We start from the raw sequence: 72,089 nt of genomic DNA on the forward strand, positions 1-72,089 counted from the left end.
TAAAGATCGAAGCTTTATGTAATTATTGAGCCTTAGGATGATAGATCTATAGTTTAGAGTGATAGATCTGGTTGAAATCGTCTGAATGAGAAATCAGATCAAAGGGACTCGCCGAGTCCATGACCTGACTCGACGAGTCGGCAGGGTTTGTCCCGATGGATTGATTGTGCGATAACTCGGCGAGTTGGGGGTCAACTCGACGAGTTGAGCTGGAATTTTGAGACTTCTAAGGATACGAGGGGACTCGACGAGTCGCAGGAGTGCACTCGACGAGTCGGGTCAAACTTGGACTGTTGACTCGAGTTTGACTTCTGTTGACCATGGGGTTTTGGTCAACATATGTGATGGAGACCTTGGAGGGGGTAAAATGGTCTTTTACCCACTTTAATGAGTTATAAAGAGAAAGACTCGCCTTCGATTATCTGAGTTGTGAGAAGAGTAATAATAAGAGATATTCATCCTTTGTGTTAGGAGGAGACTAGTTCGAGATCCGAGCGCGAGGTTATTTGCTCACCTGCGAGCCGAGGTGAGTCTTCTCACTATACATTACCTAGAGTGGTATCTATGTGTAGACCGAAGGGTCTTGTGTGCTATGTGTATGTATGAGATTATGTGCATTGTGATATATGTATGCAATGTGTTGTATAGACCGAATCGGAGGGTCCAACGATATAGACTGGACCGAAGGGTCCAACGATACAGACCGGACCGAAGGGTCCAACGATACAGACCGGACCGAAGGGTCCAACGAGCTACGGGACTGGAGGTTCCCGCTGAGACACATCGACCGGAGGGTCATACTGTAGCCTCGAGTGGCGTATGTGTTGTATGTGGTATTTTGAGGAACTCACTAAGAATTTATGCTTACGGTGTTATGTGATATGTGTTTCAGGTATCAGCGAGGGTCGCGGGAAGGCGCCGGCATGAATTGTACACACTAGCAGAAGATTCTGTATTGAGATTCTGGGATATGTTTTATTGTGATGACATTGATACATGAGATTTTGAGAATATTATATGAGATTTATTATGTTTGAAAAATGAAAAATTGTTTTAAAATTTACGTTGTTACAGTCTACATGGTGTCCTTCTCCTCTGTAGGTACATGGAATTTCTGTGCCGTCTTACTTCCGATTCTAACACTGATCCCCATTACTTCATAACGGAGAGTTCAAATTTCGGAAGTTCACGCGAACTTTTCCTTGATGTCTTTAACAAGGTAACGGCATGTTGTGGTTTCTATAATTTTCTCTTGGTTGCAAATACAGACGGTGTTACTTTCAGAGGCAGCATCTATCAACTAAGTTTGCAGAGATGAAGATAATGATAAGAATTCCAGAGTAAGAATAATGAAAGTGATTCATGAACTCAATCACCATAGCTCAACCATTAAGTAAGAGTGTGATTTTTGGTAGAGTTCTAACAATAGAAGGATGAAAGTATTTGGACAAAGATTTTCCTGGGAGATTAGACGTTCGCCGATGTCATTGATAGCAAAGATGTGATAAGTTCAGGAAAATTGACTTTGGAGCAAGTCTTACATAACACCAGAATTGAGAAAATTTTGACAGCATTTGGACCCCCGAATTGAGTACTCACAATCCGCCGGGTTTACATACATAAAGGAAAAGTGTACTATTTGGAGTACATACGAAGGTTATTCCATAAACCAAAAGAAAGGGTGAGTAGAGTGTCCTCTACTCGCGATGGGAACTGCTTGGATGATCCTTGGGTTCTGCCAACTGACGCTTCATCCCGCGCATACGACTTTCATACATTGCCTGGTGTGCTCGAAGTTTTCTGACTGCATTTTGAGTTGTAGTTAGCTCTCTCTGGAGAGCTTCATTGTGATTCATGGGCCTTCTATGAGCTGATTCTAACTGTCGGATGCAAACTGTATTGACTCCGGTGTTTGCATCATTCTCCAAGATTCGTTGGATAGCTGCCCTTCCTTGCTCATCATTGCGAGCAACCCGGCGAACCAGTATAGGAAGAACTCTGTCTGCTGAGCCTCCCTCGCTTAGGTTGTAGAAGCTTCGGTCCCTATTGTACGGAGAGAGTTGCCCCTGTTCGAGGCTCCACCTATTCAGGTTCACTGCCCATATAGGTGTTGGGCCTTGGAATCCTGGTCGAGGATTAGGATTTCGGATCGGAGTTATTAAGGGTAGGTTATTGGCTCCGGGGTCGGTGTCGGGGCCTTTTTGCATTCATTCTCCGAATTCTTCTTTGTCCACAATCTCCTCTGGATCCTCCTCTGGATCATTCCCAATCCATCCTCCATCGTCTTGGTTCGGGTAGTAGGGGTCGCCAGGAGGATGAAATCTAGCCATGATATCTACGCGAGAAAAGGGGTATAAGAATCTTATATAGATAGACGAACTACTTAAGATAATTATAATATGATCCTTACCAGTTACTTCAATACTTGCATAGTGCATACCAGTTATATGAAATCAAAACAGGATAGACCTTCGAATAAGTGACCCTAACTTCAAATCCACAACCAAACAAGGAACAGTAGGTAAAGCAAAGGTCACAGATTCTAAGTCTATGACACCTTAATCTCATATAACCTTAGCGTATCCACTCAGCAACTATTTATATGCTAATAAGGACCCTTTTTAGTTCTCAAATAAGTAATTATAGTAACACAAAATACTCCTATAGTATTTTAGGTTTATGTTTTGTTCTAATGTTATCATTGTAGTGGTGTTGGTAAGTTTTTAGACTTGTTGTCATATCACAACCATTCCCGGGCATATGCTAATCACTTCTCGGACCAACATAGTTGATCAGGCTATGTCACTCCCAGAACTGACCATACATCCCCAAGCCTACTTGTGATATCCAACAATCGTAATACATTTGTTCTGTCCTAGTGACACTGTTTTTAGTATGAATGCAGGTATGTATACTTGATTAAATATTTTATTATTTAAAAGTATAAACTCTTGGTCAGAGTATTTTAATCCCATTGTGTTTATAGTTTGTATATCTTTTATGGGTTGATATACCTGATTCACTATAAACAATGCTCTGATACCAATCTGTCACACCCCCAAACCAGAACGGCGGAAACATTCGGGGGCGGAGGACGTCATGTCAAGTATCATAACAAATGAATAGTAAAGAAAGTACGCACAACCATCAAATACATAATTGAAAAGTTTACATGATTGTAGTATTACATGTTTGCAAAAGAAATCAATGACAATATGGCGTTCAAAAGATTTAACTAACGACTGGGCGTAAGTCTTCAAAAGTAGTTGCTAATCCTGTTTAATGATTCCCTGAGAATACAAGTTATTTCAAAGAAAAAGTGTCACCATTTAAGTTGGTGAGTTCACAAGAAGTTCATTTAAATGATTGTATGCCATTTGAAAAGTCCGCGTTTGATTTCAGTAAATCTGATATTTTCTTAAGAATGATGTTGTAAAACCGTAGTTGTATAGAATGGATGTATTCGAACCAGAAAATCCTATATTTTCCTATATGTGAGAAGCAGTCTTAAATAACCAAGACTGTAACCTGTAAGCAAATATGCCATGCTTAGAATGAAGAATGTATAGTTGTATGTTTAAGTAAAACTGGTTAACAAGGTGTTTATCCTGATTTATGAACCTACTAATAATACCCCGTTGTATAGTTATTACCCCATGAGCATGGTTGAGTTAAATATATTACTACGTACAAGAGTCGTTGTTTCCGCGGTTTGTGAATTTCTCATAACCATACTAGACGTAGTACTAATGTCGACATTTGTCACCCCAAATGATGAACTGTAGCTAACAGCCAGGGTGCGGGGTCGTCTACCCCGTATAGATCTATACACAAGGCCGCGTTCTCCCTCCAGGAGACTCTGGTTAAAGATGGGGACTTTCGTTTGGTACAAACAAAGCCATATGTCTCACATGATTGCTAACAACAAGTTCACGAGTAATATAATGAAATACCTTTTGTATGAAAAGATGATCCTTGATATGAAGAATGCATACTTATAAATAAAAAATATTTTCTTATTTATAAAACGCATTGTAACCCAAGAGGGTAAAGAAATGTTTGTGAAGTGTTTCTCATGATAACGACTTTAAATGATAGTTAAAATAACAGTATGAAATGCATAGCAAAGGATAGATATTTTCACACGATAATAACCGGGTGTTTACTTGTATTCCCCCCCCCCCCTTAAAAGTATTGAAAAAGCATTTAAAACATATTTAAAGTGTGTTTGTAGGGGTATAACTCACTTGATAGATTGAAGAAGGTGAGACGAAAACCGAGCAGAACTTTGACTGGAAAAGTTGATTTTTTCGGGAATCTCGGGAGCGTAAAACTTCCTTCCAAACTTGGATATGAAAACTGGGATGTCGGGATGGCTTCGGGGGTTTAAACGCAGAGCATAAGCACGAGAAAGATGAGAAATGAGCAAAGAAACCCGGAACCCTCGCACCCTTTATATAGGGTCTGAATCCTCGGATTATGCTGGGCATACCGAGGCATTACGCTGGGCATAATCCGGATCAGACCGGTGACTCCTCCTCCTTCGGATAATATCGGGTATTTATATTTAACTTTAATATTTTAATTATTTAATAAACTTGGAAAAATCATAACTTCCTCATACGAAGTCGGATTTGGACGTTCTTTTTACGTACGTTTATGGTTTAATGATATCTACAACTCTTATTTAGATACCTAAGGCTAAAAATTATTGTATTGAAACTTCGCGTTTTACGTTTAACAGTATTGCCGGTTTTGCTGCGAAATCTTAGATTGGTCATAACTTCTTCGTTATAACTCGGATTTTAGTGTTCTTTATATTTCTGAAACCCTTGATACGATATCTATCATTTTATGCAACCCAAAAGGGACTTTTGAACATTCTAATTTTGACGCTAATTTCATTATATCCAAAGAGATTACAATTCTTGACTTTTTAGGTCATTACATTGATTCGAAATATCGGGTTGTCACAAATCTATCTAGTGGATTTCAGTCGGGCTTAATGCATCCAGAACATAGATCTGGCCTCCTAGGGTCGATATAACACTTAACGTTACAAACTTTACGTTCATGCATGGTCCATTTAGCTCAAAAAGCCCTAAAAAGTGGTTCATAGTATGCATGGGACTCCAATGGCCATAAAGTTGGCACCTTTATGCCATGGAGTCCCTCAAAGACTATGAATCTAAAGTCATTACCCCAGAACATGCTTGCATCCATGAATGGTTCCAAAAATGGCTCCTTAAAGCCCTAAACTACTCCAAGAAGAGATCAAATAGATGAATGGACAAGGTATAAACTTTATACCTCAAATGAGCTGGAAATGGAGTACAAACTCTGGATCCACTTGCTTCCTCTTGAACCCCCAAGCTTCTTCTTTCTTCTTAAGCTTCAAAAATCACCAAAAGTACACAACAATGGCTCAAGAACACTCAAAATGGGTTAGGGTTTCGAAATAGGGTTTTATGGACTAAGGGAGGCGATGAGGGAGGCCACAACGGGGGTGTTAAGCCCTTTAAATAGGATGCAAACCTTGAAAATTAGGGTTTCACTCTGGCAGACCTACTTGTCGAGTCGAGGCTCCTCGACTCGTCGAGTAGACTTCAAGTCCCGTGTCCAATATATCTAATTCCTACTCGACGAGTTTGGGGCCTCCAAATCGCCGAGTCCCTTAGCAAATATGAATAATTCTTATTTGAATACGTACCAGGAACCGGGCGCTACAATAGGAAGTCGTCTCCTGTTACCAAGATCGGAGTTTACTCTTTAATGCATAAAAGTGGGTTAGGGTTAGATTCGAATAAATGTTGCTACTCGTCAGAGATGACAAGGAATATTTGTAATGCCCTGTTCCGAATTGACTCCTAGTCTGAGGCTGTGGTTCGAAGGTCGCTCATTATAAGGATTATGGCTTTTGAGAAGTTAAGATTTAGGCCCGTTTGGGTGCGGGTGATGTATTAGAAGTGATTCGGGTGTTCGATTCGTGTTTTGGAGCCTAGGGGTATTTCGGTAATGTGGCATTTCCGGCTTTTGTGGAAAATGAATTTTTGTTTGGAAGGTTTTAAGAAAGGTATGAGTTAATAGAAGTGTAGGGCTTCTCGTTACCTTTCTGTGGATATAAGGATCGTCGGAATCAGGCTTAGAACGAAGAAGTTATGGCCTTCGGAAGTTTCGTGGTTTTCATGCTTAGCCGAGTACACGGGGTGTACACAAAGAGTACGCGGGGTGTACTAGTGAAGAAGCAGTACGCAGGGTGTACTAGTGAATAAGGAAGTATGCGGGGCATACCTTGGAGTACGCTGGGCGTACTGACCAGGATGGTAGCGAATGTTCTTCGGAGTACGCTGGGCGTACCATAATTACGTTGGGCGTACGCCAGTCAGATCAGAACCCTATTTTAGGGTCTTGGACCCTATTTATGCTCCTTATCTCATAGCCTAACCCTAATATCTTCAGCCTCCACCCTCTAAAACCCTATAAATCGTCATATATCATTCATGGTGAGATTTTGAGCTTATGGAGTCCATTTTTGGGATGTTTGGCCCATTTTCAAGAAGATGGAGCTTGTTGCAAAGATGGGAATGAAGGAGGAGCTTATGGATCTGGATTTTGGACTCATTCTCAGCTTGATGAAGGTATAAATCTTTTAAATTGATCATTCATCTCTTAGATATACCATTTGTGAGTTTTTGTTCATTTTGGTCCCAAGTATGAGATCTAGTGGTCTTGATTTCATTCCAGGAGCTTTGAGTTGACCCTCTTAGTGTTTATGAGGTTCAAGGTCCATAAAGTTGGCACCTTTAGAGTTTAAGACCATCTATGTTGGAGTTTGAGCCATTTCCATGAAAGTAGAATGCTATTTGGTTTTATTGGGGGCATGTGAAGTCACCAAGTCAATGACTTTATGGGTTTAGACATTATGTGGGACTCAGATTTGTGGTTTGGACTTATGACTTAAAGCATTAAGTGGTTAATGGCAGAAGTGAGGCTAGAGGTAGTACGTTGGGCGTACAAGCCAGTACGCACAACATACAAGTCATTAAGCGAGTACGCGCAATGTACAAGCCATTAAGCGAGTACGCACAACGTACTACTAAGTACGCCCTGCGTACTCAGCCAGGTTGGGTTTCGGACTTTGGGCTTCGGGTTTGGGCCATCAGGTTTTGGGGTTGATATTTATTTGTGGAGGCCCATTATGGTTTTGAGCCCAAATTGGAAAATTGGGCCATGGATTGGGTCTTAGGGAATTTTTGGTAATTGGGCCTTGTGGACTATTGGGTTTGGGCCTAATTTTGGAAATTGGGCCATTAAAGGACTTATGGACATTATACTGTCGGACTTTTGTTTTGGGATTGGGCCTTAGTTTTGGATCATACTGGGCCAGGGTAGAATGGTCATTTTACCCCATGCATGGATTAGGGATTATAGTATGGAACCCAATTTGCTAACTGGGTGTACGGATTGGTATTGATAGCTCGAGAAGCCGGCAGGGCAGCACCTAAGGATGACATTCAGGAAGCTTCTGCTTTCTAGGTGAGTCTTCTCACCATACCAATGGGTCTAAGGCAACAAGGCCGACCCATTTTATGTTATGTGGTACACTAGCTGTAGTAGAGATATGTGGTACGATAGTTAGCTTTATGCTAGGTGGTGTGCTAGTGATTGTATGATATTTGCATGGAACACCCTGGGGGGAGCCCGTGGCAGTTGGATATAAGACCATGTGGGGGAGCCCATGGCATTCCAAGGTAAAGACCATGTGGGGGAGCCCATGTAAGACCCTGGAGGGAGCCCACGACATCCTTATATGTTTATGTATATGTTATGTAGTATGATAGATACTTCTGTGATATATGATATGCTAGTTGGTTATGTATGTTATTGCATGGAAGACCCCGGGGGGAGCCCGTGGCAGTTGGATATAAGACCATGTGGGGGAGCCCATGGCATTCCTAGGTAAAGACCATGGGGGAGCCCATGACATGAAGGTATAAGACCCTGGGGGGAGCCCACGACATCATTATATGTTAGTATGCATGGCTTATGAGATATATGTAGATTGTATAGCTAATATGGCATGTGTTACGTGGATTGTGTGTGGGGTATGCTCTGGGGGACTCACTAAGCTTTGTGCTTAAGGTTTGCAGTTTTGGTTTCAGGTATCATCGATTTGGAAAAGAAGGGCTCGGATTGATCGCAGTGCATACACCTATGATCTCCGCAATGAATGATTTTGGGATGAACTCTGATAAATGCTTTACTTAACGATGATTTGAGATGTTTAAACTAAATGGTATCAATGTTTTAGCTATATTAAAAATGAAAATTTTACCTTGATTTTTGGGTCGTTACAATATTATTTCCTTTCATGGTTTGTATAGACAAGGTTTTAGATTTTCGTTTAATAATGAAATTGGTTCTATTAATGCTTATTATAATGGTTTATTTTATTTTGAAGCATTTCCTTGTAATGGTGTATATGAAACTGTGATGGTTGTAGATAACTTAGGAAATAATGTTTTGCATATTGATTCGTCTAATGGTTTAGACAAGGCATGCTTGTGGCATTGTCGTCTTGGACATGTCAACAAGAAGCGCATAGCCCAACTCCAAAAGGATGGAGTGTTGAAGTCTTTTGACCTTAGTGTTGGATTAGGTGTCTAAGCCCATAACTATAATTGGTATGTACTTGAATTGATAGCAGCACGGTCCTTTTGGGTTGCCCTCAACCTAGCAACTGGACAAGGAAATTATGAAAGGAGAGATATTAATTTATAAGATTAATAAATTAATATAAATGATTTATTAATATGTTAAAAGATTAATATATTAATTAGAAATCATTATGTTTAATTAATAGTTAGCCAGAAATTAATCAGAATTAATTTTGGGGTTAAAAGTATTAATTATAAAGTGCAGGGACTAGTTTGCAATTATCAGATAGTTGAGTGGAAGGCTCCAGAACCTCCTTGGAAGGAGGTGGACGAAATCTATAGGGGAAACCCTAAGGATTTCGTCCAAGGGGGCTTTGGATAAGGCCCTTGGGTTTGCTTAGGCCCTAAGCAAAGGAGCATTAGGGTTTTCCCAAAACCCTAGATCCCTCAGCTATATAAGGAGCCTCCCAGCTCTCAAAATCGGTCACTCTGTTCTTTGGAAGAAACCCTAGGCCGAATTGCATACTCCCTCCCTCTCTCTCTTCTTCTACTTTCCTTCTTGCTAGTTCTTGGGTGTGATTCCATTAGAGGCATTACACTTGTGGTGCTAAGCTTCCAAGAAGATCAAGATCAAGATCAAGGGAATTATCAATTGTTTGCTATAACAATTGAAAGGTATGTAACTCCTAAACCCTAGTTTACTATTTTCGAAAATAGCCTCCTCCTCTAGGGTTCTTGTTTTGCAATTCAAAGTTGTATGTTCAATAGTTAAAACATAGATCCAAAGTAGGTTGCATGTGAACTTAGGAATTGTTTTCTGGTTTATTTGTTTTACCTAAAACCCATCAGTGGTATCAGAGCCATTGTTTGTTTTAAATTGAATTGCTATAATTGTTGAATTGCAAATTAGGGTTTATAGCTATTAAACCCTAAAGGCCAAATTTTCGAAATTAGGGTTTTGGATAAAAGGGTTTTCGAAAACCCTAGCCTCCAAAGAACCCTAATCGAAATTAGGGTTAGGGTTTTGAAAACCCTAGCCTCTTCCCTTAAGAATTTCGAAATATGTCTAGTTGTTTTAGGGTTTCTTGTTTTGGATAATTGTTACTTGATTAGATTAATTGGATAATTATCCTTACCCTATTTTTCGAAATTTAGAGGGATAAGGATTAGGATTAAATTAATTGATTAATTTGATTAGATAATCCTTACAAGATTTAATAAATTGATTAAAAGTTAATTAATAGATAAATATTAAATCTAGTTAATTGGTTTATTTAAATTTAAATTTAATAGTTTGAATTTCGAAATTTATATAAACCTTGAAGTTTTAAAAAGTTTTAAAACACACCTTATATATGTATTATGATTAAATGTTTAATATTATATATGTATAAGAATATGGTCAGTCAAATCGCTAGTATGCCTCATTCACGAAGCTAGTCTATAAGGTGGGGTATAAGGAAACTGCCTATAAAATGGTAGTTGAATGGGTGTCCACTCTCACCCACCGCTCCCTTGATTAGTGGAGGGTCGTTAGCAGAACGGATTTGATAGGACAACTACTTCTCATTAAAAGTATAATGCTATTAAAGAAAGTACTAGAACATTATTTTTCAAAATCCCAACTCTAGTTACTTTAGGAAAAATGTGAAAAGTATGCTAATCCATGAAATTGCACATTATGCTTTATTGGTCGTTAGTGGAGCGTGTGTGGTTAACCAGCACACTAAAAGGCACTAATAAAGAGTAGTAATGGGTATCTCATAATTGTCATTTTGATGGAGCGTGTGTGGTTTACCAGCACATCAATAGTTAATGATAAAGACAATGAGGTTACCAAGCACATTTGCATGGTTATTCACATCTTGTTTGTGATCCTCGGCATCCCAGTCACAAATAGAAGAGCATAATCTGAGATTAAAACATGCCATTGAATAGTTTCAATGTATCTCAAAAGAATTAGGAATTTCACTTCGTTTGTTTCGTCTAATGGTGGAATTGGTGAATCGTCATTCACCTACCTTTATGAAATTTACTCTTGGATCTCGGCATCCCATTTCTAGATCTCGGCATCCCATTTCTAAGTTGTGAATCTTCATAGTTGGATCCTAACCTTGATATTTTATCTTTGGGTTATTATATTGAGGTATCTTGAAATCTAACTAAAACTTTCTTTCTTTTCAGATGTCTACTCCTGGAAACACTTCTGCTTCATCCTCCTCCAACCAAAACTTCTCTTTGCTCAATATCTGCTCCAAAGTCGTTATGGATGGCTCTAACTATAACGATTGGATGCGCAACATCAAGATGGCTCTTCGTTTTGAGAACAAAGAATATGTTCTTGAAAAGGAGCTCAAAGAACTTGATGAGTCTGAAGCTACTCCTGAAGAACTTGCTGCCTACAAGAAACATTACGATGATGCTACCAAAGTGGCATGCATCATGGTAGCAACTATGTCCCCAGAACTGCAGAGGTACTATGAGGACTACTGGCCTTTTGAGATGAACAAGGACCTTATGGAAAAGTACCATAAGCGAGCTCGTCAAGAAAAATTTGAAGTAGTCAAGTCATTCATGGCTTGCAAGATGAAAGAAGGGGAGTCGGTTGTGTCACATGTGCAAAGAATGTAACGCTACATAGAGCGTTTGGTCAAGCTCAACATTCACTTTGATGAGGAATTGGCCATTGACATGGTTTTGAACTCACTTCCTGAATGTTATGGTCAGTTTATTCTAACTTACCATTTGAACAACACTGAGCAGACTCTGGCCCAATTGCACAACTTGTTGCAGACAGCTGAAGCAGGGATGAAGGGTAAAAGTATACCCTCCACACCTGCAAGTGCCCCTGTCTTGGCTATTGGACAGGGAAAGGGGAAAAAGAGGAAAGGTCCTCCCAAGCAAAACTGGAAGAGCAAGGCTCAAGCTGGGTCATCTAGTAATGGCCCAAAGGCTAAGCCCAATGCTACCACTCCCCATGTTTCTGATCCAAAAGAGGCCATTTGCTTTTATTGCAATCAAAAGGGGCATTGGAAGAGATCTTGCCCTCAATATCTGCAAGATATTAAGGATGGCAAAGTGAAGCCATCTTCGGCAGGTATTTACACTATTTCTGCTAATAACTCATTATCTTCTCGTTCATGGGTCCTTGATACAGGATGTGGTTTTCATATCTGTTCTGATATGCGGGGGCTAAAGGAAAGTGAGGAGATAGAGCGAGGAAGGATAAACTTGATCATAGGAAACAGAAAGTCTTCACCAGTAACCAAGATCGGAGTTTATCAGCTTTTGCTTAGTAATGATGTTAGATTAGATTTGATAAATTGTTGCTATTCGTCTGAGATGACGAGAAACATTATTTCATTTCATGCATTGTTCAGACAAGGTTTTAAATATTCTTTTAATGATTTGAATGGTTCAATTTCTGTTTATAAGAATGGTGTTTTTATGTTTGAAGCTTTACCTTGTGATGGTGTGTATGAAACAGTGACTTGTGTTGATAGCTTAGGAAATAGTGTACTTAATATTGACTTGTCTAATAGTGTAGACAAGGCATGCTTGTGGCATTGTCGTCTTGGACACATTAACAAGAAACGCATAGCCCAACTCCAAAAGGATGGAGTGTTGGAATCATTTGACCTAAAATCAGATGATATGTGTGAATCTTGTCTATTGGGAAAGATGACAAAATCACCATTCACAGGGTCTTGTGAAAGAGGTGAAGGTCTGTTGGATCTCATACACACAGATGTGTGTGGGCCCTTCAGATCAACTACAAGAGATGCTAATCAATTCTATATGACTTTCACTGACGATTATAGCAGATGTGGTTATATCTACTTGATCAAGCATAAGTCAGAAACCATTGAAAAGTTTAAAGAGTTTAAGCATGAGGTCGAAAATCAATTGGGCGGGAAGATAAAGATACTTAGATCCGATAGAGGCGGGGAGTATCTTAGTATCGAGTTTAATGACTATCTGAAAGAATGTGGGATAGTCTCACAATTGACTCCTCCTAGGACACCACAATTAAATGGTGTAGCTGAGAGGCGTAATCGGGCCTTGTTAGACATGGTTCGTTCTATGATGAGTCGTGCTTCGCTTCCTATTCACTTCTGGGGGTATGCCTTAGAGACAGCCGCCCACATCCTCAATCTTGTCCCTACAAATAAGGTTGCCAAAACACCTCACGAAATGTGGATGGGGAAAGTTCCCTCGTTGGCACATATTAAAGTATGGGGTTGTGAAGCTTTCGTAAGACGAGAGACTCACGACAAGCTAGCAGCTAGAAGTGAGAAATGTGTTTTCATTGGTTACCCAAAGCAGTCTTTTGGATATTTGTTCTACAGGCCTAGTGAAAACGTGGTCTTTGTAGCACGAAGAGGAGTCTTTCTAGAAAGGGAGCTCATATTCAAAGAGGACAGTGGGAGCACCATTGAACTTGAAGAAATTCAAGAGTTAGCCAATGAAGGAACCTTAGACGACACTAGCACTCAACCAGAGGAAACAGTTCCTGTTGAACCAGTTGATAACTCATTACCTCTTCGAAGGTCCACTAGGGTGAGTGTGCCACCTGAGTTGTATGGTTTTCATATTACTTCAGATGGTGACACATTCATAAGTGACAGAACACTGGTAAACTTAGATGAACCAGTCACTTATAAGGAAGCCATGGCAGGCCCAGAGGCTTCCAAGTGGAAAGAGGCAATGGACAGCGAGATTAAGTCCATGTATGACAACCAAGTTTGGAATTTGGTTGATAGTGCACCAGGTCGTAAGACAGTTGGGTGCAAATGGATCTTCAAGAAGAAGACAGACATGGATGGGAATGTGCATACATTCAAGGCTCGACTGGTTGCAAAAGGTTTCACTCAAACCCCAGGGGTTGACTATGATGAGACCTTTTCGCCAGTAGCTAAGATTAAATATATTAGGATATTGCTCGCCATAGCTGCCTTTCATGACTATGAAATCTGGCAGATGGATGTCAAGACTGCTTTCCTTAACGGGAAGTTGGCTGAGGATGTTTACATGAATCAGCCAGAGGGTTTTGTTGATGCAAAGTTTCCCAATAGAGTGTGCAAGCTTGAGAAATCCATTTATGGATTGAAAGAAGCATCTCGCAGCTGGAATCTTTGCTTCCATGAGAAAGTCAAAGAGTTTGGTTTCTCTAGAAGTGAAGATGAGTTTTGTGTGTATATCAAGGCTAGTGGGAGTATAGTAACTTTTCTGGTGTTATATGTCGATGACATATTACTCATTGGTAACGACGTTCCAACCTTGAAAGAAGTTAAGTCTTGGCTTGGAAAGTGTTTTGCCATGAAAGACCTTGGAGAAGCTGCCTATATTCTTGGGATTAGAATATTGAGAGATAGAAAGAAGAGACTAATTGGACTTAGTCAGAGCACATACTTGGATAAGGTACTAAATAGGTTTAGTATGGAAAATTCCAAGAAGGGAGAGCTACCTATCCAGAGCAATACCAAATTGAGTAAGACTCAATGCCCGAGTACAGATGAGGAAATAGATGACATGAGTCGTGTACCTTACGCTTCCGCTGTCGGATCGATCATGTACGCTATGACATGTACTCGCCCTGATGTGGCATTTGCTTTGAGCATGGTCAGTCGCTATCAGGGAAACCCAGGTAGAGCTCATTGGATAGCGGTTAAGAATATACTCAAGTATTTGCGAAGGACAAAGGACTGGGTCCTTGTGCTTGGTGGTATTGATACTTTGAGAGTAGATGGTTACAGTGACGCCAGCTTTCAGACGGATAGATATAACTTCCGTTCTCAGTCAGGCTGGGTATTTTTACTGAATGGAGGAGCAGTTACTTGGAAGAGTTCCAAGCAAGATACGGTGGCTGATTCTACTTGTGAATCAGAGTACATAGCAGTGAGTGAAGCGTCGAAAGAAGCAGCTTGGTTGAGAAACTTCATCGGAGATCTCGGAGTTGTTCCAACCATCTAGGAGCCTATGGAACTGTTCTGCGATAATGAAGGAGCGGTTGCCTTGACAAAGGAACCGAGAGATCATGGTAAAACCAGACATATCGACAGAAAGTACCATTTCATCAGACATAGAGTAGAAGAAGGCCATCTTGTAGTAAAGAGGGTATCATCTGAAGATAACCCAGCAGACCCCCTCACAAAGGGTCTGAGTAGGGCTAAGCATATTCAGCATGCTCGGAGCATAGGACTGAAAGATGATATTAGTTTTAGTAGTTAGATTAGTTTTTGTTCTGAAACTTGTAAGAAAATAAATGTAATTGACTTTTGGTGATTAAATAATAAAGTATTGTTTATTAGTTTGGTTACTGCCTTTTGTCAATTGTTTATTATTGTGTTTCATATTTTGCATGTTTTACTTCCTGAATAATAAGATTATTCAAACTCCACAGTCGCTCATACTTTTGGAAGTAAGTAGTGAATTAAGACTGTCATGAATTGGATTGTAGATTGTCTAAGGATAGACATGGCAATAGAATTGCTGTAACGTTCATGAGTACTCAGAAATTGAGATTTGAGTATTGGATAAACCCTCGTTCAGAGTATCACTTCATGGAATTCATCACGAGTAATACTGAGACGATAATATCTTATAATCTTGAAACGGAGATATATGAGTTGTAATTTACAAGTCGGTCATGCATTGGTGATACGAAAACGCATCAGTAACTTGGTGCTATAAAACGTATTGTCATGTATAATTTGATGAGTAAAAGATACAAGCATATGAGTCAACGTTTATTCGTTCCTTTTGCTCTAACCGGAAAAGCGATATCTGTGGGCCCCTCGATGATTTGGTGTTGACTTATGTGCTGGGCCCAGCCAGGACTAAATTGATGTGTTCAATTAGAAGTCCTACATCATCACAAATCAGAAATCGGGAAACATAGATTCTGGACAAAGAGATTGATTACATTCCATGTCTTATGTCTAGGGATATCTAGCAGAACGAAGGATTATATGATCACTTATCTTAGGACACGTAACTGACTGGGTCAGAGTTCGACAGCAGCTTTTGGAAGCTACAATTTGCTGGTCAAATTTAGAAGGCATACTAGCAATTATAGTTACAGACTTATCCAATTGGGAGACTATTGGATTAGGTGTCTAAGCCCATAACTATAATTGGTATGTACTTGAATTGATAGCAGCACGGTCCTTTTGGGTTGCCCTCAACCTAGCAACTGGACAAGGAAATTATGAAAGGAGAGATATTAATTTATAAGATTAATAAATTAATATAAATGATTTATTAATATGTTAAAAGATTAATATATTAATTAGAAATCATTATGTTTAATTAATAGTTAGCCAGAAATTAATCAGAATTAATTTTGGGGTTAAAAGTGTTAATTATAAAGTGCAGGGACTAGTTTGCAATTATCAGATAGTTGAGTGGAAGGCTCCAGAACCTCCTTGGAGGGAGGTGGACGAAATCTATAGGGGAAACCCTAAGGATTTCGTCCAAGGGGGCTTTGGATAAGGCCCTTGGGTTTGCTTAGGCCCTAAGCAAAGGAGCATTAGGGTTTTCCCAAAACCCTAGATCCCTCAGCTATATAAGGAGCCTCCCAGCTCTCAAAATCGATCACTCTGTTCTTTGGAAGAAACCCTAGGCCGAATTGCATACTCCCTCCCTCTCTCTCTTCTTCTACTTTCCTTCTTGCTAGTTCTTGGGTGTGATTCCATTAGAGGCATTACACTTGTGGTGCTAAGCTTCCAAGAAGATCAAGATCAAGATCAAGGGAATTATCAATTGTTTGCTATAACAATTGAAAGGTATGTAACTCCTAAACCCTAGTTTACTATTTTCGAAAATAGCCTCCTCCTCTAGGGTTCTTGTTTTGCAATTCAAAGTTGTATGTTCAATAGTTAAAACATAGATCCAAAGTAGGTTGCATGCGAACTTAGGAATTGTTTTCTGGTTTATTTGTTTGACCTAAAACCCATCAGTGGTATCAGAGCCATTGTTTGTTTTAAATTGAATTGTTATAATTGTTGAATTGCAAATTAGGGTTTATAGCTATTAAACCCTGAAGGCCAAATTTTTGAAATTAGGGTTTTGGATAAAAGGGTTTTCGAAAACCCTAGCCTCCAAAGAACCCTAATCGAAATTAGGGTTAGGGTTTTGAAAACCCTAGCCTCTTCCCTTAAGAATTTCGAAATATGCCTAGTATCAAGGGAACCATGGTAGAGCTCACTGAACAGCAGTGAAGAACATTCTTAAGTATCTACGAAGGACTAAGGACTGGGTCCTTGTACTTGGTGGAAGTGATGACTTGAGAGTGACAGGGTATAGTGACGCCAGCTTTTTGACCGACAAAGATAACTTCCGCTCTCAGTCGGGATGGGTGTTTACCCTAAATGGAGGATCAGTGACTTGGAAAAGTTCCAAGCAAGAGACTGTGGTTGATTCAACGTGTGAATCAGAGTACATAGCTGCGAGCGAAGCGTCATAGGAGGCTATATGGTTGAAGAACTTCATTGGAGACCTTGAAGTTGTACCAGCCATAAAGGAGCCCATGGAGATTTTCTGTGATAATGAAGGAGCGGTTTCCTTAACCAAGGAACCAAGGGATCATGGCAGATCCAGACATGTCGACAGAAAATACCACTTCATCAGACATCGGGTAGAAGAAAATCCTAAAGTTTCAAGTTGTGACAGTTGAAGTGTAATGGATATGTCAACTTATCATCAAGTTTAGTATGTTTTATGTTCCTTTGGCCTTTGGGTATCTTCACCCTCAGTGGCGATGTGGAATTTTGGTTCATAACAGGCTCAGGTTTTGGTGGCATTCAGGGTCACTTTGGAGGCTTTCTCGAACTAGTTATGTATGGGTGGAATCTATTCAGTCTCAATCAAGTATGGGATCTTGTTCCGATCGTTCATGAGGATGTCTTATGACTATGATTGAGATTTGTCGTTTCATTAGAACTTTGGTATTCTTCCCTTTTGGAATGATGTTATGGGTTCCCTAAGGGTATGTATTGTGGTAAATTCATTATATATTGCCAAGAGGGGTGTATGCGGGCTAGTCAAGATAGTATTGGTAGCAGCTTGTTCTGTGAAAGGAATTGTGTGTGGTAAGATTTTGGCATTTTTGTGCTCAGTTTGTATTGAGAGGAACATGGATTAGGCCCATGTCATGCGAATGAGGTAATGTCGATAGGGTCAAGGTAATATCGAGAATATTCCAGATATAGGTTGTAGGCTCAGTGATCATGATTGATTCATTTCTTCTAACTATGGTACTTTCGATATTAGTGCATTGATGGGAGTCGGGAGGCTCACAAATCAGCGGGTTTGGATAAAAAGGGAACATAAATGTTGTTGGGAGTATGGGTCGTATATCAGAAAGTCTCTGCGGAATGGTTGCATTGTAACTCCCATTTGTTCGCAAGCTATTTTAGGGGTTGATCATCAAGGTTGAGAGTCGGTTATGAAGACTCGAATCAAAAGTTCTTTGTTGATGTCTTGGGTATGTTGCTGGATGGGGATGTACCTGAGTTGTTAAGGATCAAAGGTAAATGTGGAGTTCTTGGGATTCTCATCCTTGCTTGTACGAGCAGTGGTTGGAATGATGTGTCAGTTAGTCACAGGTTAATTAAAGACTCATGGGGTATCTTATGGATTTAGGGATTAATGGAAAATCCGTGATTTATGTGTTCGGGTTCTTTTCTGGCATGGTTAGTAGTGATCCTACTCTCAGGAAAAGGGCATATTCAATGACTGGGTAAATGTCCTTTATGGATTATGGGTTCCCGGTCTCAGGAAACATATTGATAGAGTTGATTCGGTGTTGTAACCTTGAGAGAGTTCTCGACTTTTGTGGATCTCCCTCTAGATATTCGGTCTTATCCAAGAGGTTATGGATTATGTTGGCATTGGTGGTGCCTCTCTGCAGAGGTTATCTAGCTTGGGCTCATGCTTGGATCCGCCTTGTTTTTGGATGGAGGGTTAAACAGCAAAGGATGGTCAAGGGTCCTGAATCCCCAAGGGATTCAAACAGGTAATTAAGGATCAGAATGGTTCCGTATGGTTCAGATTGTGAGGGATATCATGTCATCTGCATTCCAAGGTGGCTGTGTTTGCTTAAGAATCAGTTGAGGTAGTGGATGTATGAATTTTGTGAAGGTGGTGATAGTTTCTCCAGTAATGAAAGTTAGCGAGTCAAAGATGGTATGGGTAGGTAGCCTCCTGAATGTGCTGACTTTTAGTTTGGATCGGGTCCTGGGGGAGGACCGTCTGAGTGACCCGAGGTGGAAATTTAGAAACGCTACCATGGGCTAGTTACTGTAGCAGACTTCGAGGATGAAGTCTAATTCAAGTGGGGGAGAATTGTAACATCTGGTTTTGAAATACTTCCATTATGGATTCTTATATTTAGATGTATTCCATTTTTGGTCCCTAAGTTCAAGAAAGTATGCAAAAGGAGCCCTATTGGCATTATGGTAATAATAGCCTTCAGAGTACGCCATGCATACGTGGTGTATGCTGGGCGTACATCAGTGTACATTGGGCGTACTTTCCAAATAAGGAAACCCTAATAATTAGGGTGTGTCTCGTATTTAAGCACTCTTATCGCCTCATTTCACCCACCTTAACTACCTCCATCCCTCTCATTCATGTTTGTAACCCTAGAACCACCTTGAGGAGCCTTTTGAAGCTTAGAAGTATGTTTTTGGTGCTTTAGAAGAAGATGGAAGGAAGCCAAGCTCATCTTGAAGGAGTGGAACACTTGGACTGGGATTTCTACTTCCTTTGCAACCGTTATAAGGTAAAAAGCTTGCAACTTGATCCTTCTATCTCATATATCTAATATTGGTTGTTTTTATGGAGCTTTTTGGTCCCAAAATGTTAGACCTTGAATTCTTTACCTTTGAGTTGTCCTTTCAGACCCTAGGAGGGGTCTTAAGTCATAAAAATGGGTTCCAAATGGTTAGTTTTGTTTCATGCATCATTTAGAAGGTCTTAATGGAATAAGACCTTGTGTTAAGCACTTATTGGACAGGCTAGGTCATAAAGTTGGAGACTTTATGACTCTTAAGAGTATTTTGGCCATGGATCTGAAGTTTGGACGTAAGAGCTTAAGCCACTAAGCTCTTAATCAGATTTTGGGACTTGCGAGAGTACGCCCTGCGTACGAGGTCCACCACCCCGATGGTGGTCAACCTGCGAGGCTTCGTGTATGCCCGTCGTGCCTTAGGAGTATACCCCGCGTACACACCTTGAGTTGACTCGGTCGAGTTGGCTCGGTTGGGTTGACTTAGTTGACCTGGTTGGTTTGACCAGTTGACTTTGACCATATTTGACCAAGTTTGGCCTCAAGGGTATTTTGGGATTTTGGTTGTAATTGGTCATTTGGTTGGAGTAGGTGTTGGTTTGAGCACTGAGATTCAGAGTCGGGACCTCATCAGCTTCTGCTCAGTTTGCGAGGTGAGTTTTCTTCATTGTACTTTTGGGTTGAAGGCACCAAGGCCGGCCCATTGGATTGATATCCTGGTTTACCGTATGTTACTATGCTTTAGTGATCTGTATCTTGGTATATAGCATGTTTCTATGCTGTAGTTATCTGTTCGATCTGCCTGTTATCTATTTACTAGCTATATGTTTACCGGTTGTAAATATCGACGTAATGGGGTTGGGCTGAGACTAGACTGCTTTTTGTTGTCAGTTAACAAACCCGGTTATTTTTATATTGATATGTTGTATGTGTATTTGTATGTATATGTGTGATGTGTGGTTGGGTTGAGGCGGACCAGTGGAAAATGGGGTCAAGAGACCCAGGGCGGTCCGGATAGAATGAAGGCCTGAGAGGCGGTCCAGTCAGGTCGAAGGCCCAATGAGGTGGTCCAGTCATGCTAAAGGTTGTGTGAGCGGTCCAGATAGGTTGAAGGCCCGGTGAGGCGGTCCAGTCAGGATGAAGGATCTGTATGCATGTTGTGGTTATTGTTATGGGTATTTGTTGGTTGGTATTTTGGGGAAAACTCACTAAGCTCTGTGGTTACAGTTTTGGTTTATGGTTTCATGTACTTCAGTAGACTGTGGCATGGTGAAGGCGTGACTGTATACATCCTTGGTTTTTCAACTGATTGGATCTTGGAAGACTTTGATTTTAAATAATAGTTTGTAAGCACTTTGATTAATAAACGGGTCTGTTTTGAAAGGTTTAAATTTTGTTAAAATTTTTGGAACATTACATAGGATGCCAAAAATCTATTTTCTCAAAATAAGCATTTTAGCTTTATATCAACCAAAAGTATTTCAGAAAAATATAATTTCATGAATGCACAAATAATCCCCATACAGGCACATTCCCGAAGGTTCTAAAAGATAAATTACAAGAATATATGAATTCTTACTAACAAAGAATAAGATAAAGCCCCTTAAAGCAAAACATTTCCAAAACATGCCCTTTATTTAATTAGGGCATCCTCAAATTATAAAATATAGTATCAAGTAAAGGAAAACACATAAGGGATACATAGTTTCGAAATCATATTTATATACATACTTTTACTTAAAATAATGGGAAACACCTGTAACATAATCATATAGTAGGGACAGTGTTCCAAGGTAAGTATACTCACCTTAAGTCCAAAGATTGTAACACCAAAGACCTTCTAATCATGAGCTATTCCACTTCCAGCTCCAAAGTCCCCAAATAAAACACCTAATATCATTACCAGGTGTCAAAAGACTATAATACCCTTTTATGGGTCAACTTAACATTCTAAGTTCAAAATACCCCAAAATGGTCCATTAAGTCACTTATTAAGTTCTTAATTCTAAAACATAATTTTTAGTTCATTATGTTAAAACAAGAACATAGGCAAAAACCATGCGCAATTTCGAGTCCGGATGAAAAACTTATGACCAAAACAAGTTTTCCGTCTGTGAAATGAAATCAGAACACCGGACACGGCCCGTGTCAAACCCAAAAAGTATAAAATGGAAAAAAAATCACTTTTAGACATCTTACTTTGGTCTCAGTGCATCTAAACATCCTATAACTTACCCAAATGACTCAAGGAGCTTTAAATACATGTTAAAACACTTAAATTGACATAAGAAATGATCCCCAAAAGGTTCATATCCATGGGATAAACATAATTTTCCAAAATTAATCCATAATTCACGTGGATCATTTATTAGAATGAAATACATAATCTAAGCATAATGTTAAACTCATATCATTACTTGAAACCATGAAACTTGATGTAAAACACTTAGGGATTGAAAGTACCCAAACCATCAAATGAAAGCTAAACCTGAACCGAACACTAGAAATCTCACCATTAGTCATGAATTGACAAATGGATCATGGATTTGGAAGAATATAAGCAATCTAATCAAAATATAATCTCATATCATTGCTTGGAATTAATCATGTGAATCAATAAACCCTTGAATTGAAAATACCCAAATTATCACCATTAGAACTAGAACTTGATCCAAACATCATGGAATCTCACTATAAGCCAAGGGTTGACAAATGGATCATTTGTCACACCCCCAGTCGGTAGCGGAAATGTTGTGATGTTTGACGTTAGAATGTTGGATCACAGGCCATAGATATAGATCACCACACCAAATCTTATCACATAATTGTTACTTTTTATTAATTATAGTAAATAGGTTACATAATTGTTTTAGGTACATGTACAAAATAAAAAAAATAAACCATCAGGACACATATACTTCCAACTGCTCTCTCGGGGATACGCTCCCTACCTCCAACACTCATTCTCCTGAGAATACATGTGGTTTTGAAAGGTCAGCATAATTTTGGTGAGTTCACAAGTTTGTATGTTTTACAACATTTTTGTATGGTTTTACTGTATATTAATGTAACATTTCGTTTATTAAATAAATAAATAGATAAATTATAAATGAATAGTAGCCCTAAATGCAGAATAATTTAGCAAGGCGTTGGTTTTGGGGGTTAAAAAGTCATAATTGAGAGTTAGGGGGTTAAAATGTAATTTTTGGACTAGTTTGTAAAAAATTTTAAAGGTTGAGGGTTGTTTGGTAAATTATGGATTTAATTTGAAAAGGATTTCAGAAGTCAGGGTATGATTCGTAATTTGTTTTGACTTATTATGAAAGGATTTTTGAATGTAAGGGGTTAAATGGTAAATATTGGAGTTATGTTGAAAACTTTTGGTGGAGGAGGGGCCAAACTTATAAAAATGGGTTGATGGTTGAAATGATCACGGGTTTAGACCCGGACCCCCCTTCCGTTCCCGCTTCAAGATACTTCATTGGGTACCTTCAACCCTAACCCTAATTTGTTATACCTCCAGCCGCCACTACCATGTGTCCTCCTTCAGCCGCCGCCGCTTTCCTTGTCGGCATAGTCGAGAATTAACGCCACCCTTCCACCTGCTACGTCGTCGAACGCTGCCATCCACAACCCCACAGTTGGACGTCACGGGCGGCCGGAAGAGCACCGAGACATGATCCGTGAGCTGTGATCGGCGAGTTGCAAGACGTGAGCAACGAGGAAATTTCCGGTAAGCCAAACCGCCATATCTCTCTCTTCTCTCCGTCATCCCTCGCGGTGTTTGAGTGAAGAAGTTTGCCACCACCACCGTGAGGTGGTGGCTGCCACCGTGAGTCGTTGTCGACCACCATTGCACAGTGGCAGTGGGTGGTGTCTGACTTGGTGAAACCCTAACCAGCCAAAAACTTAGCTTTTGGGCCTAATTGGCGTGTTTTGTGTTGGAAACCCTAATTAGGGTTTAGAAAACCCTAATCTTGGAGATTTTAATTTGGACTTGCCTGGACCCGCATTTTGGACCATTAGATTGGACTTATGAATTAAGCCCGACCACACTGTATGATTGACCTAGTAGATTGATGGACTTAATGGATTAATTCCTTAATGGGTTAAGTGTTTCTAATTAACCCTAATTGTTGCTTATTGTGTTGGGTTTTGAGTTGGGCCCTAATGTTGGGCTTTGGTGACTGGGCTATTGATGGGTCATCCAAAAACAAGTATATGGACTAGAATATTTGGATTGGGCTTGAGGATAAGGCCTATTGGAAAGGCTTGGGCCCAATTTGGAAAATTGGGCCATAGATGGGCCATAATTGGGCCTTGATGATTATGAGATATTGGACCATCAGAATGCCAAGCGGTTGGACTAGAATAAATGGTTGGGCCATAAGGTAAGACCATGTCAAAGTTTGGGCCCAATTTGGAAAATTGGGCCATATGTTGGGCCTTGGTTGATTATTTGGCTTTTGGGCTTTCAAAGTGTGAAATTGGGCCTTGGTCTTGAACCAAGCTAGGATAGGGGTAAAATGGTCCTTGTACCCCTAGTGTGGATTTATGGTTATGCATTGAAACCCAAATGGTTAATTGGGTTTGTTTTGATGTTGAGAGTTCGGGGATCTGTCATCCAGCAGCTAGAGTTTTATCCGCGGGACTTCAGCAGTGCGAGGTGAGTTTTCTCCTGTAGGAACGGGTCGAAGGCACCAATGTCAGCCCGTTTATGTATGTTAGTATGTCCCGGACTAAGGTCTGATGCCGGGCGTGGCCCGATGTAGGTTTATATGTTTTCCAGGTTTCAACCCGATGCCGGGGTGGTACCTGATGAATGTTTGTATGTTTGATGTCTTTGTGATTCTTGCATGTGTTTGTATATGTATGTTTCCGGACTACGGTCCGATGTCGGGGCGGTTCCCGAGGAATGTTTGTATGCTTTTCGGATCTCGGTCCGATGTCGGGCGGGGCCCAAGGAATTTTTATACGTCCATGATTAGGTGATTATGCTTATGTTTATGTGTATTAGTAGATATGCTCATACGTATGCCGAGCTTTGCTCGATGCCGGGCGGGGCCCGATGCCGGATGCGGTGTGATGCCGGGCAGGGCTTTATGTCGGGAGAGGCCCGATGTAGTAGGGCGGGGCCCACGATATGTGTTATGTGATTATGTGATATGTGTATGGTATGTGATAGTTTGGGGAGCTCACTAAGCTTCGTTCTTACGGTTTTCAGTTTTGGTTTCAGGTACTTCTAGTAGCAAGGGGAAGAGCTCGGGATGACTGCGTGACACACACAATTTATGTTTAGCTTGGGATGTTTTACTCTGATTTATTTGACATGTGATTGATATGGATATGCTGTTTTGATACTGGAGATATTATGGTTTATGTTTTGATAAATGATTTATAGTAACACTACTAGAAAACAGCCCTTTAATGACGCGCAAACAATGACACGCGGTGATTTACGATACGCAAAAGTGTGTCCTTTATCCTTCAAATTTTAGAAGAGATGACATTGTTTTTAGGGCACACGCTTTTGGGTATCGTAAATCACCGCGTGTCATTGTTTGCGCGTCATTAAAGGGCTGTTTTCTAGTAGTGTTACTATAAATCATTTATCAAAACATAAACCATAATATCTCCCGTATCAAGCGACATTTGTGCGTGCCCTAAAATTAATGTCCAACAAAAAAATTAAAAACACGGATGGCACTTATTTAAAAATGGGCGTCGTCTAGAAATGTCGCTTTATATTTTTTTAATGAAAGGCGCGTTCTCTTCTTTTGCAGCTGGGGGAAACGAAAATCCCAAAAGTTTAAAAGCCTGCCATTGTTATCCTCTACCTTATTTCCATCGTTCTTTTCTATCTCTCTATCTCTATCTCTCTCACTCTAATACCCAAAAAAAACCCTAATATCATCACCAATCCTCTTTTCTCCCACAACAAAATCGCAATATCACCAAATCTCTGATCCCGTCTTTTGAACAGATCAAACCCGCAGGGGTTCTCGATTTCTCTATGTTGATGTGTGGTGACACGAACAAAAAAAAGAGCGTAGCGCCTCTACCTTTCAATTTCATTTGTCGGTTGCTTCAAATCGACTCTTACTTTCTCTCTCACAGGGGTTTCTTTATGCGTTCCCTTCACCTCCGTTGATGTCGTTTTCCAAGGCCAGTCTGGATAATCAGCATCATTGGTAAGTGGATACTTGCGTGCTTAACTCCTCTCAACCCTACATCAGCCTCACCTGATAATGTGATTCACGAAACGTCGTCGTTTGCTGATGAAAGCTGCTTTCTTACTTGCTTCCGGTCAGCCTGACATCACGTTGAGACGGAAGACTTGGTGGTGGGTTTTCCTTGTGGTCGGTGGAGTTTCTCCCAATGATGCTTTCTACTCTTACATCCCCTTTAATCGACACCTCTTCTTCTTTACTGCTTACTCACCCTAAATCAGGTAATACCGACACCGACCTAGCGGTGAGGTTTCCTTCTTGACAGTGGTGGAGTGTCTCCCCAAAGCTACTTGGTTTGAAGCGCCAATGAAACGTTCCCTTTCCACCTCTACTTTCGTTTGCCGACTCACCCTCTATTAATACTGTCTATTAATAGCTTCATTCGCCAGCTCCTGATGTGGGTTTCAGTCGCCATCTCCTTATTTTTTTGCTACTTCTCTCTCTAGACAACGCTTCGGGTGAGGTTTGAATTCAATTTATTATTCTATTATATATGCTTTATGATGCTTGCAAATTCAAGGGTTTGCATGTTGGTGCTTCATAGTTGATATCCCTTATTTATTAGGTATGGTAGGGATTGGTCTTGAAGAGGAATGAAAACCAGCGATTCATGGTTCAAACATTTGTCGAAGTCATAGGAACAGACAATATATATCTGATGTCATATCGGTTCTTTGTTGGACCAATGTCTTCTATCTTGTTCACTAGACAAAAGGATAAAAGTTTTGATGCTTTCACTTTGTAAGATGATATATATGCTATCTGTTCTTGCAATTACAGCAAAACGTATTTCACTTTGTGATTCTAATTGGTGCAAAAGTAGAAGACTATGCCTAATCCACTAATTGATTTCGGTGTTCTCTAGAAATTTGGTTAGGGTTTACTAACTCATATATTGTTTTAACTGTTTTGATTCAGTTCGTCTTTATATTCTATTTGACTAAGGGTTATTGTTAATGACCAAACAGTAGCCGGAGGGGGAAGAAGCATCAGGGGAGGTAGGAGGTAACCAGAACAAAGCGACTTCAAACTGTTACGGCTTCATGCTAGCTGAAATATGGAAGTTTCTTGCCAATTTGAAGAGAGAAAGAAAGGTATCTGTTTGTCTTTCACAATTTCATTTTTTTTCAGCGTATGGTTATGTTTTCTCATTTTTATAATAATTTTCATAACATTCTTATTTGGTTACAAATATTTTGATTTGGAAGTGCAGTAACTAGCTTCAATTGGCAACAGGCTTCTTCTAATCCTCGTGACTGATTTGAAGTTGTATTTAATGGGTTGGTAATGGTTTACTCCTACCCTTTGTTCGGGACAGCTGATATTTCTGGCTACCGTTCTTAGTAACAGGTGAGCAAAAAAACATGTTCTAATTCTATTTCAGATTTAGTATAAATTAAAAGAATAATCTTTATTGGTCAATGTTGTTTTAACCAGTTTTTGTTTCCCATATATTCAATAGAATATTGGATTTCCTCTACAGGAGAAGGTCAATATTTGGTTATTTTGGGCACTGGTAAGTAAATGTAAATCCCCATAGTTTGGTCAAACTTTAGGAACTCATGTCACTGCTTTCTCAGGGCATACATTCTTGAAGATTCGTATAATCAATAAACATATCTTCATTGTTTTTCTTGTGCAGCTGCTGTGAGGAAGGATATCTCCGATGAGACTGATCGTGAGACAGGACGAAGCAAACAGATTTCATCAGTTCCTATGCATCTTTGGGTTTCCACCTGGCAACTGCCATTTCCACAGTGGCCCCACCGAGGTCTGCTAGTTGTTGAAGGATATAAGGCCATATTTTTTTAAACAAACAAGAAAGCTTGATAATACTTTGAAAGCAGTTTCAAAAACTGGAAAAGTTGAGAGTGTTGCAAGAGGTGAAAAACTTGAAAATGCTGTTGTGGAGACTGATACTTCTTTGGAATCTTCAGCATATGCTTCATTGGGACGGAAGAGACGTGCTTGGGTTACTGTTAATACCGGTATGGCTCTCACTCTTAATACCTGAGCTCTCTATCAAATTGCTTATGATATTTTGATTAGCTTAAAACTATAGTTGAGGTATTTGTTTTGAGATGTTATATTAGCTAGAGATTATTCTATGCTCTCTGATATAGTGATAGTAAAACTTTTATATTAGCATACATGTGTTAACTCATTTAAGATTTAGGGTGTAGATTACTTTCTTACTATTCGGAGGTTGTAGAACTAAATTAGATGATACACATAGATATACAATCATTTCTTGCTTATTTAAGTTTCATTTAGTTCTGAATGATAGTAAATGACCATTTTACCCTTTTGTCCGGAATTAGTACCTAATGAAAAAAATGACTTTCTTGTTTGACAACTGCTTGTAATATAAGTTATAAACGACAATAACTTGTAAATATATAAAATAGTTAATGGAAAATGCATTGGGGTTTTGACTTTTTAGGTGCAGTTAGCAAATGAGAAGCAGCTTGTTGATCATTACAGCTCCAAGCATCCAAAGGAGAAGCCTCCAAGAAACTCTGAATGATCTGATCTGTATGCATTTGAATTGATGCAAAGGTTTGTGTTATCTGTTTTTCTTTTTCATTTGCATGATGATGATATGTCTAGTGTTTCTTTTGCTTTGACATTTTCATTTCTGCCAAAACCGAGTATAAAAATGTTTGTTAATATGGGTAATAAAATAAGTCTACTGAGACGATCAAGAAAACTTATTGCAATGGTTGCTAAGGCTCCAATTTGTGAATTAAGTTAATTCAGTATGTTTATGTGTTTTTTGGGCATTCTGATCATGTAGGTGTTCAAAACAATAGAAAATTTTTAAACATATTTATTTATTTTAAGACTCATTTCACCATTTTTGTGATTACATACATAATGGCAGGTTGGTGACTCAGCAGAGACCTGAATGTAAAGCCGTATTACAAGAAGTTACTCAACTTGTTGAAGAAAAGCTTTCATCAAATAGCAAAGCATTGAAGACCACATTTGGTGCTACTCAGGTAATAGATATGGGGACAGTGTTTGACTTTATGAACTGTCATGTTTGACTACTAAAATATCCTTTTTCAGCTGAAAATAGATGGCGACTTTTTGTATTTTCTAGAAGAGGCTGCATCTATAGTTGTAAGTATATTTTTTTACACGTGTATTTAATCTCCTCGTTGATGTATATTAATGTGACATGATATTTGAATCTTTATAGTTTTAATATGGGGATCCAGATAAACTTTGCACCCTAATGACTGAAGCTAAGAAGGCTGGAGAGGATCTAGTTGTAATTGACTTACAAATCTCTTTGAAAATCTTGTTCTCAAACCTTTTTTATATTAACAAAGAAGCAATCTTTATGCAGAAAGTGTATGCAAAATACATGAAGGAATATTATATAGGAAGTTAAGCAGGTGTTGAATCGTTTAACCAAGAAAATCTGAAAAAGACAAACCCAAATGTGTATGAATCTGCTAAACGGTTATGGTGGTTCCAAGTTTGTAGTGAAGTTGCATATTTCCAGGTGGCACCTTCAAATGATAGCATCTGTTCTTCAAATATTGACATAAGGCATGTACATATCAACAAATGACACATTTTAATCATTAATATATAATCCAAGTTTCATGATTTTTTATTTTAATTAACAGGTATCATTTGGATCTATGCAAAAATGTATTTGGAGAAGGTGTGTATCCAGTTGTTGATGCAACAAATGTTTACTATGGGGGCAAAAACATTGTTGGTATGAACTATGAAAATTACTATTTATATGTAAATTTCAGGGTTAATTTATTTTTGGTGAAATTGCATGAAATATATATGTATGATCAACATTAGGTACACATTAGATTTTCTGAAATATTTAATAAAAAAAACTCCCACTTGTTGAAATTTTGAAATATTTAATCAAAAAATGCCCAACATCTCACATGCATATATTGGTGATGCATGTAGTGACTGAGAAGAAGTAAATGTATATGGTGATGTTGGTGTTTAATAATCTGTTAATGAGATGAGAGGGAGAGGGAGAAGTAAGACTAACCATATATTCAAAATCCTATTTACAAAATGATCCAAATAATCATTTTCCTAAGCTTAGTGGCCTAATTGGTATTGGAGAAAATAGACAAAAAAATATAGTTGGATGCCATACCAGCTCTATCATATCATCTTGTATTGTATTGCATGTTAAGTTACCGATTTGCCATGTGCAGGTTCTCATAGCTCTACCAACCTCCTTCCATGCCTTGAAGCCTTTCAAAGTTCCTGCATCAGGTTATTCTTTATAGAAAGGAAATTGTCAAAGGAGATTTTAGTCATGGGTTTCTTTTAATGTTGTACATGTTTTGTTTTCTATAATAAATATTATGAAATATTAGCAACGTGTTACATTTACTTACTATTGGAATGATTATTTGTATTTGACATATTAGTGCAATGAATTATCTTTATTGTTTATGGTATTTTATTTTGTATTATGAGACTTATAATGTGTTATTTAATTTGAAAATTAGTAAATCTATCAAAAATAAATAATTTTAAAAACATTTAAAATTATGACATGCAAAAATGTGTGACTTCTTCCTTATGACATGGGCTTCCTTGATACGCATTGCGTGTCATAAACACGCGTGTTGTAAGGTTACGACACGCAAATGCGTGTCGTCTTCCTTTATTACAGGGCCTTCCTTGATACGCATTGCGCGTCATAAATGTGCGTCGTAAATGCAAGTCATAAATGCGCGTCGTCTCTCGTTATGACAGGGCCTTCCTTGACACGCATTTGCGCGTCGTCTGAGCGTTTTACGACGCGCATTACGCGTCGTAAAAGGCTGTTTTTCTAGTAGTGTAAATCTGGTTTAATTAGTGATTTAAAAATGAAATTTTTGGACTGTATTTTTGGGGTGTTTCAAGTTGGTATTAGAGCCTTGGTTTGAGGGATTCGGACACACTCTCGGGTGTGTGTGAACTCAAACTGAGGACTTGGTATAAAATTTTCAAAAGAAAAAACATTTTTACAAAAAGGATTTAGAAAAGAGAAAAAGGGTGTGGTGCATGCAATCAGTCAAGTTCAAGTAAGTACTCCCAAATTACCCATACAAGTTTATGTTATGACATGATTATGAGAACTGCATGCTAGATTAGGGCTAAGGATCTAGGAATGATGCCTTGTATGCCTGTTATATGTGTATGAGAACTGCAAGCTAGTTTAGGGCTAATGATCTAGTTAGGATGCCTTATGTGCCTGCTGTATGAGCTTATTGAACTGTATGCTAGTACTGATTAGTCAGTAATATGATGGCCTGAGTAGGATATGCTTGATTATGTTTACTCAATGCTTGAATGCTGCTTTCTTTGTGCTTTTAGGAGTTCTACTTATTTTTTAACTAACTAGTAAACAAATATGTTAAGTTACATATTATGAGGACTAAATAATTTCAGAAGGTTAGGTTCAGCTCTATTTCGCAGCTCTTGTCTGAGTCCAACCGTTGTAGGGTAGGACCTCTCATTCGAAGAATTATCTGGTCTTAGTAATATGTAATGGTATTCGCGAGCTAGTTAGGGTGAGATAACAGGGACTTCTTATGCAGCTGATGGCGGAGAGTGGATTGGTAATTACCCTAGGGCAAGCCTAGGATGAGATTAACGTGAGAACAACAGTAGGAGTCGAAGGGACTTGGTGGAGTCAAGACAATTCTTGAGGAAAGTACGGATATATGTGGAAGGTAGTATGGGCCCGTACTACTGAAAGCAGAGGATCTGTACTCGAATCAAGGAAGGATGTGATGAACCCAGGAAACTTGTAGTATGTGAGATCCCTCGAGTTATGATGAGTATTCTAATGATTTTTATGGTATATTTCCGAGTATGGTGACGCTACGTGGTAGACTAGATGGTAGTTCTGGTGCCGGCGAGGGATCAGGCTCGGACCCTGGAGCCGGGTAGCTCAATGATCGGATGAGGAAGTTCACCTCATCTGAGATTACGCGCAGTATCATTGACCAGACTCCTATGATCTTCAGTATGGTCAAGGAGGGTATTTTGGAGATTTGTGATGAGAGGCGGGGTGCTTTCCGTACCGAAATGGCGGCCATGATAGGGACGCGTACGTTGATGTTTCGAGAGTTCAGAGCTTCTAGAGTTCTAGATTATCATGGGGCTAGGGACCCCCTTTGCTAGCAGTAGGTGAATGGCAGATGTCGCCAACATTTTTGTACCAGTCGTAATCCCGAATGGGACAAGGTTCGACTTGCTTCCTGCCTCCTGAAGGATGGGGCACATGATTGGTGGGAAGAGGTTGGTAGTGAGTTGGGTGATGATGCGTTTGATGCTATGTCATGGGATGACTTTTCGACCAGAATCCGGGCAGAGTTTTCCCAAGCGATTGAGGCGCAGCAGTTGGCACAAGAGTTATTAGATCTCCGCCAGACTACTGAGACCGTGGCAGAGATCACTGCCAAGTCTCGGGAGATAGCTTATTTGGTACCACAGTATGAAGCAGATGAGGAAATGAAGAAGGTAAGGTATCATGACATACTGCATAATGATATTAGGGAGATCGTGAGTATCTCGGGGTGCGAGACCCTGAATGATATGATTTCTAGAGCTCGAGAGCTAGAGACTAATTTGGAGCACATTAGGAAGAGGGGACTAGTTCATGTGCATATATTGGAGGGTCCCGGGGAGAGACCCAAGAATTCGGATCAGCTTTTGAGAGGCCAGCAGAGCCAGATTCAGTGCAGCACTTGAGGGAAACTGCACGATGGAGTTTTTCGTTCCAAGAGCTTGGTTAAGTGTACACTTGGGTTGTTTCCTTGTTTGTGTTAGGTTTATATTTTCAAGTGAGTTCATATGCCATTTGCATGCCGAGGATTATTAGTGGTTAGCGAAAGGTCATTTCCCTAATTGCGGGTTGACAGTGTACAATGTCATCTGGTTTATGGTCGAGATCGGTTCAAGGGTGTTATATGGAAGGTCTGCGGTCAGAGTTCTGCGGGATGGTTATTCAACATTGTCAGGATTCGGTGGTATTAGTAACCGTTATTAACGGACTGATGGAAGCACCAAGGGAAGTAACTCGTTGTTGAGGTATTGGTTGGAGCATTTGTCTTTTGGTCTTCAAGATTCGAGTGTGGTATCATTTCAAGAATCACAGGCTATCGGTTTCGCTGGGATTCGGGAAGTGTTCATCTGGTTCTTAGAAGTTGTGTGATCTTTTTGGATTGGCTAGTAATGGAGCACTAATTGGTAAGAGCTGGTTGTCACCGGATCGATCGTTGGAAAGTGAGAAGGATTGGGAATTTTCCAATTTCATATATTATGAAGACTTAGTCAAATCTAAGTGGGGGAGAGTCATCCAGGGATTTAGAAGCGGAAGCAGTTTTGAAACCGGGATAAGTTTCACATCCTTGTTATGAAGGAAGACAACCCAAGCAACTATGTGGATTAAGGATAGTGTGAGTTGGAAGTTCGGAAAACTTGCCAATAATGAGATCGCATTCTCGGAATGTTTGATAGCAGGCTTTAGGGAATCAGGTTGGGGATTCCAGTCAGGTCATGAGTTTAGTTCTGGATGTTAGATCATGTGTGTGCTCGACGTTGGATGTGTTCAGATTGGTAATCAACGATTGAGACAGCATCGGAAGTGCTGTAAGACTGCGGGATAGCGGTATCAGTCACAGGTTCATTCAGATAAGTTAGGCCCGGGTGGGTCAGTTTGTAGGATTATGGAAAAGGCCATAGCATGTTGTTCCATACAGTTCCAGTGTGTTGGGCAGTATCCGGTTGAAATAAACCGAAAGGGTAGGCCGACCACCCAGATATGCTCGGCAGTATCCGATTAAAATAGACCGAAGGGGAGGCCAACACCCAGATATGCTTGGCAGTATCCGGTTGACATAGACCGAAGGAGAGGCCAACACCCAGATATACTCGACAGTATCCGGTTGAAATAGACCGAAGGGGAGGCCAGCACCCAGATATGCTCGACAGTATCTAGTTGAAATAGACCGAATGGGAGGCCAGCACCCAGATATATTTTGCAATATTAGTGTTTTCAGATTTCAGGTATGGATGGGTAACTAATTGCTTGGGTAATGCTAAGTCACTCACGGATTCCTTCAGATGATTTAGGCTAGGGCGGGTCAGCCGCACGAATGTGAGTAGGCTACAGTGTGATCGGATTCGGGAAACGGTAGGTTGTTGGAGACCAGGCATGATGTAAGACTACAATGGTTTTGGTAGCATTCATTTTTCGTATTAGATTCAATGGCAACAGGTAGTTGGACTGTCATGATCGGGAAGATCAGAAGGAATAAGGGAGCCATGAGTGGCAATATGGTTAGGGCAGATTTCGATGGCCGAAGTCCTCTTCAGAAGTCGCATGGGGCAACCGTGAGGTTACTCTTGGCTCAGCAACTGGACAAGAATTCAGTATTCTGGATAAGTTGGGGACCAGGGAGATATCGGTTGCCCTTGGAAAGCAGATAGGAGGCAACGTGATGCTTCGGACAATAGTAGTAACTTGGGGATTCATGTGTGTATGGAGTAGCTTGTTGATTGAAAGTGCTAAGTCACTTGCAGTTTGGATTAAATAATCTCAGAGTAATTGATTTGACCCTATTACGCTGGAGAGGATTATCATAAGCCTACTGTCAAATATAAGTGTTCTGTAGGGATTCAACAATAGTGATTCTATATGGGCGGTCTGTCAGGGAGTCAAACCATATCGAGACTTCAGACTTCATATTGAATAAATGTGATCACGTTGCAAGAATCCGTTCATTTTTGGGTTGTAGAGCCCTGCAAGGGTTGGCACCGGTTACCTCGATAAGGCTAGGGTATGCTCGGGATTGTGGCCATGACGCTCAAGTTGTTTGGCGTGACAGGAATTGTAAGGAATGATTTCGAGGACGAAATCTAATTTAAGTGGGGAGAATTGTAACATTCCGTTTATTAAATAAATAAATAGATAAAATTAATAAATGAATAGTAGCCCTAAATGCGGAATAATTTACCAAGGCGTTGGTTTTGGGGGTTAAAAAGTCATAATTGAGAGTTTGGGGGTTAAAATGTAATTTCTGTACTAGTTTGTAAAGAATTTTGAAGGTTGAGGGGTGTTTGGTAAAGTATGGATTTAATTTGAAAAGGATTTCAGAAGTCAAGGTATGATTGGTAATTTATTGGTAATTTTTTTGGACTTATTATGAAAGGATTTTTTAAGATAAGGGGTTAAATGGTAAATATTGGAGTTATGTTGAAAAGTTTTGGTGGAGGAGGGGCCAAACTTGTAAAAATGGGTTGATGTTTGGAATGATCACGGGTTTAGACTCGAACCCCCCTTCCTTTCCCGATTCAAGATACTTCATCGGATATCTTCAACCCTAACCCTAATTCGCTATACCTCCAACCGCCACTACCATGTGAGTCCTCCTTCAGCCGCCGTTGCTTTCCTTGCTGGCGAAGTCGAAAATTGCGAGACGAGCCGACCGCCACCCTTCCACCTGCTACGTCGTCAAACGCAGCCATCCACAACCCCGCTGCTGGACGTCGCACGCAGTCGGAAGAGCACCGAGACCGGAGTCGTGAGTTGTGATCGGCGAGATGCAGGACGTGAGCAACCAGGAAATTTACGGTAAGCCAAACCGCTATCTCTCTCTCTTCTCTCTGTCGTCCCTCGTGGGGTTTGACGTCGTGTACACCATTGCTGCCGTCGGTGGCCTTTTTGGCCAATGTTTCTGTCTATTCCGGTGACGATAGCCACTTAAGAGGTGGCTGAATATGAGCATGTTCGAGTATTTTGGTTGTTTTCGATGTTTGTGGTGTAGTAGGTGAGTTATTTGGCCGGAAAAACCCACCGCCACCACCATGAGGTGGTGGCTGCCACCATTTGCTGCCGCCACCAGCCACCGTGTAGAGGTGGATGTGTGTGTGTAGTATGGTGTGTGAGTGTGTGTGTTCTATTAATAAATGTTTTATCATTTTTTTGTGTCAAAAGTGAAGAAGATCGCCACCACCACCGTGAGCTGTTGTCGACCACTATTGCACGAGGTGGCAGTGGGTGGTGCCTGACTTGGTGAAACCCTAACCAGCCTAAAACTTAGCTTTTGGGCCTAATTGGCGTGTTTTGTGTTGGAAACCCTAATTAGGGTTTAGAAAACCCTAATCTTGGAGATTTTAATTTGGAATTGCCGAGACCCGCAGTTTGGACCATTGGATTGGAATTATGAATTAAGCCTGACCACACTGTATGATTGACCTAGTAGATTGATAGACTTAATGGATTAAGTCCTTAATGGGTTAAGTGTTTCTAATTAACCCTAATCGCCATTTCATGTGAAAACGCTTTTTGTGTTGGGTTTTGAGTTGGGCCCTTCTGTTGGGCTTTGGTGATTAGGCTATTGATGTGCCATCCAAAAACAAGTATATGGACTAGAATATTTGGATTGGGCTTTAGGGTAAGGCCCATTGGAAAGGCTTGGGCCCAATTTGGAAAATTGGGCCATAGATGGGCCATAATTGGGCATTGATGATTATGAGATATTGGACCATCGAATGCCAAGTGTTTGGACTAGAATAAATGGTTGGGCCATAAGGTAAGACCAAGTAGAAGTTTGGGCCTAATTTGGAAAATTAGGCCATATGTTGGGTCTTGGTTGATTATTTGGCTTTTGGGCTTTCAAAGTGTGAAATTGGGCCTTGGTCTTGAACCAAGCTAAGATAAGGGTAAAATGGTCCTTTTACCCCTAGAGTGGATTTATGGTTATGCATTGAAACCCAAATGGTTAATTGGGTTTGTTTGATGTTGACAGTTTGGGGATATGTCATCTAGCAGCTAGAGTTTTATCCGCGGGACTTCAGTAGTGCGAGATGAGTTTTCTCCTGTAGGAACGGGTCGAAGGCACCAATGCCGACCCATTTATGTATGTTAGTATGTCCCAGACTAAGGTCCGATGTAGGTTTATATGTTTTTCGGGTTTCGACCCGATGTCGGGGCAGTACCCGATGAATGTTTGTATGCTTGATGTCTTTATGATTCTTGCATGTGTTTGTATCTGTATGTTTCCGGACTACGGTCTGATGCCGGGGCAGTTCCCGAGGAATGTTTGTATGCTTTCCAGATCTCAGTCCGATGTCGGGTGGGGCCCGAGGAATGTTTATATGTCCATGATTAGGTGATTATGCTTATGTTTATGTGTATTAGTAGATATGCTCATACGTATGTCAAGCTTTGCTCGATGTCGGGCGGGGCCCGATGTCGGATGCGGTCTGATGTCGGGCAAGGTCGATGCCAGGCGGGGCCCGATGTAGTAGGACGGGGCCAACGATATGTTGTTATGTGATTATGTGATATGTGTATGGTATGTGGTAGTTTGGGGAGCTCACTAAGCTTTGTGCTTACGGTTTTCGGTTTTGGTTTCAGGTACTTCTGGTAGCAAGAGGAATAGCTAGGGATGACTGCATGGCACACACCGTTTATGTTTCGCCCGATATGTTTTACTCTGATTTATTTAACATGTGATTGATATGGATGTACTGTTTTGATATTGGAGATATTATGGTTCATGTTTTGATAAATGATTTTTAGTCATTCTGGTTTAATTAATGATTTAAAAATGAAATTTTTGAACTGTATTTTTGGGATGTTTCAATTAATTTTTAATATTTTGAACTCGTTTCCATGAGTTTGTGATGAGTTTGCTACTTAGACTTATTTTTATTAGTAGTTTACTTGGTCCTAGGCTAATATTGTTACAATGGGCTCCTATAATCTAGCTATGACGTTGCTTTCCTGGAATCGAAGCTTCATCAACCGTCACCATGGTTTAGAAAGTTATGCCTGCTGTGACTTGACAGCCATGGTTGTAGCTAGCAACCGCAAGTGGAGTGTCTGTACTGTATAGATCTATACATATCTTTCCTGCTCACTTAATATTTAACTATTATAGGCCGGGTTAGCTAAAGGTTATTTAGCTAAGGGATGAATAAAGTGCCTCATTTAACAACTGTTGATGCGTAGCTGTGTTGATAGTTTCGATTTTCTCGTTTGTTTGTGTTATGCTTTTTATATATATATATATATATATATATATATATATATATATATATATATATATATATATATATATAAAAGTTGGTATAGTTTGTGTTGTGCTATATATATATATATATATATATATATATATATAAGTTGGTATAGTTTGCGTTGGTAGGATATTCGGGCATAGTAACAACAAGGTACAACGTTATCCAAAAGTTTGGCTAGGGTAACGACTAGGTATATTATTTCCTAAAAAATTGGCCAGTATAACGACTATGTATAATGTTTTCACTAAAGTTTAGTCAACGTAACAAATACTCATAATATTATCTAAAAGTTGGGCAGGATATCCACCAGGTATAATATTATCCTAACGTTCTAAGCATAGTTATATCACTAATATTATAAAATATATAATATTTATAAAGAAGTGAGTAGTATAACATGTATCCCCCCCCCCCCCCCACACGTAAAACATTTGAAAATCATAAATGTGAGGCTGTGAACCCACCCTTGAAGCGTGCTTTGAATACACGAAACGAAGTTTTGGATCGTCGGAAGCTCGGGGACTACTCGGGAGGCAAGGAAAGCTCGGATTTCGATAGAGAATGAATTAGAAAGGTGTGCAGAATGGGTTTGTCGAAGCTTTCTATTTATAGTGCGCGACGAGAATTCATTTTTCTAAATTCCGTAACTCCCGCGTATGAGCTCCGTTTTCGACAATTCATATATACATGTGTAGGTATCGACGTGTACTACAACTTTCTTTTTGGTCGTTTCGGCTAATTCTAACTTTCATTTTTAGACTATATTTTCTACCTGCGATGATTTTGCAAAAATCATAACTCTCTCATACGGGTTTCGTTTTTGACATTCTTAGTCTCAAATTCTTACTTTGAGAAGTACTACGTTTTTCCTTTTAGTGACTTTCGCCAGAAGTCGAGCGTTCTCTTCGTAATTTTAGACGTTTTAACTTTTTATGTGCGGTTGATTTGTATATATAGTAAAAACTATATCTCCTCCATGATGGGTCAGATTTTTATGAAGTTTATATATATTTTTTTGGAATCACGTTGAGGTGTACATTCCGAATATGTTAATCCGCTCATAAGATGACCCGACTTTTTGCGCACTTATTTTTGAGCTTATTCGTCGTAATAATCGTGTTTGGTAAGGACGTAATTGAATATCTTTATTAATAAATCGAAATATTACATTATTGTCCTGTTACACTTTATTGTCTATGTCGATTTCTAAAGGCGGTTGGTGGCGCTTTTGTATCGGTTGTCACATCATTGATTGAAGGAAAATGTACCAACTTAACCTTAAGCTTAAGCTCATATCATTGTTTGGAACATTGTATTCGAATTTGAAGGGCAAGGGCTTGAAAACCCATCAAACATCCTCCAATCTTACAAATCTCACAACTATTTATTGGTTAAAGCTTGGAGATGGATCAAGGAGTAGAATCACATATTATTTCACAATAACAACCTAATTTAATTATGAATTTTGTTGATGGTTAAGGAAATTCATAAAAACAACTCTAATCTCACAACCATTTGTTGGTTTGGATATTGAAGATGGATTAAGAAAAGGAACTACATCATTAAAATCATATAAGCATCACCAGTAGAGTATGAAATTCAGATTTACCATTTCATCAAAACCATAATTCGAATTTGGGGAAACATAGGAAGAAGAATTACATTTGATGCAATATTTTGGAAGGATTTTAGTAGAGATTCATCAACCAATTCCAATCACCAAAACACCATGAATTTAAGGTGGAAAATTGTTCAAATGGGAGAAGGGCTGAAAACATGATTGGGGAGAAATGTGAAAGAAGATGACTTCAAAATAAACCCATCTTTGGTTACTTAAGCAACTTTTGTCATTCCTTATAAAACCCTTTTTAAAATTACTCCAAACTAAGGAACAAGAGTTGACTTCCAAAACGGTCCCTTTCCATCCTAACCTCTACAAACTAAGTCCAACTCACTAAGTTGGTCACTCTCAAGTCAAACTAAGTTTCACCATTTGACGCAAATGACCCTGCTAACAAAAATACGTTGCTAGACATTAAAATTCTATTATTTTACAAATACCAACTAATGAAAATATTTTTATCATTCTTATTTTTTTTATCATTTCTTCACACTTCCATTATTTAATTTATTTCGTTTCGATTTATTTTACTTCAAATTAAAGAAATTTTTTTATTTTTATCAAAAAGCCCAAAACTTTTAGCCCAAAAACAAGATGTTACAGTCCAGATAATTTGGTGTCAAGACCAAGTTAGGACCAAATTCGATTGATTGATATAAAAAGAAGTGTCAGTTATCACGGATAAAAATTTCAATTATCATGCTTAGTAACATTGACAAAGCATGGGCTGCATGGCATGGGGTGAGTTGTTTGAATTTTGCATGGCAATATTACAAATACAAAGTATTAACTTGCTACTGTTAACTATAGAAAAAGTTCTTCTTCACTTAGGATTTGAATGTCACGCATATGCTAGATGTACTTGAAGAGTGTGAGCAACAGAGCAAGTCATGCTTGTACATCGTGCATGATAAATAATACCTGAAAAATGTTTTTTCAAGGGTACAATTCTCATTGATGGAAGCAAGTCAAAGATTAGAATACGTTGTGCATGTGACAACGATTAGAATTATCAAGAAAGTACATTCAAGGTTGTGTTGCACGTTTGTGCATGATGAATCTTGTATTGTAAAAGGTCTTCAACAAAATCACGCGTTTCATGGCATTTTTGATTCGTGAATGCAGTGTAATACTCGTACTTTGCTTGAAATGAAACATACCATGCTTATATTCAAGACTTGTTTTTTGTTTTTTTATTCCTTTTCTTTTTCCAGGTTTTCCTGGTACCTGAACTGAATACCCAATACCATTTTTTTCCAAAATTATAGAACCGGTACCAGATCATATATGCATAATCGGTACCGCTTAAGGTCCGATTCCGGTAAGGGACCGGTTTGGGATTGGATATTGGTCCTATGTGCTCATCCATATCGATACCTACACTCTCAAAATAGATATACATTTAATTTCAAGACGTGAAAAGTAATTAAATATAAGAAAAAAAAACAAAGAAGATGAATAAAAAACAAGAAAAAAAATTTCAGCTATTTAGTTGCCCCACGCACCAAGCCCAATCCTTCTAAGTTCTATCTGACCCAAAAGATGATCCAATTTATCGGACTCCTTATTCCTTAACCCACCAGGCCCAATTATACACCCGTGACCCGACCCATTTCTTTTCCTTGAACAGTAGAACTAGAAAGAACGTCACAACAAAATAACACCAACTCCAATTTACCCCACCGCCAAATTTATCCCTGCCACTGCAGCTCCCGTCCGTCTGCGACACCCACCGCAACCACTGTCGTCCGCCCAGGGCACCACCGTCATGCGTCGCCTTCCACACTCTCTTCTATTTTCATGTTTCCCTCGTCTCTCCCGTACCTGTCGCACACCACAGCAGTCACCAACATCGAACTCCCAACCATCGCATCATCCACTTCTTCTTTTGCAATTATTTATGAAGTTTGATTATGCCTCTGTAGCTAATCAAGTTGGTCATTCTTCCTTTCTTCATTCTTTCACGAGTTGTACTTTTGGCTTCCAGATTGATCCTGGTTGTATGTTCACTTTGTGCAAAGTCGTCGGCATTTAAATAGGCATCTAACACCATTTGATTCAAGACTTTGATTTACATTATATGAATTTTGTGCTACTTTTTATTGATGGATTAGGATTATTGTGGTCTTGGACCTTGTTTTTCCACATTGATTGCCTTTATGAACTGAACTATAGTGAGGTGCCAAAAGTAGTTCCACAAGAAACGTTAAAACCATAACAATAACAAGTCCATGAATCTTAAATAACAAACCAAAAAGTAGTTCCAAAAGTGACCAACTAAAAATTACTTCCCAAGATCATTAAACCCAGGTTCATCTCTCATCATCAAACCCTCCAATGTCTTCTTCCACCTCATCTTCGTCCCTAAGAGCAATATCACCATCCTCAACTTCAGCGTCCCATGCATCCTCCATGTTCAGTGCAATATCACCATGGCAGCTGTCTGGAAGAAACCAATGACATGATCAAATCACTTTTTGACATGTGTAAACAATGTTAATTCAAGGGGAAAACAGAGTTAACATACCATCACTACCCATGATTAGATCCAAAGCCAACAAATATTTCCGCAAGGAACTGTGATATGTTTCATGTCCAGTTCTATCAGCAGCACATGCACAATGATAACGATGTGTGATGATTGCTTCCTGATCATCTGAACTCCTGGTTACAGGAATTGGTTCATATGTTAGGACAAATAGCAACACCAATACAATTTCAATTGCAGAAAAGGGATAAAAGGAATAATTTTTTAGATGTTCGTTAATTTTCACAAAACCCATAATGATGAACAATAATATTCTATGATATGCATGTAAAAGAAATGGCATGGCCGGTTTTTAGGACTCCGATAAGGCTCCACATTTAAAGACAAATGATGAATAAGATACTCTAAATAGTATGTATGGTACTTGTATTTTTGTGAATATTTGATTGTTGACTTTTGGCAGATATATCAACCATTGTCATAAAAATTTAATTTATAAGTCAAAATCAAATCAAAGTAAAATGATATATCAATGACAGAGAGAGAGTACCTATTACAATAGTTCCATCGTGAATGGGGGTGGATCATATACATGTAAGGTTTGCATCTCGGATGTAAACCCACACGAATCAAGAAGCTCTGTTGACCCAACAATATGTAGACCTTTCAATAAAAGAATGCTCTGCGGAAGATCACTTATTCTTGTACCTTCTATACTCAACTCTTTTAAACATTCTGTACAGCCAAGTTCCTCAGGTAACCTCTCAAGTAACGAACAATCATTAAGTTGGAGATATTTCAAATGTTTCAACATACAAATGCTATCTGGAAGACGTTCAATATTTGTATCTGACAAGTCCAGATTCTCTAAACATTCTAATTGGCCAAGATCTTCGGGTAACTTTTGAAGATGCGAACACGATTTAAGATTGAGATATCTAAGATTTTTCAACATAAAAATGCTATCCGGAAGACATTTAATATTTGTATATGACAAATCTAGATCCTCTAAACATTCTACTTGGCCAAGATCTTCGGGTAACTTTTTAAGCAGCAAACACGATTTAAGATTGAGATATCTTAGATTTTTCAACATAAAAATGCTATCCGGAAGACGTTTAATATTTGTATCTGACAAATATAGATTCTCTAAACATTCTAATTGCCCAAGATTTTCGGGTAACTTTTCAAGATCCGAACACGATTTAAGATTGAGATATCTCAGATTTTTCAACATAAAAATGTTATCCGGAAGATGTTCAATATTTGTATCTGACAAATCTAGACTCTCTAAACATTCTAATTGGCCAAGATCCTCAGGTAACTTCCCATGAAGAAAACATGAAATAATTTGGAGAGATTTCAGATTTTTCAACATACAAATGCTATCTGGAAGATACATAATCTCTGTAGATGAAAAACTTAGCTCCTCGAGACATTCTAACTTGTCAAGATCCTTGAGCACCTCTATAATATTACCTTTGAGTTCAAGCCTTCTTAAACATCGTAACCCACAAATAATTCCTGAAAACGTCTCCAGATTTGTGCAAGCACACATACCTAGAGAAATAAGCATCTCAACATTTCCAATGGATGAAGGTCGACCTTCTACATAGTAACAACTAAACTGAAACTTTGGCAAGCTATTTTCGGGATGAAGTAGGCAGCTATCTACAGACTTCACACTCAGATGCAACTCAGCTAAAGGGCCAACCTCAAGTGATTCATCAACACTACAAGAAGGGTAATCCTCAAATACACAAGAAGTATAATCCTCAAGTGGGTCATCAACACTACAAGAAGTATATTCCTCAAGTGATTCATCAACACTACAAGAAGTGCAATCCTCAAATACACAAGAAGTATAATCCTGAAGTGGTTCATCAGCATTACAAGAAGTATATTCCTCAAGTGATTCATCAACACTACAAGAAGTGTAATCCTCAAATACACAAGAAGTATATTCCTCAAGTGATTCATCAACACTACAAGTATATTCCTCAAGTGATTCATCAACACTACAAGAAGTATAGTTCTTTATCTCAAACGAAAAATGTTCAAACCCTAGAGTACGTAAGTATAGGTGAACAAGCTTTTTCAGACCACCAATGGGAGGGAGAAGTTCTACCAAATTACAACATTTTTCAAGATCTAACCTCTCGAGATTTGGAGTCAGTCCAAGGTCAAGGGTTCTCAACTTTGAATGACTAATGTTGAGGTTGGTGAGCATTTGACATTCATTTCCCATGTAAAGTTCTTCCAGGTGAGAATTTTTATAAAGATCTAGATTTCTGAGATTTGGCGTCTGCCCAATGTCAAGGGTCCTCAACTTTGAATTAGTAAGTCGTAAAGATTGGAGATTTAGACATCTATTGGGCATGTGAAGTTCTTCCAAATTGTTGCATTCAACAAGATACAACTCTTCAAGATTTGGAGCGAGCCCAAGATCAAGGGTCCTCAAACTTGAACCTTCAAGGTTGATGTATTTGAGCTTTAAAAATTCAATGGGCATGTGAAGTTCTACCAAATGACAACATAGTCGAAGATATAACGTCTCGAGATTCATAGTAAGCCCAAGGTTAAGGGTCCTCAACTTCGAATGACTGATGTTGAGATTGGCGAGCTTTTGACATTCATGCCCCATGTAAAGTTCTTCCAAGTAATGAGAATCTCCAAGATCTAATTTGCTGAGATTTGGATTCAGCCCAATGTCAAAGGTCCTCAACTTTGAACGCTCGAGTAGTAAGTATCTGAGATTTAGACATCTATCGGGCATCTGAAGTTTTTCCAAATTGTTGCAAAAGCTAAGAATCAACTCTTCCAGATTTGGTGCCAGCCTAAGGTCAAGGTTCGTGATCAACCTTGCACCTCGGAGGTTGACATATACTAGCTTTAAACATTCAACAGACATGTGAAGTTTTACTAAATTAGAACACTCTCCAAGATCCAACTTCTCAAGATTTGGAGCAAGTCCAAGGTCAAGGGTAGTCAACATTGAAGAACTAAGGTCCAGGATTCTCAGCTTGTTAAGAACCTAAAGATTAAAAAAAAAAAAAGCAAGATGAATGTTAGTGTAACAACAAAGCAATCTATGTATAGCAATATAATAATTCATGCAAAACAATCAACCAACCATAATTCTACCTTTCTTTCTCCCCCTTCCCAAAGTTGTATGATTTCACTGCCAACCATCTTAAGTGCAACAAGGTTATTAGCTTGAAATGTTATGGGTAAAGACCTAAATGGGTAATACATCAAACTCAAGTATCGTAAAGCATTTGGAAATTCGGGGTTGACTATATTAGAATCCCAATGCCGAGAACGAACAGCTCCCACGTAAAGAAATCTAAGTTCCTTCATCTTTCCAAGTCCTTTTATATCAAATTTCCGGTCGTGAATTTGAGTATCAAGCCGAATGCACCTTGTCCCTTTAGTACCCTGTAATCCAAAAGAGGCCACCATGAATCTTGTAACTTGTAGCAAATGAAATTGTGTTAGTTTTTCCTAACTTACAAATAAAAATTAATCCTTACCAAATCATTAGCCAATATATTTTCAATTTCTTCGTAGATCCACAATCGGGTATGTTTGTGAGGTTTGTCCGGGTGCGAGCGACGTACAATATTTCTGCCCATTTCTTCAATATGGTCATGCATGCTCACATACTTGTAATCATCAGAATTATCGTGAATAGTTATGAGAGATTTTTGCTCAAGAACTCTTAAACCATTTATAGCATGAAACCCACAGCTTTCAAGCGCTTTGATTGCATCGTCTTTCCGCCAACCTTTCATGATGCATGCAACATCTAGAAACATTTCCTTGTAATCCTCCTCTAGAGCAATATAGCTTAGTTCCAATTTTTTCAGGGTCTCATTTAACGGAATTGTTTTTAGTCGTTCTAGGGCATCTTTCCATTCAGGCTCATTTTTACCACAAAGAAACGAACCCAAAACTCTGATCGTTAACGGAAGACCAGCGGCATAACGTACAACTTGGCTTGTTAGATTTTCATCATACTCTTGAACCGGAATCTCTCTCCCAAAAGCATACCTATTGAAGAGGCAAATTGCTTCCTTATCCGATAACAAATTGACATCACGAATTAACTTCACATGGTGTGCTACCAACACTTGCTTGTCTCTTGTTGTGATGATAATTATACTTCCCGGCATAAACCAACTAGGTTCACCAGCTAAAGCCTCAAGCTGGTCTTTGTGATCCACATCATCTAGAACAACAAGAACTTTTCTATGACGCATCATCCTTTTTATCTGGTGTTTTCCATCAGAAACATCTTTTATTCTGATTTTTTTATCATTCAAAACATCTGAAAGGAGTTGATTTTGCAAAGACTTCAAACCGAAGAAAGATACAGTTGAAACTTCCCTCACATTCTCGACGAAGCTTTTACCTTCAAATTGAAAGGATATTTGATCAAAAAGAGCTCTGGCCAAAGTTGTTTTCCCACCACCTCCGATCCCCTTAATCCCCATCATACGAACATCATCAGTACCGGTTCCTAAAGATGATAAAACATCATTGATCCGGGACTCCATTCCAACTAAATTTTCATCAATGTTGAAACTAATAGAACGTAACTCCAGTGAAAGCTCCTCAACAATCTTTTGGATGAATTTAGCTTCATGCCTGTATTGTAAAGAAGATTCAATTAGTTTACTCCCCTATGAGATTTATAACATACAACCCTATATGAAAAATAACATATATAGTTAGTATAATCATATTTTTAAGTTTAATCTTTTAACAAAACGTGCAACTTGAGTTAAATTTCTACAATCTAAGATGCCATTTACAAGCCTTTTACATCCAGGGTAAACTTGGATCAGAAAGAAACAAACCATTGAAAAGAAACTAACACTAGAAAACTGCAGAGTTCTAATCAAGGAATTACCCATCCTTGGTATTTTTCAACACCCATCCACCCAGATCCGCTGCTTCTTTCAAAGCCTGTCTCCATTTCCCAGCAGCCCCTTTCTTTTCATGTTCTGCAAATGCTTCTCCCACTGCCCCGCTTTGTTTCCGGACATCAGAAGGTTCTACGTCATAGAAGACGTTGTAAGCGGTATGTTCCTTCGTCCTGTGGCATTCCATTATCTTCACAAGCTCATCCAAACACCAAGATGAAGATGCATAGTTCTTGGAGAAAACAATGATGTAGAATTTTGAATCTTTAATGGATCCTATGAGCTCATCACTTATTCTTTTCCCTTTCTTGATTCTCACGTCGTCCTTGTATGTGTGAATACTTTTGTGCTGCAGAGCATGATAAAGATGATCAACAAAGTTCTTACGAGTATCTTCTCCCCTGAAACTCAAAAACACATCATACTTAAAGCTCTTGTGAACGGATAAAGTTGAAGAAGACTCCATTGAAATGAAGGATCGATCCTATAAAATGAAATCTTTGTTGGGAAAAAGTTTATGCGAAACGATTACGAAGAGATTTGGATGAGATGAATCCAGATGATCATCATAAGAGTGCAGGTTATGAAGATAAAAGATAATGTGAGATGGTGATGGGTGTGGCCTGAAAACTTTTGGAATTCGGTGGAGAAAGTCAAACCACTTGTTGACTCAAGAAGCTGTAAAATTACTTATCTGAACAATTTAAAAATCAAGGAACATTTCTATTTACATGTGTCTTTCACTTCTCTAATTAGTTTTATTTCGAGTTATATATGATTAAGGCATAAGGCTGTGAAAAATATTTACCATATTTACCATTTCTGTCAGGAAAACAAAGGGAATTGCAGAAGAAGAAATGAGTTTCAAGAATATTATTTCCATTTCCACGTCCCTGTATATTTTCCCTTGGTGTCTTACTTTTTCTTCCATAGATGGCCGGGTGGGTGTCAAACGTAAGTGGGGTATATCGACTACAAAATAAGATGCAGGTTGACTTGGTAAAAGTAAATTGTTTTTTAGGGTTCTTAAGATTTCAACTCTTGGAATCCATTGATAACAGTAAAGAGTGAATTTCATTTTGTTTATTTTGCTAGGTCGGAATTCGCAGGCGTGTTTGGATGTGCGATTTCAAAGAGATGATTACCTTTGTTTTTTTTATATCTCTGATTATCTTTGACATTATTGGCATTGTTCCTGTGACTTTGATGCGCGTTTATGGGAGCACTTGGCACAATTCTGAAATTAACTGCCGTTGTTTTTTAAATAGGTTTGACCATATTGACGCCATTCCCGGTTGAGTTTGATGTGTTTCTGACTTTCTGGTGCACCATTCCACTCGCAAGAACTGGTACCCGACAAAGCTACATTGAAGAACAGCGGGCAAGTTCTTCTCTGTTTCTTTTATCAAAAAATTTAGCTATTTATTTCAACTTGACCTTTTTTATATGAAATTAATAAGTTCAAATTATGTATATCCTTTTAGAAAAGGAATATTATATTTACATATGTGTTTTAATTCTGTGTGCTCTTTATTATTTATAAAAAGGGTAAATTACACCGGATGGTCCTGTGCTTTAGGGTAATCTGTGTGTTCGGTCCCTAACAACTTTTTTTAACTCGGACAGTCCCTACTTTATATTTTTGTTGCACGTTTGGTCCCTGTCCGTTATAAAATGACTAATTTACCCTCATCCATTTCTTTTTTAATTAATGTTTTATTTATATATTTATTTATTAATTATTTAAACAATAAAATAAATTAAAATGTGACCCAGTCCTACCCCCAACCCTCCTCCCCTTCTTATGTCCAGTCACCAAAAAATTACTTTTGGCCACCACCGCCACTAACCTCCGATCACTACACCGGAAAATTACTTTTGGCCACCACCGCCACTAACCTCCGATCACTACACCGGAAAATTACTTTTGGCCACCACCGCCACCAACCTCCGGTCACTACCACCACCACAAATAAGAACCCTAGAAATCAAAATTGAAACTGAACCTAGTTGAGCAACAAAGACATTAATATTGAACTAGAAATCAGAAATTGAGATCAGATGAAACCTATAAATCAGAATTAAAATTCGAAATCAAAATGTTTGAAACCCCAACACTTTCATGATGAAACCCCATCTGAAACGATTAATGAATCATATCACATGTGAAGCCCTTCATGATGCTCTCAGGCCATCGATTCTCTGTCAACCCTTCCCATGAATATTCCCAACAACAATAAGCAGGGATTTCGTCGATGCTATGGGAGAGGGGGACACAGAGAGAGGGGGGAAAGAGAGAAAGAGATAAACATAGAGAGAAATTTGGTGGCCGCTTCCAATCTGCTTTATGTTTTTTAAACCAAATGATTGTCGTTTCAGAGAAATATCGTGACTTTAGAGTGTAAGTCGGGACCGATAGCAACTTTAGAGTGGTTTCCAGCGAAGTAGATAGGTGGTAGAGGATGTCGAAAGTCGGAGGTGGCTCTAGAGTGCAGATCGACGCTTTATGACCGCTCGATGGAGGATTAGAGAGGCTTATGTAGAGTATAAAGGTGGTGAGGCATGGTCGACGATTTGCTGAGGTTTTCGGCCTGTGGTGGCGGCCTGGAAGTGGTGTCCGGCGGCGTTGGGTTTAGTTGTCCATTAGGGTTCTTGAGTTTAAAGAAGAGGGAAAGATGCAGCTGGTAAGGAATATGGAATGGGGTAGAAGATGAATAGGGTATCAAGGGATGATGACGACTATATACATTTTTTTTTATTTAAGTTTTTTTTTTTCAAAATTTTCAATTTATCTTTTATTTATAATTTATAATAATATATAAATAATGAAAAATATATATAATAAGGGTAATCTTGTCATTTTATGTCTATCAGGGACCAAGCGTATAACAAATATATAAAGTAGGGACGGTCCGAGTTAAAAAAAGTTGTTATGGACCAACCACGCAGACTACCTAAAACCATAGGGACCATTCGTGTAATTTACCCTTATAAAATGGTCTTTATCTGTGGGTTTTATTTAGACCATCTTGTGTTTATTTAGACCATCTCCAACCCATTTCTATTTTTTCCCCTAAAAATGGAGTAAAAAATGGGATAAATAGTGTTTTATCTCTAATCATACTCCATTTTTTACCCCATTTTTACCCCCAAAAAGTATATTCCTACTATATTCCATTTTTCCAACTTATATAGATTGTCAATTATACCCCTTCTACTAATTTGGTTTTAACAAATATATAATCTATATTTTTTTCATTACAATACTATTAGATAAATAAGATTATATTTATAACACATAATTATAAGCTTTTGTAAAATTAGTTATCGTATTTTAAAATTTCAATATGTATTTAAATTTTCATATGAATTTGATAAACAAAAAATAAACTTTATATTTATAATTAATTAATATAATTTAATACATAATACAATATTATAAGTATTAAATAATACATTTAAATTATAATTATTAGATAAAATAAACTAATAATGTATAAATATATAAAAAGAGGGACTAAAACTGACAACTCAAATTTCATCTCCATTTTGGGGAAAATGAATAGTATAACACCAAATATGGTGTTATACTATTCATTTCCCCCAAAATGGGGAATAAATGGGGTAGGGTTGGAGAGAAATGGGGGAAGTAATAGGAGAAAAAATAAAAAATGGAAGTAGGTTGGAGATGCTCTTAAAGCTCTTAATGACCGTTTTATCATTCTTTTACGCTTTATTGAATTATTAGTTATTAATTAAAACTAGATAAAATTTCACAAACGGTCCTAATGCTTTTCAATTTTCCCTAAAATAGTCCTTATGATATTTTTTTTTCGTGAATGGTCCCTTTAGATCAAACCTTGCATATAATCAGTCCTTATGACTAACATTATTCGTTTTTCTGTTAAATATAAATGAATAGACTATATTGTCCTTTTATTTATTATTAACCGATGGGCCCTCTCTCCCTCTTATCACACTCATCTCACTTTTCAGGTTGATATTTCATGCTTAAAAGAAACCAATGAATGATAGCTTTACCTTCTCCCACAACCTTTAACCCATGACTTGCAGGTTTCATTAAAAAAATCGATGCATAAAGTTGTGTCGGACCACCAGCCTATAGTCCTGCCGGAGACTCGTCTGGGAATTTTTATTTTAGTTCATATCCATGTAAGGACACTCCCATGTTTCACGTTTACTTTCTAAATACACACACACACATAAAGTGAATCAGGACTATAAATCACCACCTCAAAGGCAGCACCACCTATGCATCTCCTTTGGTTGTGGATGTGCCATCACCCCTCTTGCACTGTCGCTCTACCTTTCCTCTTCCCTACCTGCCACCGCCTCTTAACCATTGATTTCTTAAGAGGTGGCGGAAAATATGAAAAAAAAAATATTTTCAATTTGTTCTGATTTCTATGTCTGATTCATCTCCAAATTTTTTTTGTGTTTCATCTCGATCTATGGCAGTGGTGTTCTATTCTTCTGCAAGTGGGTAAGACCCTTAAGCACCTTATGAAGCATTTGAAAGGTCTTCATTATGGCTTGGAGCAGGTGGCTATGAACCTCAAGGTGGAGCCAACAAATTTTTGGTGGTTGTATTGGCTGGTGGGATGGTGAGTTTTGATTTTGATTTTGATTGGTTGGATGTTTAATTTTGATTTCCACATGTGATATGATCAAGAAGGAGAAGTGAGTCTCGTATTTTTCCCATTCTCCAAACCTTCCTCAACGAATTTTTCTATAACAGCACATGCATGAATCTCGATTCTCTTAAGTCTTAAAGACACTCTAGATCATAACATCGCTGGTGACTGCAACGACTTGGGGGATTTCATCCTGATTTTGTTTGGTTTCCAGGTGGTCCATGGAGAGAGAAACACTACAAGAATACAGAGGTATGCCGACGACACCTATCCCAACGATGCATGTCGTCGCTACAAGCTATGCTGACGACATGTCGTTGCCACACATTTTGAAAATTTTGACTAAATTCTTTTGACCAAGATATTTGTGCCGACGACATGTCGTCGCTACAAGTCTAGCGGGAACGACAAAATTGTTCGTGGTATTCTGAAAGTCTATACCGACGACTTGTCGTCAGGATAGGTATCGAAAAATCTATTTTCCATTTATTTTTATTGCATGTTCCAGAAATACAGTACGACGTAGTTTTGTGTAAGCTATCCCGAGGACAAGTCGTCGGCATGCCACGTGGCGATCTGCGTGAAAGGTCTATCCCAACGACAAGTCGTCGGCACAAGTTTTTATTTTTTTTTTGTTTTGTTTCAGCAAACAATAAAAACGACATCGTTTATATGGACCCTATACCGACGACATGTCGTCGGCATAGGGGTTTACCCTAAAAAAACGCAGACGGTGGTTCATTTGCACACAACGATGCAATATTGTTTCCTCTCCGACCGAAATCGCTTTCTACCTTCCTTAACTGGCGATTAGCACACAGGTAACATGTTTTGTACTCCTAATTTGTTTTCTATTGGTGTGTTATAAAGATTTTTACCCCGAATTTGGGGGATTTTTGTGTTTATAGCTGTTTACTGGTGGTGAAGAGGTTTTGCTTCACCACCGTCCGTCTTCTGCCATACCGACACCTTCCCCACCGGCGACTCGTCCCTTCTTCCAGCTTATCTCCTTCACTGCCAAATAGGTAACAAATCTGGTGGATTTTTTGTGTTTATTTATTTATTTATTTTCTGATTTTGTGTATTTCCGATGACCACCAGTCACCACCGGAGGATCACCAACAACTTTGACAATCGGAATCCGTCCATCACAACAAGAAGAACAAAACAGGTTAGTTTTTTTATTGAAATTGAAATTGTATATATATATATATATATATATATATATATATATATATATATATATATATATATTAAAGTTTAGAAAACAAGAATGTAAAACAAAATAACCAAAATAACTCTTTAATTAATCGGAAACTAACTCAAAACCGATGTTTTTACAATCTGTTCTCATAATCATAAACTCGATTATAGACATGTATATATAGCCTAACAAACCAACTTGTATTAGACTAGGAAACTTATGACCAACTTGACATAAACTAAACTTTCCATAAATTAGATTGCTTGGTCTCCAAGTCCTCATCGACTTAGGATTCCAACATATATATATATATATATATATATATATATATATATATATAGAAGTTTATATGAAATTGAAATTGAAATTGATCCTCCTATGACTATAGAATTGTGTTATTTGTTTGGTATATGTATGATTGTGTTGTTTGTTTGGTATATTGTGTTGTTTGTTTGTTATATGTATGTTGCTTATTTATAAGTAGCTTTATTATATATTTTGAATGTTTATAATATTTGTTAAACGGATGGAAGAAGTCGCAAGGGGACATGGAGGAGACGGTGGGGATAGACCTCCATACGGGGCCGCACACGGTGTACCATCGGATTGCCAATCTTGTAAGTTACATGAAAGTTTTATAAGTAGCTTTATAATATTTGTCATAATATTTGTTAAGTATTAGATATATTAAAGTTTTAAATTTCTAAATTTCTAATTCTATATGTAAATCTAGCACAAATGAAGAATGTGAATGTGCGTGGCAAAGGGAGAAACTTAAATTTGTACGATGAGTATGAAAATAACAATCGTAAGCCTTTGTTTGTGGGAATTGATATCTCCGGGCGGACGTATCGATTTGTCGTGGACAACGGACAAATGTTTGTCAGACTGATCTCAAATCTGGTGGGATCACAGGTATCGTTGCATTATCATACTTGGCGTCGTGTTCCTACCAAGTACAAAGATGATTTATATCCCGAGCTAGAAGTAAGTATACAATATATTTTATATGTATTGAATTTTATACTTATTAAATATTTTTTTACTAATCAAATATGTTTTTCCTTTTGCAGACTTATTTTGATCTTAATAAGTATTGGGGCACAAACTTGTGGGAACCCCTTCGAGCGGGTATCCGATATGCAAAGAGCTTATCGAGAGTGCAAGTATCAGATAAAAACACATTTTGATAGAGTTGGTGGATATCATAATGTGGAAAGGGCAAGAAGATGTCCACCGACTGATTGGACCGCCGAAGCTCGGAACAAAATGGTTGATTTGTTATTTTTGGCCGATGAATACAGACGCACGTCAGTCAAAAATAAAGTTACTAGGTCGAAACTTCCGGACACAAGTGCTCACGGATGTAGATCCTATGCTCAACGACATTATTTAGAGGTAGTAAAATATATTAGTATTATTTAAAATTGTTATTAACATTTGTATAAATATAATTATTGTTTTTCACTTATTATAGGATAAAATGGGAATCAAGCTACAGCATATTGAGGGTTTGAGACAAATGCGCTACAAAGAAGGTTCGGGTTGGTGTACAAATCGAGCACAAGAAGATTGTGTAAGTGATAAACGAAATGAATGTGTTGTTTAAATATATTATTATTATTAATTATAGTTTTTTGTTTAAGGAATATTACTATTATTTTAATGTTTAAATTCAGTTGTTTGTTTTAATTAATGTATGTTTATTGTTTTCTTTATTTTAGGAGAAAATTCAAGAGGAATATGAGAAAATGCAAAACGAGGTTGGGGAAGGCGGAGAAGTAGACGATGAAGAATGTTTAGAATGTGCCCTTGGGACGAGACGGGGGCATGCTCGCAGGGTGGGTAGGAGACCAACCGCCAACTTCGGTTTAATTTCAAATGAACGGCCTTCCACTTCCAAATCGTCTCAATCTCAATCTCAATTTGATGCACAACAAATGCAAGAATACTTGCAACAATATAATGCATCATTGGCGGCATGTATTCCGAACTTCCAACCACCACCATTTCCTAACTTCCTATTCAACTTTAATACACAAGCAAGTAGCTCTCAACAATTTGCCGAAGAAGAAGGAGAAGAAGAAGAATGCGATGATGATAATGATGGTGATGTTTTTTAGTATTTTGAACAATGTTAATTAACTACTTATTGTAATATTAAACTTAAATTTGATGTTTTGAATTTGAAAATTGGTACCTAGTTAATGTATTTAAATTGATATATGCTGCAATGTTTTTGGATTTGTTAAAAATGCAGGAATGATAATGTACAAAATCTGTAAAACTAAAAAAAACAACCAGTGGCTATGTCGACGACAAGTCGTCGCTATAACTATTTAATCGACAACTATGAAAAACCTATAGAGACGACAAGTTATCGTAATAGCTTAAACCTATAGCGACGACATGTCGTCGCCACATGTAATTAATAAAACTTTATTTTTTTCTTAAAATATGATTGACGAAAGCTGTACCGACAACAAGTCGTCGCAATAGGGAAAGCTATGCCAACGACATCTATGCCGACGACAATATTGACCTATGCCGACAGGCCTATGCCGATGACTAGTCGTCTACATGCCCTATGGAGACGACATGTCGTCGGGATAGGTTACGAAATTGTCATCTCCATAGAGTGTTCATGTTGTATTGAAAGAACATCAGATGCTCCTTTAGTTTCGATTCTAATATTTAATTTCATGTTTTATTGTGGTATGTTTTCTAGATTTGATTTAAGGTTGGGTTTTGAGCTTGATTTTGATTTGTTGCAAGCGGTAAAATGGTGGTGGTTTGTTCGGAGGGTTGAAAGGGTGAGGAAGGAATTGAGAAGAAAAGAAGGAGGTGGGAGCGGGCTAAGTGGTGGGTCCATTTCTTTTTTAAATAAAAAAAAGATAATAATTAAAATTAAAAAAAAAATTGAGGGGAAAAAAGTAATTTCACATAGGTTTAACTAGAAAATTTTAATAGATGAATCTAAAGGACCAATAGTTGGATAAATTTAAAACTAAAAGGACCACTGATGTGAAAGGTTTTCTCTAAAAGAACCATTCACACAAAAAATGTTTCATAAGGACTATTTTAGGGAATAAATGAAAATCATTATGTATCCTCTCGATTTTCAAAATAAATTTTTGTTTTCCAAATATAATAAACACCTATTTTCATAAAGATATGTTCAAGATAAAACCATTAGATCATAGACATTAATTCCAAAATCAGAGTTATAAAGAACAACATCGTAGAATCTCAAATCATAAAACTGTTTATGTTTGTCTACAATCATGTCTTCGCCTTCCCATGATTTGAAGAAGTACATGAAAAACATTTAAACACAACTGTAAGCCAAAACTTAGTGAGTTCCCCAAGATACCACATATAACAATATGCATACAAGCATACCACTAAGGCTCTCGACACCTATGACCGATCCGCCTGAACAAACATTGAGTATCTAGGATCACAACACTTTAGTTGATCTTGCCATAAACCCTAGAAAATGAGTCTCTAGACTCACAACACTTTAGTTGATGTTGTCATCAACTCTCTGACCTTTACCATTAAGTTGGTAGGCCCGAGTATCTTGGCGTTCCACATAAAGTTGGTCCGCCTCAATTCACCACAAATATGTCGACATATACATAATACAAATAAACAAACAACTCAACATCATAGGTAACAGTCTATAAGTCTAACTTCCTAACAACATACTATAGTCTAACCACATCTTAGCACACAATGATACATACTGCAGTATATAATATAGATAAAAATAACTCACCTGAATCCCAGAGTTGAATCCGACTACTCATAGACCCAAAGAATATGCTAAACAGACTGTCTAAACCAAACATAAGCTAAACCTCAGTCTATAGCTCAAAAGTCCAATAAAATGACTCCATAACAAGCATAATCAAACATTAAGCCGCAAATGTAAGAACTTAATACCTCTCCAAGCTCTAGAAGGTGCAGAATGTAAGATTTGTTGTAGAAACAACCGTTCAACCAACAAGCTCACCACCTTCTTCTTCCAAGATGCACTCCAAGGCTCAAAACACCAAAAAACACAGACAAACACAAAGAACACTCAAATGGGGGCTAGGGTTTCGTCTTTGATGGTGGAGGATGATGAATGCATGTTATGACAACTGTCAAAATTCGAGTCAGTTCTAGATATGAATAAACTAAGTTGCACGTATAAGCATGACATATGCTAGATTTAGTAGCTCGAGGTTAAGTCATAACATACTAGAAACTTGGAAACAAGTAGAATCGAAGGATAGTGTACTTAGATTTCACATTGATATGTGAATTCTACAACTACTTTAAATGTCGTGATTATCCATATTTGGGTCATTCTTTGACTCGAGCATCTTTGTACATTCATGTAGACACAACATGCACTTGACCTAGTAGTAGAAATTAGGTCCAAGTCTCATAGGAACTTAAGTCAAAGTTGAAAACTAGGACTAGTATACTTGGTTCTTCAATTTCACTTAAATCTCGTAATCACTACATAAAAATGCCAATAAACCGACAAAAACAAATCTCCAACATTTTTATAACTCTAAAAGAGTTATAATACCAAAAAATAATTTGAAGTCTCAAAAACTCAATTTATTTTGATATCCAAAGATTTATTAAATCCCAAAACCCTAAAAAGTCCTAAAAATTTAAATTTATGAAGTTTTACATTAAAATCCCATAGAAATTTTTATAAACTCTATTATATCAAATTAAAATATTTAAAATGTGGAAAATATAATTTAAATCAACAACATTTATCCTAAAATTATAAGCTAAAATCTAAGGATTTTCTAATCCTACAATCTTATATTAGGAACCCATATTTTGTTTATATGAAACAAAAAGTTGATATTTATAAAAATCAAATTAAAAGTTAACTATTTTTATAAATTAATTAAATTGAAAACAAAGTGTTATTAACTTAATTTATGAGACAAATAGATACATAAAACCCATGAAATAAACCCTTTAAGTTTTATAAATGGACCAAAATGTTTTTATAAAATCTAATCACCTATTTTTATAAAAACTCCAACTTTCAAGAGGAAGATATCCCACTCTCTTTCCTCTTCCAAATGGCAGGTCATGAACCCCTCTTATATCTTTCTCTCTCACTCATTACCTCTCTTCTCCACTTGAACACTCTTCCCCCATTTTCTCCCTGTTGACAATCATTTCGGAGTGCAGTTTTTGCATCTTAAAACAAGAAAAAAGTGGACTTAGAAGGAAGGTACCCGGGAGAGATTTTGCCATCTTATTTTTCATAACGAAACCCACATTTCTGGAGTTTTGTGGCCTATTTTGGCGGAGTATAACCCCAAAGAGAGGACAAGAGAGATGTGATATCCAAAGAGACAAAATTTCACTTTCTCTCTTCCTTCTCTCTAAAAACACCACACACACACACACACACACACACACACACACACACACACTCTCTCTCTAGAAATAAGCCATCCTTAACCACAATTTGCAGCCATATTTTAGTGTTCTTGAAGCTACATAACAAATCCAAGGTAAGGAACTTACATCTCTTGATGATCCTTAGTAATTTTTGCAAGTTTCTAGTCATTTTCTCCTTCTATTTTCGATATCTAAGATATACTTTTGCAAGGAACCATAGTTTGATCTTTATGTTTGTAGATCACCACTGAAAACATGTTGCATGTTCTGGAAATGGTGGCGATCCATTATCAAACCAAAGTCAAGAACAAAAGTGAGCATATGCAAGTTTTGTATAGCACCAAAAATCGATTTTTTAAGGATTCATTAACTTTGGATTTATTGCATGCAAGTTCTAAAGGTTAGAAACAGGTTTTTCTACAAAATATTTTCAATATTATGTTTTTTTTATCTCAATCCAAGAAAAAGAAACCGAAATCATTGATAAAATGAGATGTTGAGTCATATTTTTATCAGTTCTACTTTTTAACTTTCCGGCAGATTTCAACCTCCAACTTTGAAAGGCCAAAACTCAATCATTTCTTATCCAAAAATTTGTTCTTCCTTCTTGAAAGTATTGCTTCGAGTTATCTTTCAAGCCCATCTGACATCTTTGAAAAATTCGAAGATTTTGACTTTTAATTATTTTTATAATATTGTTGCTCCAACAACTATTTTCTTAGGAGTTCTAGTTTTATGTTGCATGTTAAAGAGAGTAAATCATCACTAAAAATCCTTCAAAAATTATTTTGAACTCCTAGTATCATAAGCTCAGAGGGACAAAAAGATCTTAACTTAAAAGTGGTGAAAAATATTAAAAACATTCTCAAAGTGACATCAACATTTTTACCAAAATCACAAGAACCAAGTTTTTCTCTATAATCTATTGAGCCTTTAGGCATGTTTTCGATATCCAAAATGAAAAAACGATTTTGCACAGTTAGTAAATTATATGAAGATGCATTCTGGAAATTTTCAGCTCAAAATATTTTTTCTTTATTTTTATATAAAAATAATAATAAAATAGAGTGTTAAAGCATATAAAATATTTACACTAGTTAATCAATTCTAGGAAAAATCCTTGATGACCTATACCGTAAATCAACATCTTCCATCAAGTTTGACCAATTTTTATTACAATTTACCATTATTTTTTATTTTATTGTTATTAAACAAAAATAAATAACAAAATTGGATTCTGAGTTTCAAACATCACATTTATTATTTTTTTGAAGCTTTTATATATTATATAACCTTCACAAAAAAATTTGGAGAATTTTCCACAAGCTTTTGTTATTTTTCAAAGATTTAATGTATATTAAAAGGATTAAATAAGAGAAAATAGTTAAACTTATCTAAATATCATACAAATTTACTGTAACGTCCCAAAATTTCAAGGTAAAAATTTCATTTTTAATATGTTCAAAACACCAATTATCTTTTACTCAAACATTTAAAACTATGTCATAATAGAATAGTTATCAGAGTACAATCCCAAAATCACAAGGTTACGGAAAACATGGGTGTATGTGTTGCGATCAAGTCGGGCCCTTCCATTTTGAACCAGAAGTGCCTGAAACCATAAGCAAACTGTAATCACAAAGCTTAGTGAGTTCCCCAAAATACCATGTACTATACATATAATACATGCAATAGAAAGTGTTTTGTGCCGACCATAGTCTTGCCATAATGCAACGAGCCGGGTCATTGTCTTTACTTGCCAGGCCGGGGGCCAAAACCCTGGGTCTCACAGACAAGTGCCAGGAGCCACCTCCTAATCTTCCATGTAAGAATCACAAAGACAACTAACATACAATCTATACACAAAACTATCTACCTGATTTCCAGGGTCCGAACCCTGGTCTTGCATACATTTTTCCATAAGCCACCTCTGGGTCTTTCATACAAATTCCAAGGGTCACCCCCTAGTCTTCCTATATACATAAGCCAATAGGCCGACATTAGTCCCTTCGACCCATAGTGTAACGCCTACAAATTCGGGCTAGTCAATTTCGAGACAATAAACATTAAAAATGACTTTTTGATAGAAGATTATTTAGAATGAATAATCTTAACCAAGTTATAGTATATTCCACAAGGATTTCGTACATATAAAGAAAGCTAAACAAAAGTCATAGTATACGTCAAACCGAGAGCGTGCATATAGAGAACGTCCAAATCTGACTTCGTATGAGGAAGTTATGATTTTTCTAAGATTTAGCACAACAGTGCACAACTCGGAAATCGAATTTTAGATTGAATGATTTTTAGCCGAAAAAACTGAAATGAGAATTTAAGATGTCATTAATAGGAGCTCAACGATATAAAGACAGTCGAAAACGGACATCGGATGACAAAGTTATGAATTTTTAACGGGTTTTATCTGTCTAAGCATGTTAAAGTATAACTTTGAAAATAAAGTCAAAATTAGCCGACAAAGTCTAAACGAAAGTTGTAGATCACGTTGCTAGCTACGCGTGGAAATAAAGAACATAGAAAACGGAGCTTGTATGTGAAAGTTATGGAATTTAGAAGTTAATTAAATTATGAGAGGATGCGAGGCTGACACGTGGCACGATCCTGACCCTTCCTTTCTCTCCACGGCTTCGCTTTGGATAATGACACTTGCCCCTCGTACGCACAACATAAGGCTGCATACGCCCAGCGTACCGAGTACACGCAGCGTACTCCGACGCTACGCCCAACTTAGACTGAGGATCCAACCTATAAATAGATGCGAGGATCACCCCATTTCTTCACACCAAAACCCTTCACTCTCTCCCAATACCCCTAAACTCTCCCTCGCATTCCCTAGTATTTCCCAAGTGCTAGAGGCGAGTCCCGGAGCGCCAGAAGACTCTGAGGAGAAGAGCTTTTGGCTCAGAAGTTTTGCCCCCACAGAGCCCGACTCCTAGCTAAAATCCATTGTAAGTGAGTTATGCTTACCCTACTAGAAGTATAGCTTATGTTTAAGTTCATTATCGTTATTATGAACCTATAAACTGTATATGTGCTAAGTATTATAAAATATACAAAGTGTTATTATAATATCTTTTAACTATTTGCGGTATGGAGAATCTAGTTTGAAGGGCCGCATAGGTTTGTTGGATTTCAAAACAGCTTAAATGCCAAAATGGTCCTGCCCTCTGGTGTTTTGTGTCTGGCCCCTGTCTGTACATAGTAGTTGAAAATTATTGTTTAACACTTATATAATACAAGAAAAACAATATTACCTAGACTAATAATTAGTCTCAATAAATATTAGATTAAAACTTAGCAATAATAATGCTAGGTTTCGTCGAAGGAAAATGTGATTGTTAGAAGGGAAGCGTTTTCCGAATTTCGAGTCATCACTTTAACAAGTGAGTGCATACTTACTTTCATCTTACACATAGATATGAAGTATTAATACATGCTATACGTGCTTATTATTTGTGTTCCTGGTATCTATGCTAGATGAACGAATTATACATGTTTTACTTGATTTAAAACTGTATATGTATTTTTATACCTATAAATATATTGGGTAAAGATGGGTAGATGAAAGATGATATTGATGATGAGAGATGAAAGATGATATAGATGATGAAAGGTGAAAGATGATGAGAAGCCTTGACTTAAGCGATGATCTAGTCATCTAGCAGAGTATAGATGATGACCACAGACTATTCTAGACAGTCCAGTGGAACGCTAGTAGGCTTGCAACCTATAGGTGTTTTTGAATTACGTGTTCACCAGATATACTCTAAAGACCCTGGCAACTATGGACTTAGTGCCTTATGAATGGACGTTGGCAGTTATGGATTTAGTGCCCTATAAATGATCATTGGCAGCTATGAACTTAGTTCCTTACAAATGAACATTGGCAGCTATGGATTTAGTGCCTAATAGATAACATCGAGAACTATGGACTTAGTGCCTATTGGATAAACCCTGGCAGCGATGGACTTCGTGCCTATTCCATAGGACAATCCTTAAGAATGAATGAATGAAGAATATATGATTTCTTAGGGTAGATCCTTAAGAATAAAGAAGATAATGGGGATGGGAAGTTGGATTAATTGTGTGATGATTAAACCTAATAATTATATTATTGTGGGTTGAAAACCCTATGTACTCACCAGGTTTCCCAACCTAACCCACTCAGTTTATTTGTATCATAGATGTCGATACAAAGATACATTACACTGAGATATTAACGGAGATGTAAATCACTAGTGTAAATGAATGTAAGGTCTGTTTATGCTTATGTTTCTGTATTGAGGATGACATCCCAATGTTTTAAATACAAACAAACTACATTTCTTCGGAAATGCTTTGATAATATCTTAATCATGTTTTCTAGGAACAAATTCTGCAATATTATTCTTTAAAATGGATACTCTGATTTTTAAATAAGCATAAATAATTTTTTTTTAAATGGCCACAAATTTAGGGATGTCACATATAGTATAGTGAGGAGACTCACCTTAGACAGATGAAACTCACAAATAAATCTCTAACTATAGATCTTCTAAAATCCCCGCACTATCAATCACAAATAACATCCAATTAATAATTGGATCCCAACTTGCACAAAGAGCCAAATTAGGGTAAAGACCTTTTTACCCTTCCTTTAACTTGGCCCAAGGCCAAGGCCAATCCAAATGTCTAAAAAGCCTAAAATTCAAAATAATCATCCAAAGCCCAAATATGACCCAATTTTCCAAATTGGGCCTAATTCCTTTCATTAGCCTTCTCCCAAGAGAGTCCAACAAAATCTCAATAGCCCAACCATGGAATTCCGATGACCCAACATGGCCAAAGACAACCATGCCCACCCTAGCCCAAAACTGAAGCTCAAAACTGTTGGATTAGGTGTCCAAGCCCATAACTATAATTGGTATGTACTTAAATTGATAGCAACACAGTCCTATTGGGTTGCCTCAAACCTAGCAATTGGACAAGGAAATTTTGAAATGAGAAAAATTAATTTATTATAAGATTAATAAATTAATATAAATTATTTAGACAAAATTGCAAGTTTGGTCCCTGTGGTATGTCAAAAATTGGATGTTTGGTCCAAAAAGTTTTGGGGTTGCACCGGTGGTCCAAAAGCTTTGATTTGTTGTGGAATTGGTCCAAAGGCTTAACAGCCATTTATGCCCTCCGTCTGTGTGAGGGTATTTTTGTCAATTCACGCCCATTCTTTTAATATCTTATTTAATTAAACCCCCCTAACGTCTACTCCCCTTATTAATAGATCGAACGTGTGTTCCATCTTTTCCCTAAATCGATATCTCCTCCTGCTAAAATCAAATCGTGTCTTCCAAACTCAAAATCAACAATGGTGAGGTGTTTCTGTGGTCAAATGGCGATAGTGTGAACGGCTTGGACTGATAAGAACCCTGGTCGACGTTTTTGGGGATGCCCTAAAGAGGTTAGTATTCATGTGGTTGGTTATGAAGATTTTTCACCGATCACTCAATTTCTTCTTATATTTTGCTAGGATTCGACATGTGGCTTTGTGGGATGGATCGACCCTCAAATGTGTGAACGATCAAAATCAATAATACGTGGGTTGCTGAGATCAATCAACAAGCTAAAGACTGAAGTTGGAAAATTGAAGGAAGAAAATCAAATGTTCAAGTATGATATTGGAAAAATAAAGGAAGAAAAATCAAAACTAAAGTTGTACCTAATATGTAGCTGGGTTTTTTTTGGGTTTGTCTTTTTTCTGATGAAGTAGTTCGTCCATGTTTTAGTGGTTTATTTTGTGGTAGATTTGGGAAGATTGCTATGTTTGTGAATGTACTCTTTTGGACATGCAAGTGAATGTATTGTTTTGGTTAGTGGGTAATGAAGTTATTTGTTTTAAACATCCAAATATTTTGGTTCAACTAGACATAACAGTGATGGGACAAACTGTTAATGCTTAACATAACCAAATAGTAACATAAAGATGCTAAAAATTAAAGGACAATGATGCATAAACAAAAGAACATGCAAAGTAAATAACCATTGTTTGCACATACCAAATTCTTGTTACATGACCAAAAAAAACATCATTCTAAACGGAGGGTAAAGTTGTCCAAATTATCAAAACCATAAAACAGACACCCAAAAGAACATCACAATGGTTCCCAAAAGTAACACATTACATAGTCTTAATCCAACAAGACAACACATCAATTTCCTCCTTGCCCCTTACATGTTCTTGCATTATGTCCCTTGTTTTTACACTTGCTACAAGTGACAGTAATGAACTTCCTTGTGAGTTTTCCACTGCCCCCTGGACCATGACCATCTATACAACTAGCACCAACTGTTTGACTTTGAGGCATGAATGTTCAGGTTGGTAGGTTTTCACACACCAACTTTCTTCCTCACTTTTCCTAGATGCTTGTAAAACCCACTGACAAGACAGTTCAGTACTTGTCTTTGTCTTTTTACTTTTGCCTTTACTTTTCTTCCTAGTGGTAGGTCCATCCACTTGCCCCTCATTGAATACTACTTTTCCTTTACATGTGGCCCACAACCTAAGTTTATCATTTTTCTTAATAAAAAGATTCTTCCTGGTTTCCAAGGCATGATGGGCAATTTTGTTTTTCAACTCTTTTTTACTTTTATATTTTTGTCCTATACGAAATGTTGGTTTATGAACTTCTCCTAAAGAACACCTTTTTTCCTTACCTAATTCTTTAATAACCTGTCTTCTCTTCTTGCCCATCTCAGAATCATCATCTGCTGAATCCCATTCATCATTGTCAATAACATCCAACTCCATATCTTCATGCTCCTGATTTCTATCTTTCTCCATGCTATTCCTTAGTCTTTTCTCAAAAAACTTTGCTTCATTGTCAATGCTCATGTGGAAATCCCTCATATCCACTTCAACTTCAGGAATGATATTCTCCTCATCCACCCAATCACTCTCCTCACTATCCTCACTGTCATCTTCCTCATCACAGTGACTACCCTCTCCCCTATCAGATATGCTCCATCTTCTCCATCAGATTTGCCCCCATTATCATGCTCCATTTCAGTCTCCATGTAATCATCCATGTAGTTGTCTATGTAATTATCCATGTAATTATCCAAGTTAACTTCCATGGCAGCCTCATGTCCATGATCCAGTGCCACTTCATCTTGTGCATTTTCTTCTACTTCTACTTATGCATGTTCTTCTACTTCATCTTGAACATGTTCTTCCAATTCTACTTGTACATGTTCATGAACATCTGCATTTGATTGTAATATCTTTTGATACAAACCAATATCAAATTCTGTAGCTGCCTCAACAGGGGATGATCTAGATGGGCTTGGTAAATCTTGTACCTCAGCTGTGGGGTTTTCATTATCATCATTTTCATCTATTTCATCCATTTATACAATAGTTACCTTCCTAACAGGTTTAGGATTCATAAAGTAGGTAAGTAACTTTGTCTCACCATGTTCAGTATATACCCTCATAATTTTGTGATCACGCACATAGTGGGCAAAAGTTCGTAAATCATCATCAATGCCTAAGGGTTTAAGACCAAAGTGGAAGTCTCCACCAGGCACAAGGAAGTGATAGTAAATCACAGGAGGAACACCGTACCTGAACCCTTTCATGATAGCATCCAACTCATGAACTGAAAACGTGTCTATATCCACCATGTCAACATAGTTCACACTTCCGTCAATGTATTGAACATCAGGAAACTTGGTGAACTCACCTCCATGGTATAGCTTGATGGTAAATAATGCTGGGTAGCCATCTTCAAACCAACAACAAAAATAACTTCAGAAGCATGATTTCACATACAAAAGATGTAATGTACAGAGAAATTACAAAATCCTTACCATAAGCCACCTTTGCGTTGAACGGTTTGTCTAAGAGCCTTATATTCCACATTGGTATGTTCATACACTGAAATAACAGCGATCACAATAAAAAAACTCAACTTGGAGATTAGGGCTTCTGGGTAACGAACGAAGATGAAAGTGACAGGAGAGTCAATCGACGAAATGCACAGAGGATTTGGCGGTAGGTATCAATTAATTAGGATGATGAGGTTTAATTTAATAAGATATTAAAATAATGGGCGTGAATTGACAAAAAATACCCTCACACAGACGGAGGGCATAAACGGCTGTTAAGCCTTTGGACCAATTCCACAACAAATCAAAGCTTTTGGACCACCGGTGCAACCCCAAAACTTTTTGGACCAAACATCCAATTTTTGACATACCACAGGGACCAAACTTGCAATTTTGTCAATTATTTATTAATATGTTATGAAAATAACATATTAATTAGAAATCATAATATTTAATTAATAGTTAGCCAGAAATTAATTGGAATTAATTTTGGGGTTAATTGTATCAATTGCAAAGTATAGGGACTAATTTGAAATTATTAAATAGCTGGAAGGAATGTTCCAGAACCTCCTTAGAGGAGGTGGACGAAATCCATAGGGGAAACCCTAATGAATTCGTCCAAGGGCCTTGGATAAGGCTTTGGATTTTCTTAAGCCCCAAGCAGGGGAATCCTAGGGTTATCCCTTAAACCCTAGCTTTGGGGCTAAGTTACCTTGATTGTTTAAGGAGCCTCCTAGCTCCTAATTCCGGCCATCCCTTCCTTTGGAGAAACCCTAGCCGAAAATTGCATCCCTCATCTTCTCTCTCTACATGTAACATCTGACTCGTGAGGAGAAGAAAAAGAAGAAGCTCTTGTAGTGACTCATTTTGGCAGGACAAGCTCATCTTTGTGGACTAGCTGAACTTGTGAGCTCCAGTAAGGTATAAAGATCCTACCTTTTCACTTAAGGTTGCTAGATCTAGGTTTTAGCTACCTTCTTTGCATGAGATCTTGGCTTACCAAGCATGAGGTTCATAAAGTTAGCAACTTTATGAACCATTGAGTCATTTGATGTATTAGAACCCCTGGATCTGGACTTTGGTGCAAGCTATAGCCCCCAAGATTGAATCTTTATGATTATATCAACTTTAAACCTAGCTAGTGATTAAGTCATGCATTGGCCATGCATGGCTGAAAATATATGATTTTTATGGTCCTTTAGACTAAATAAGGTATTTTGGAAAGTCTCAACGCTCATCTTAAAAGATCAAGAGCTTAATGCTCACAGAACAGTTCTCACGACGTAAGGGGTATAGCCTCACGACGTGAGCACGACGATTTCCCCAATCTGAGACCCTGATACAAGTGAACCAGGTTGATTCGTTATGTCAACCCAAGCCGAGTTGACTCTCACGACGTGAGAAAATGAAGCTCACGACGTGAGGATAGAAGGATAAGGAAGGTGGGGCTTGAAGAAGGGTCCATTCTAGGAGTTGAAGAAGGGTCCATTCTAGGAGTTGGCCCCAATTTAGAAAATTAGGCCATAAGTAGGCCGTTAGTGGGCTTGGGCCAAACCATAAAGAATTAGGCTTCATGTTGTGGACTTGGGCCTAGGTCATGGACCAAACTAGATTAGGGGCAAAATGGTCATTTTACCCTAAGAAGGATTATTGGATTTTGACTAAATATTAATTGTGATAATGATATCCGGGGAGTCGCGGAAGCATCCATTAGAGATTCCTTACCGAGAGATTCAGTTTTCAGCCTTGCGAGGTGAGTTACCTTCCAGTAGAAGTGGGTATAAGGCCACAATGTTGGCCCACTACTAGGAGTTGTTTGTTAGATGATTGTCTTTGTGATAATTGTCTAGTATGCCACTATCTGTTATGTATTATGTGCTAGTATGGTATGATGTTATGTCATAGTGGTAGTAGGGGGAATAGTCTCCGTATCAGGTCGAAAGGACCAAAGGGGTAGGTCGGGCACCCCAGTATGCCTGACAGTATGTTTATGTTATGTTATTATGTGGTAGTAGTAAGGGGTGAAATAGTCCCCTTAACCAGTGGAGATAAACCGGAGGGGTAAGTCGGACACCAAGGTATGTCTGACAGGGGTAGGTTAGGCACCCCGGTATGCCTAGCAGGGGTAGGTTGAGTACCCCGGTATGCTCAGTAGGGTAGGTCGGGCACCCAGATATGCCTGGCAATATGTTTATTATATGGTATCTGGTATGATGGGGGAACTCACTAAGCTTCGTGCTTACAGTTTCAGTTTTTCTTTCAAGTCCTTTTTCTTCGAAGGGAAAGGAGCCGGCACGGTAGCAGCGCATCACACACATGATTTTCCGCACCAGAGATCTATGGGATTATACTCTGATATGATTTTGTCATGATATGTTCTAACTATGGATACATTGGTTTTATATATATATATATATATATATATATTACTACTATGTGATTTTCAGACAAATGGTCTTACATTTGTTTAATTTAAAAATGAAATTTTTGGTCCGTATTTTTGGGATGTTACAAGTTGGTATCAGAGCCTTGGTTTGAGGGATCCAGACACACCCTCAGGGATGTCTGAACTCAAATCGAGGATTTGAAAGATTTTTACAAGTAAATAATTTTTCTAAAATTTAAAACTGAAGTTTTAAAGAAAGAACAAGGTGTGTGATGCGTGCAATCTGCCGAGCTCAAGTAAGTTTTCCCCAAGATACCCATACATGTTATGTTATGATATGATATGATTATGAGCACTGCATGCTAGATTAGGGTTGAGGATCTAGGAATGATGCCTTATATGCCTATTGTATGTGTATGAGAACTGTATGCTAGATTAGGGCTAAGGATCTAGGAAGATGCCTTATGTACCTGCTTTATGTGCTTATAGAACTGCATGATAGTACTGACTAGTTAGAGATATGATAGTCTGATAAGGATATGTTTGGTTTGGGTTACGCAATGCCTGAATGCTGCATGCTTTGTGCTTCTAGGAGTTCTAGTTATCTTTAACTAACTAGTAAATGGATACGTTAAGTTACATATTGCGAGGACTAAATAATTTCAGAAGGTTAGGTCTAGCCCTATTTCGCAGCTCTTGTTTGAGTCCAACCATTGTAGGGTAGGACCTCTCATTCGAAGAATTATCTAGTCTTAGTAATATGTAATGGTATTCGCGAGCTAGTTAGAGCAAGATAGCAGTGACTTCTTATGCAGCTGATGACGGAGAGTGGGTTGGAGAGTTACCCTAGGGTAAGCCTAGGATGAGATTAGTGCAACGAGCAGAAGTAGTAGAAGGGAGTTGGTGAAGTCAAGGCAATCCTTGAGGAAAGTACAGATAGATGTGGAAGGTAGTATGGGCCTGTACTACTGAAAGCATAGGATCCGTACTCGAGTCAAGGAGGGCTGAGATAGAACCAGGGAACTTGTAAAGTGAGTGAGACCTCTCGATGTTATGTATGACCATGATGATTATGTGTTTTGTTTCAGAATGGTGATGACACATAATGGAGCGGGAGGTTCAGGGTCAGGATCAGGATCAGGTTCAGGATCAGGTGCAGGATCCGAGCCGGTTGATGACAGACTACGCGAGTTCATTGCATCTGAGATCACGAGAGGCGTACTTGAGGTGACCCCGGTGATTTTTGGGTCGATCAAGGAAGGTATTATCGAGCTGATGAAGGATCGCCTCCGGGCGTTTAGGAGCGATATGGCATCTGGCCAGGCAGGGACCCGCACACTCTCCTTCAAGGCCTTCAGGGGATGTGGTGCACCAGACTTCCATGGGGTGAAGGACCCCATTGTTGCCAGGAGGTGGATCACATACATGGAGTCTTCTCAGTTGACGAGCTTCTGCCCCTAGGGGTCAAAGGTCTGGTATGCTGCAGGATGTTTGAGAGACCGAGCTCGAGATTAGTGGGAGGCGGTCAGTGATTCTTTGGGAGCCCCAACCATTGAGGCTATGCCTTGGTCAGACTTTGTGACCCGGTTCAGGGCTGAGTTTGTGCCAGTTGTGGAGCTTCAGTAGTTGGACAGGGAGTTTTTGGACATAAGGCAGACGACTAAGTCGATGGCGGAGATTACTGCCAAGTTCAGGGAGAGGGCCTTATTGGTGCCTCAGTATGCAGGGGATGAGGAGATGTGGAAGACCCGCTACCATGATATGCTGAGGGCTGACATCCGAAAACATGTCAGCTACTCAACATGCCCGACTTTGGAGGACATGATAGTCATGGAAAGAGAGAGGGAGATTGATATAGAGCACATCCGGATGAGGAAGGCGGAGGATGGGCAGGTTACTGGGGTTTCGGGGAAGAAACCCAAGGGATCCGACTCTAGGTCGAAGGGCCATCAGGATCGGAGCTGCTACGGGAAGTGCGGTAAGCCACATGAGGGGTTTGTAGACTAGGGTCATCGGGCTGCTATAAGTGCGGCAAGACGGGGCACTTTGGCAAGGATTGTACAGCCCCTACCCCCACATTTGGACATCAGACCTGATTTTCTTTCATTGCAATCAGAAGGGCCATAAAAAGGCCAACTGCACGAGATTGACAGCAGCAGCAGCGCCAGTGGTGGCGCCCGCTCCAGCGACCCTGCAGATCATGGATGGCCAACAGGGCAAGACAGATGCTCCAGTGGTGAGGAGCCGAGTCTTCCAGCTGACCGCCATGGAGGCGCGTGCCAACACATATGTGGTGATGCGATCCTTCCATGTGAACGGTATCCCAGTACGGGTGTTATTCGATTCGGGGGCTACCCGATCCTTTGTTTCTCTCACACTTAGCAAGAGGTTTTCTGAGTCTTTGGGGATGTTGGATTATCCCTTAGTGGTCGAGATTGCTGACGACCGATCTGTCCGGGCATCAGAGGTTTTCAGAGATTGCGTTTTGAAGTTATACGACGAACGTTACCTCGTGGATTTGGTTCCCATTTCGTTACATGGGAACAAGGTTATCATAGGCATGGACTGGTTGAGCCCTAATGGGGCGGTGATTGACTGTGCACAACAGCTGGTGCGTATCAGGCAGGGGGGAGAGCTAGTGGTTCAGGGTGAGAGGCCGCAGCGCGGACCAGCTATGCGTTCAGCAATGAGGGCTAGGTGCTACCTTCAGCAGGGTTGCACAGGGTACCTTGCCTATGTTATGGATACCCGAGAGACGAGAAAGGTGATTGTGAGCGATGTGCCAGTTGTGCGAGACTACCCGAATGTATTTCTAGAGGAGTTGCCTGGGATACCTCCGGAGAGACAGGTGGAGTTCAGGATCGACCTAGTCCCTGGTGCAGCTTCGATAGCCAAAGCACCATATCAGTTGGCTCCTCCCGAGATGCAGGAGTTGTCTACACAGTTGCAGGAGCTGTTAGACAAGGGATTCATTAGGCCGAGCAGTTTTCCTTGGGGAGCCCCGATCCTGTTTGTAAAGAAGAAGGGCGGGTCGCATCGGATGTGTATAGACTATCGGGAGATGAACAAGGTAACGATAAACAACCGTTACCCACTCCTGAGGATTGACGACCTCTTCGACCAGCTTCAGGGAGCATCTTGGTTTTCCAAGATAGACTTACGTTCGGGCTACCATCAGATGAGGGTCATAGACGAGCATGTATAGAAGACTACATTCTGGACTCACTATGGTCATCACGAGTTCGTGGTGATGCCCTTTGGGCTCACCAATGCTCCTGCCGCGTTCATGGACCTCATGAACCGCGTATGCAGATCGATGCTGGATCGGTCTGTGATAGTCTTTATTGATGACATCTTGGTTTACTCCAAGACACATGAGTAGCATGAGGAGAACTTGAGAGAGGTGTTGGATACCCTGAGGGGGGAGATCTTGTACGTTAAGTTCTCCAAGTGCGAGTTTTGGTTGCGTGAGGTGCAGTTTCTGGGGCACCTTGTCAACCAGAACGGGATTTTGGTCGACCCGGCCAAAGTGGAGGTCGTGATGAGATGGGAGGTTCTGAAGTCTCCATCTGAGATTCGAAGTTTCCTAGGGTTAGCAGGCTATTACCAGAGATTCATTCAGGACTTCTCCAAGATAGCAGTACCCTTGACCCGGTTGACGAAGAAGGCCGTTGTCTTTTGTTGGGGGCCTGAGCAGCAGGAAACGTTTAAGACATTGAGGCAGAGGTTATAC

At 38.6% G+C, this 72,089-nt stretch overlaps 2 protein-coding genes and 2 long non-coding RNA genes across 10 annotated transcripts; 3 read left to right on the top strand and 1 right to left on the bottom strand.

Annotated features, from left to right (window-relative positions):
• Positions 1-25,241: 25,241 nt before the first annotated feature.
• On the top strand, positions 25,242-30,093 carry LOC145169089 (uncharacterized). Of its 5 annotated transcripts, none has more exons than XR_013742290.1 (9): positions 25,242-26,773; positions 26,893-27,029; positions 27,142-27,195; positions 27,322-27,667; positions 28,123-28,238; positions 28,564-28,681; positions 29,035-29,240; positions 29,321-29,415; positions 29,888-30,093. It is a non-coding gene; the product is annotated as an uncharacterized LOC145169089 (long non-coding RNA). The 5 variants fall into 5 exon arrangements; XR_013742288.1 differs by having other exon boundaries at positions 25,242-26,142; positions 26,648-26,773; positions 28,564-29,240; XR_013742289.1 differs by having other exon boundaries at positions 25,242-26,137; positions 26,648-26,773; positions 28,564-29,240.
• Positions 30,094-35,008: 4,915 nt separating this feature from the next.
• Positions 35,009-37,347, top strand: LOC145108952 (uncharacterized). Its single transcript, XR_013708677.1, has 2 exons — positions 35,009-35,307; positions 37,096-37,347. It is a non-coding gene; the product is annotated as an uncharacterized LOC145108952 (long non-coding RNA).
• A 4,214-nt stretch (positions 37,348-41,561) lies between these two features.
• On the bottom strand, positions 41,562-47,451 carry LOC145108953 (uncharacterized). Its single transcript, XM_079046042.1, has 6 exons — positions 46,785-47,451; positions 45,403-46,519; positions 45,014-45,307; positions 42,420-44,903; positions 41,909-42,045; positions 41,562-41,824 (listed from the first exon to the last, which is right to left on the bottom strand). Exons 1-4 carry the CDS (start codon positions 47,261-47,263, stop codon positions 42,423-42,425), a joined length of 4,371 nt encoding a protein of 1,456 aa, XP_078902168.1. The 5' UTR covers positions 47,264-47,451; the 3' UTR covers positions 41,562-41,824; positions 41,909-42,045; positions 42,420-42,422.
• Positions 47,452-50,731: 3,280 nt separating this feature from the next.
• Positions 50,732-54,854, top strand: LOC145108955 (uncharacterized). Of its 3 annotated transcripts, XM_079046047.1 has the most exons (11): positions 50,732-50,970; positions 51,277-51,422; positions 51,667-52,273; positions 52,361-52,477; positions 52,554-52,623; positions 53,190-53,273; positions 53,390-53,464; positions 53,572-53,643; positions 53,730-54,054; positions 54,134-54,232; positions 54,381-54,854. In XM_079046047.1, exons 9-11 carry the CDS (start codon positions 53,797-53,799, stop codon positions 54,777-54,779), a joined length of 756 nt encoding a protein of 251 aa, XP_078902173.1. In that variant the 5' UTR covers positions 50,732-50,970; positions 51,277-51,422; positions 51,667-52,273; positions 52,361-52,477; positions 52,554-52,623; positions 53,190-53,273; positions 53,390-53,464; positions 53,572-53,643; positions 53,730-53,796; the 3' UTR covers positions 54,780-54,854. The 3 variants fall into 3 exon arrangements, with proteins under 3 accessions (XP_078902173.1, XP_078902171.1, XP_078902172.1); XM_079046045.1 differs by having other exon boundaries at positions 53,390-53,643; XM_079046046.1 differs by lacking the exons at positions 50,732-50,970; positions 51,277-51,422 and having other exon boundaries at positions 51,569-52,273; positions 53,390-53,643.
• The last annotated feature ends 17,235 nt before the right edge of the window (positions 54,855-72,089 follow it).

Source organism: Lactuca virosa, chromosome 4, assembly GCF_052849685.1.
Source record: "Lactuca virosa cultivar CGN04683 chromosome 4, Lactuca_virosa_CGN04683_v6, whole genome shotgun sequence".
Lineage (NCBI taxonomy): Eukaryota > Viridiplantae > Streptophyta > Magnoliopsida > Asterales > Asteraceae > Lactuca > Lactuca virosa.

Bases quoted from the DNA above. Each gene is read 5' to 3' on its own strand.
- LOC145108953 (XM_079046042.1), bottom strand. From the start codon at position 47,263: ATGGAGTCTTCTTCAACTTTATCCGTTCACAAGAGCTTTAAGTATGAT. The intron at 46,520-46,784 runs GTAATTCCTTGA...TTTACAATACAG, and splicing joins TTGAAAAATACCAAGGATGG to GCATGAAGCTAAATTCATCC. The intron at 45,308-45,402 runs GTAAGGATTAAT...TTTGGATTACAG, and splicing joins ATATATTGGCTAATGATTTG to GGTACTAAAGGGACAAGGTG.
- LOC145108955 (XM_079046045.1), top strand. From the start codon at position 53,797: ATGCAAAGAGCTTATCGAGAGTGCAAGTATCAGATAAAAACACATTTT. The intron at 54,055-54,133 runs GTAGTAAAATAT...CACTTATTATAG, and splicing joins CTCAACGACATTATTTAGAG to GATAAAATGGGAATCAAGCT. The intron at 54,233-54,380 runs GTAAGTGATAAA...TCTTTATTTTAG, and splicing joins ATCGAGCACAAGAAGATTGT to GAGAAAATTCAAGAGGAATA.